The 72,089-nt window shown below is 40.5% G+C and overlaps 2 protein-coding genes across 5 annotated transcripts; both read left to right on the plus strand.

Annotated features, from left to right (window-relative positions):
- The first annotated feature begins 4,632 nt into the window (after window positions 1-4,632).
- Window positions 4,633-36,426, plus strand: LOC142144306 (amine sulfotransferase-like). 4 transcript variants are annotated; one of them, XM_075202968.1, is made up of 7 exons: window positions 4,633-4,704; window positions 5,653-5,825; window positions 21,151-21,371; window positions 21,617-21,743; window positions 24,075-24,169; window positions 35,612-35,792; window positions 36,217-36,426. In XM_075202968.1, the coding sequence occupies exons 2-7, from the start codon at window positions 5,669-5,671 to the stop codon at window positions 36,336-36,338; spliced, it is 903 nt and encodes a 300-aa protein (XP_075059069.1). In that variant the 5' UTR covers window positions 4,633-4,704; window positions 5,653-5,668; the 3' UTR covers window positions 36,339-36,426. The 4 variants fall into 4 exon arrangements, with proteins under 4 accessions (XP_075059069.1, XP_075059070.1, XP_075059068.1 ...); XM_075202969.1 differs by lacking the exon at window positions 4,633-4,704 and adding an exon at window positions 5,060-5,118; XM_075202967.1 differs by lacking the exon at window positions 4,633-4,704 and adding an exon at window positions 5,366-5,542.
- A 23,136-nt stretch (window positions 36,427-59,562) lies between these two features.
- LOC142142845 (amine sulfotransferase-like) lies at window positions 59,563-66,877 on the plus strand. Its single transcript, XM_075200646.1, has 6 exons — window positions 59,563-59,731; window positions 63,483-63,703; window positions 63,940-64,066; window positions 64,864-64,958; window positions 66,066-66,246; window positions 66,693-66,877. The coding sequence occupies exons 1-6, from the start codon at window positions 59,575-59,577 to the stop codon at window positions 66,815-66,817; spliced, it is 906 nt and encodes a 301-aa protein (XP_075056747.1). The 5' UTR covers window positions 59,563-59,574; the 3' UTR covers window positions 66,818-66,877.
- The last annotated feature ends 5,212 nt before the right edge of the window (window positions 66,878-72,089 follow it).

Consider the following 72,089-nt stretch of genomic DNA (forward strand, 5'->3'; position numbering starts at 1 on the left):
AGTGGTCATTGCAGAACACAAGATTAGCCAGGATCCTTCCAATATCGTTGTCCGATCATACCCGGTGGTCTGGACAAAGCGGTTTTTCCAGCAGGTGATACTCCCATGTTCCTGGCATCTCTCCCCTGATTTATTGACCTTGTAAGAAGTAAAAGTGGCCCTCAAGGAGATGCTAGATATGTATATCGCTACCAACTCCCCAAAGGAACCTCCATTTTTAATTACTGCTGTACATTAAAGGCCGTAATGCAGGGTTCAGTCACACAGACGGGTGTGAGAATTAAGTGTGCTGCTCTTCATCACCAAATGACTTGGAGGCACAACTGTCTTCCTTAGTGGTCCAGAATAAATCACAGCCTTCCGGAGGCCTTAAGACCCAAACTGCCATGTTGAAGAGCCAGTTACAGAAATTACTTCTGTCCCGTACCCAACAAGCGCTAAACACACTGCGTCAGAAGTTCTACATCGCAGGTAAAAGTGCTGGCAGAATGCTAGCTAGGAAGCTACGAGGACAATGGGCCCAAAACCGAATCAAGTATTAGGTTAACGACGCCGGTACCTGACTTTCTAACCCACGGGATATAGCTAATGCATTCACTGTCTACTAAGCCAAACTCTATAATGTCCACACATGCCAATCCACACCCCAACCAACGAATTCCTGCGGATCTTCGCCTCCTGACTCTGGATGCAGCCTCTAAACCAGACCTTAATGATCCATAGATGCAGACTGATATTCTGAGTGTGATTAAATTGCTACCTAAAGGCCCTGGGCCCTGACGGCTTTATTAACAACTTCAACTGCACATTTACAACAGAACTGTCCCCTATCCTAGAACAAATGTTTAATGCAGGTACGAGAAAGCGAAGCTTTCCATCAGAAATGTTCGAATCTCAAATTGTGACATTCCCCAAACCGGGTAAGGATCAGACACTGTGTCATAATTATAGACCTACTGCCCTGCTTAATTCGGATATCAAGAAATACGCCAAATTAATTAGAAACCGGCAAACCCCCTTATTCTGTTCCTTATCGACCCCAACCAGGTTGGCTGTATCTTGGGCAAGCAGCCATTAGATAACACCCATAGAGAGGTCACCATTATTGAGCAAGTAACAAAATAGCCCATCCCTTACTGCTTCTGTCACTGGAGCCTTTTGACATTGTATATGCAAGTGGTCCATACTCGTTTGGATTCAGCCATGAGATCTTAATTCTATTTTAACTTTCTATACTGATCCATTGGCCTGTATCTACCGTAATGGCTTTACCTCTGAGAGGTTTTAAATCACCAACTGTACAAGGTAGGGGTGACCTTTTCCCCCCCTTATATTCCTGCTGGCCACTGAATCCCTAGCTGAACGGATCCGACTTACCTCCCACATGTCGGGTATTTCTCTGGCCAACATCTCACATAAATTGTGTCTCTTTGTCGATGATATTTTGTTGTTCATCACCGGCCCAACATTACATACTTCAAAGCTATAGTAAGACCTCATGTTATAAATTAAACATCTCAAAAACGGAAACTCCCTTCTTTCCTTAGCGACACTCATCCCTGTCCTCAACAACTCCTTATGGGCCACCAAGGGAGTGAGCTCTGATAGAGCCTTCCATTCAACAATGCTAGTCTGGGGCCTAATATTTTTTATTTTAATATTTTTATGCTAATATTTTTTATTCATGTTAGTATTTCTGCCTCACAGCACTGGGGTAATGAGTTTGATCCCTGACCAAAGCCCTATCTGTGTGGAATTTGTATGTTCTCCCGTGTTTGCATGAGTTTCCTCCGAATGCTCTAGCTTCCTCCCACATACAAGTAGCTGGCAAAATTAACGTGTGTACATGTGTTAGTGGATTTAAACTGTAAGTTCCACTGGGGCAGGGACTGATTTGGATGACAAATAATCACTGTACAGCACTGCATAATTGGAGTCGCTATATAAATAAATATTCTTAACTATTTTATTTATTTAGCAACTGGACATGGTATACTTCTCAGCTTAGTAAGTGGCTCAGCTTTGCTAGGTTTCATAGCAACTGGAGATTACTAGCTGTTACTCCAACTTCTTGCTGAATGCTGCCTAGGTTAAACTCACAATCTGTTATTATCCTATACAGGTTATTACAGGGTTGTCTGTAGCTTAATAAAGTACCCTACAATAACCGTTGAAGAGGAGTGATATCTGATATCACTGAAAGATATTGTCATTAAGAGGATGCCTAAGTATTCAAACACTGCATTTGTAAGTGAAAACCTGCAATAATGTTAATATTTTTAGTGCCAACACTGTGGAATCTGTGTCAGTGTGTACCCCAAATGTAGGGATCGACCACCGTAGATTCTACGTCAGATGACACTCACTCCCACAACTTTTTTGAGCTTTAGTGCCTCATTTAGAGTTTGACACATAGTTCACCCGGAACGTATTATCAAAAATGATGCTGAGAGAAGTGGCTTGGCAGCCATTGTGTGTGTGTGGTGATCTCTGCTGCAACTTCACAAAATACCTTACCCTCAGGGACTCCTGATCCCACAAATTAATACCACAGGTGCAGTTCTGCACCCTATCATCTTCAAGTTTGTCAAAGCCATGGTATAAGGCCTTAAGAAACATGGTAAGCCCCACCACCTTTGGCCTAGGAGCTGATTGCTTAGCAACACATAAGTAATTACCCTACATCCAAAGTCCCTGCATAGGGCCTGATTAAGGGTTCAGGCCACCATAGGATAATACACTTGTTGCACACTCCACACCAGGCTGTGTATGTACCAATACATGGTAGGTACAAACAAACTCATACTTTATTAAAAATCCAGCTTACTTCTCATTCCCCCACCAGTGTTTTCTTTACAAGTTTTTGAAACTCAGATCTGCTTGACTTTTGAAAAAGGTCATGGCAATCTTTGGCACTCATTTAGTTTTAGAATTCTGGAAAGGATCAGAGCAAAAAGCATTAAACAATGGCTATCAATTCAAGATCAGTACCTCCAGTAGCTTCAGTTCTCTTCAGAGATAGTTACTTAGAGGTTAGCCTCAATAATCCAACAATAACTCCCACTAGCCTGATGAAAAAAATTGAGATTTCTAAATTATATATCCTCGCCAGCTAAAATCCTTTATAACCTCTCCAGCATTTCCCACTGGGAACAGTATATAAGGTTTCAATAACTGGACCTAAGGGCTTCCAGATGAGTCAACTAGTGAGTTTGTCAGGGTCTGTCCATTTTATGAAAATGCAAACAAATTGGAAACTTTTATCTTTCATACATGGAGTTCTGGAGATGCTTGCAAATTCGCTGTTTAGATGCCTAAAACCTCAAAAGAGAATTCACCCGCTTTGAAAGTCTGTGTGTGGCCTCCCAGAAGTCTTCTCACACCATTTACACATTGTATTAACTGATTGTTGAAAATCAGATTGATACCCTGCCCCACTTCACACAGGCATAGGAAAGGGATATGAATGGTGTGGTCAGAGAAAAAGCTTAGCATAAGATCTTTGAAACTACACATGCTAGATCAACAAGTGCATCTATTGTAGAGACCCAATATACCTTCACATTGAGATGGTACATACACCGGAGCCTCTTGCATAGAATGTTCCTTGACATCGATTGGCAACAGTGGCTCAAGTTCAAGTACAGGCTCTAGTTTTATTTTTGCAATGGGAATTTATATACCTTCATTTTTTTCTCTGAATACTCTTCCCATGTTTGTATATTTTCTTTGTTACAATTTTAAATAAAAATTGTTTAAATAAAAGATATTCTGTCACATAAAATGCTCATTTACATGTGTTGAGTCACACTTATCCCAAGATATGTCCAACTCAAACTAAATCAGTATTTCTGCATCAACCATACAAATACATACATATACTTCCGCCACAAATGGAAGTGACAAATATGTAATCTATATAAAGTTTAGAACTTCACATGCAGGGGTGACAATAATTAATGATGTACTATCAGTAGAATGAGTTTATATGCAAACAGCCAATCAGAAGAGAGTAGATAGTGCTGCTGGTGTAATCAACCTCTCTGCGTATCTTTACAAGTGGCCACAAAAGATACGGCCTCCTAAGAAGTGTAGTGATGCGCCCAAGTCTCATTAGCTCGCATCTCCAGGGGGCATGTTACACTTGTATAGACATGTGTACACAACCTTGCTGTACTTAATTTATGTTTGTTGGATTTTCCTAATTGCTTGCTGAAAAATAAAAAGCCTTTTTTCACTATGATATTCCTTTCAAATAATAAATATGCAAATATTTATAACAGTATAAAACAATACATTATATTACCTACCAGTGGTTGATTTGGATATATAGCAAAGGCAGTAGGGAAAATGTAAATGAATGGAATGTGTTAGTTTTACAATGAAAGCAGTAGGAAAAGAGACAGTATGACATACCACTGTAAACCAGACCACTTTGATCACTGATCCCTGCAAGCTACAATGTATTGTTTTCCCTTAATACATGCTGCCTTTTCAATTTCATGGAAACTCACTAGTTAATAATATAAGAAAAAAAAAAAGAGGCTATAGAAATGGTGGGAAAGGGGTTGTCCTTGGCAGTGTTGTAATAGGTTGGCAAAGTTCCCGATAATCTTCTGTTAGAAACGAATGGAATGTACTTCTGTGCAATAGTCTGTGGCCATATCAGACTGAAAACTAAGAGCAGAAAGGTAGCTGCAAAAGGTAAAAGATAACTCTTATAACCTAGTTTCAAACTAATTCAAAGTAATTTGAAAGCACTGCTTAATCATGCCTATATATATATATATATGTATTTCTTTTGTTTACTTGAATATGTTTGCCTAACAAAACAGACATTGAGCTCTTGGCAAAGTCTGTATTGGCACTATTCTACATAAATACATGTTTATTTGAGAAAGTAAACTTTACACTGCAGGTTCAATGTCCATGATGTAAAGCTAATAATTAAGCGAAAGGGCTTTAAAAAAAAACACGATTCTAGTATTGTGAGTCTTGTGACCTGTAATCAGACAATTGTTTAGAGTAGAAATGCTGAAACTCAAATATATACAGGAGGCGCGACTTCTAATGTACAGCCTCAGGACCCTCATTTAGGACAGGGCTGCAGACAAGAGGGTAGCAAGACATTTCCTTACTACCATGTGTAATAATAGTTAAATGTATTCCTTAACCTGTTTTATTACCCATCATTCGGGTTAATGTTTTTTAAACAGTACTAACAAACAAAAATGAAAATTAAATACACAGGAAAAATACTATCTCTATACCCAATCAAATGTGTTAAAGGACCACTAAACTTAAATGATACATTTGCTTTTATATGAAAGACCTACTGATAATATTTACAAATACTATTCAAAATATATATATTGACAGATCTTGATATTTGTGACATTGTGGGCCTCATGTAGAGTTGGACGCAATTTACTCCAAAAACATTGGCGGAAAATGCATCTGTGAAAATGATGCAATTTGCGGTGTATGATAATTTAGCTACTTGCCGGCTGCATAGTGCGCCAATTGTGTACATTGGAGTAAGGTATGCTTAAAGCGTATAAAATGCTAAAGTTATTTAGTTTTGTGGCATTTATTTATTCTTATATACACCAATCTCCCCCCTCACTATTTTACTTTTGCTTTTTTTTACAGGAAGCACTGCTTAAACATGGACACGGTTACTCCGGTGTTGCGTGATTCAAATCTTTATAGATATAAAGGATTTTGCTTTTTTAAGGAACTGATGGAAAAAGAGTTCGTAGACTCATTGCAGGATTTTAAAATAAGAGATGATGATGTGTTCATGATTACATTTCCAAAATCAGGTGAGTTTATTATTATTTACACAACTAACATTGTTTAAGAATAATAATGAGAAAACCATGCAACATATTTGGAAATATCCCCTATACTCTCTACAAACAACATATTTCTACCCCAAAAAAGTTTAATTGTGTGTTTAAATTGTTGGCAGTATTTCTAAGAAAATATACTAGCCTAACAATTTCTGTTATGTTTCTTCTCTATTGTTATCATTGGCAGTTTGTGTATTTTGTACAATGAAAAATAGTTGATGACTAGACAAAATAGATGTAACACTTGTATCACACATATATTTTTTATGTTATATATAAAATAGAAATGGATGTTACAGGAAAAATTGTATATGTCAATTTTACTTGGCTATCCAAAGTCTGACATGGCAGAAGAGTGATTTCCTATGATACCAATGTGTCTACAGTGGAGGTAATCGCTTAGCCGGTAATGATAGCACAGACACAGAGCACACCTACAAGAAAAAAACTATTAAATGAAAAAATGACAGGTATATTGACACTTACCTTAAAAACGAGGCAATGTCGTGACCCTGCAGGGACACTGTTTAAACAGGGTCCCAACATTGCTGCTTTAAAGGCATGAAGGGCGCACTGACATCACACAGTACTGCCGGAGAGCTGGACAGTCGGAAGGAGGTCCTGTCAGCCTTCTGCTGCCATCGGAGATGTGCACAGTCGTTTTTAAGGTAAGTCTGTCAATATACCGGTCATTTTTTCATTAAATCGTTTTTTTCTTGTAGGTGTGCTCTGTGTCGGTGTTAATGTCCTCGGCGACTCGTACCCCACCCGTCTACAGAGCATTACTAAGGTACTGCAGATACTCCTATTTAGAAAGTGTGAACAAAATACATCATATTTCTGTTATGGCTCGTGGCTATTGATATAAACGTGCAGAAAAGGAGACAGAGGTCTTTACCTATAACAGCAGCCCATAGAGCTTTATGTGCTCACAGGTACTTGGATGCCCCCAGGTCTTAAGCTTTTGTGTAGTGGAAGCTTATATGCAATACTGCAGCTGGTGAATAGGAGGCGGTAGCCAAGATAGGAGCAGATAGTCAAAGGTAGGCCGGGGTCAGGGGTCCGCAGCAGGCAGAGAAGTCAGAAACAGGTGGAAGGGTCGTTGCTGGCAGCGAGCAGGGAAGTCTGAGGTACAAGCCAGAGGTCACAGAAATCAGAAACACAAGCAAAGTCTGGAAACAGGCAGAGGGTCAAACAAAAGTTTAGTAGAGTATCCACAGGAATAGCAAGGATAGTCTCAGAGCAGGTCAGCAACACATGCAGGACACAGTGGTAATCGTTTTCACGTTTACCCCCATTCCGACACCGAGGACACGAGAACAAGAAGAATGTGTTAAAAAAACAATTTGAATTTAACAAGACTTACCTCCAAAACGACGCTCTACATCTACAATCGCAGCACCACGTTTTCCGCAAGTTATTCTGATACACACATGTCCGGCATGTAACATGTTGATTTTGAAGGTAAGTCTGGTTAAATTCAAATCTTTTTTTACACATTCGGATTTTTATTGTAGGTGTCCTCGGTGTCGGAATTTTCTGCACCGTTAAAACGTACCCCACCCGCAGGGCATAGGACACTATAACCGTCAGGGAGGCTAATCCCTCCCTGCTTTAAATACTTAAACTGGCCAATCATAAACCTGAGAGGGATTAACCACAGGAGGCTAATTATGAATAATCAATTGCTTAATTAACTTTCATGCACGCACACTGCTGTCCCCTGATGCCAGGATGCAGCAGTGTTACAGAGAGCATCCCGTTGTCATAGTGACGGCATGGACGAGGAAGGAGGAAGTGACATCCCGGCTGTTGCCATGAGCGAGATGCGGACTACCGCGCATCGTAACAATATCATAAGAAGTATAAAGGGCATTGCAGGTGCCCAGAATCTCCCCTCACACCAGATTTACTAATTTATGTGCATCATTGTGGAGACACAATGTGGTAGAGATGTTGTTCCTTTTGAGCCAGGCTCAAGTACCAATGTTTGAGACATGATGTGTTCAAGTGCAATTCTTCAAGACAGTACTTGTCTTGCAGGTAGCCAAGTGGGGACATCATTCTGTAGGGAAGTAAGCTGCATCCAAAAGACAATCTACTCTGAGATCTTAGAAGGTGACTGTTAGTGCTCACAGTTACCAGGATAAATGTTTAAAACTGATGGTCTTCACCTTTATCAGACGGCTTTACCATAGAGCTTTATGCGATCGCAGATCTTAGATGCCCTAGGTATTAAGTTCTAGCGTAGTAAAGGTTTATCCTTTGCGGCAGTAGTGCAGCTGGAAAAAGGAGGCAGGAAACAGGATGATAGCAGGTAGACCGGAGTAAGCCGAGTTCAGAGGTCCATAGCAGATAATGTGGTCAGAAACAGGCTTAAGGTCAGGGCTTGCAGCGAGCAAGAATATCCGAATAACAAGACAGAGGTGTCGTGAGTTTGCTTGAATTGAAGGTTTAATTGCTGTTATTGGTGCCGCTAAGCTAGGAGGTGCAGAGTCTAACACACCTCTGGTCTTCTCCAGGGGGCCCCCGCAAGGGAGTTTGGGGATTGCTGCAAGAGACGTGCAGATCGTGGACCTCCAAGTTAGTCACAAGCGAAGTAGGTGGTGAACAGATGTTGTCGTACAGGCCAAGGTCAAACCGTGCAGGCAAACTAAGTACCAGAGGTCCAGGCAGAAACAGTGTCAGGAAGCCGAGGGTCAAACCAGAAAAATATACAGGCCAAAGGGAATACCAGAAGCAGAGTTAGGTAAAGCCGGGTCAGAATCCAAGAGGTCAGTCAGAATGCTAGAACAGAAGCAGGAGAGCTGCAGCACAGGAAGACCTAGGTACTCTGGTGCCATAGTGGTGCCAGAGCCTGCATTAAATAATGTTATATGGCTCCTGATTAGGGCAGTGGAAACAGCTGACCGCCGGCAGAGAGGAAAGTCAAGTGTCCCATTGCAGAGCAATGGAGACGCGGAATTACTGCGCATGCACCCACAAGCCAGGCCCTGAAGACAGAAAGCATCCTGTTATGTAGCAATGGGATGCGCTAACACTGAGGGAAGGCAGCCGTGCCTGGCACCTACTGTGCATGCTGGGACTGTGCCTGACAAGAAGATAAGGGCAGTCAGGGCAGTCAGCATACAATCGGAGTCCAAAACAGGTCAAGGGTCATACACAGAATTCAATCAGAAGTTAGAGGACTAAACAAAGCAGGTCATCAATCCACAGCATGGACCTTTATAACTGGCAGGGAGGTTAAGGCCTCCCTGCCTTAAATACTTAAACTGGCCAATCACAGTGTGGCAGAGAGATTAGCCCCAGGATGCTAATAACGAAAAATAATTAGTTAAATTACTTTTATGCGTGCACCTGGCTCTCCCCTAATGCTGGGGCGCGGCGTTGTGCAGAGAGAGTCCGAGCCAGGATGAGGTAGGAGGATGAGACGTCCCTGGTGTTGCCGTGACAGCCTGTACACCAGCAGAGGAAGCGAACTGATAGTGGCTCGTGATAGTGGTTCTAGGGTTCAGTGAGTGCTGCGCAGAGCTGGGTAGACATATACATGTGTCAGGATTGATTAAATAGTAAAAATGTGCAATAAATTACTATTAAAGTGAGATTAAACATATATTTGCAACACATTAGTAATATGGCATACGGCCGGCAGTTGGAGTAAGCTGTACACTGGCTCAGCTCTTAGTCCAAGCTCCTACTTATCCTTATTCTCACAAATATAACTCTTTGGATATTTCTAAATACTGTTGGAAACGTCACAACAGCACTGAGGATCGGCTTCATACTGACAAACAAGGCTGTTTTAGGATCTCCAGAACTACCATCTCTGTTCAGCTGTGGGACCCACAGAGCTCAACTGTCATTGCTGTTTCAACATCTGTTCAGCTGCTCACTGAACTCAGTTGTGTTTGCTGTTACCATCTCTGTTTGACTGCTGGACCCTCTGCACCCAACTGTCAGCATCCTCCTGGATCTCGTCGTGTCAGAGCGGAAAAATCTGCCTACTCTATTAACACCAGCCAGGGGGTGGTAAAGTATGCTTCACCTCTTCCATTACCCCACACAATTTGGATTAATTGTTACTTTCTACTCTCTCATTACCTACCCTAACTAATACACATTCATTCACATCTCTCCATCATGCACCTACTCAAATTATAGTCTCTTCCATTTACTGTCACCATACTTCTCTCCAAACTCCTTTTCTTACTCCATCATCCTATTCCTCCCTCCCTGATTATGATTTCCCCTTCACAACTTCCTCCTTGCTAGTCTGTACACATGAACTGTTTTGTCTCCTGCACACCACACTCACCAGCCTACATTAACAGAAATAAACCTCACACCTACAAATCCTCCTCGCATGTCCTCTTTCTTACCCTGCTCCTTCTCATGGCTGCTGGTGATATCTCGCCTAACCCTGGGCCCCGTACAATCCCCATTATCTGCTCACGCTCCTCGCTCCACCCCAAACCTTTCCATTAATCCAGTGCTTCCAATCCCACCAAACTTATCCACATATCTCCACTACCCTCTCTTCTCTTCTCCTGTGCTCTATGGAATGCCAGATCTGTTTGCAACAAACTTATAGCCATCCATGATCTATTAATTTCTAAATCCTGAACCTCCTTGTCATTACAGAAACTTGGCTCACCTCCTTTGATACTACATCCCCTGTAGCTCTCTCCTACGGGGGACTCTCCCTCAGCCACACTCCCAGATCCAGAAACAGTCAAGGTGGTGGAGTAGGTATTCTGCTCTCTCCAAGCTGCACCTTCCAAGTCATACCCTCTGAACCCTCCCTCTCACTGTCTTCCTTTGAAGTCCACACTATCCGTCTATTTTATCCACTCCACCTTTGTGTTTCTGTCATTTATCGCCCCCTAGGTCCAGTTTTCCAACTCCTTGACAACTTTGTTTCCTGGCTCACTTATTTCCTATCCTTTGAACTGCCTACAGTCATACTAGGTGATTTCAACATTCCCATTGATAATCCCAATGTCTCTTCTGCCACTAAACTTCTTTCACTTACTTTCTCCTTTGGTCTCTCCCAATGGACCTCATCTCCCACCCACTGTGATGGGCACTCCCTTGACCTTGTCTTCTCCCGCTACTGCTCCATCTCTAATTTCTCCAATTTAGCCTTCCCACTCTCCGACCACAGCCTCCTTTCCTTCAGCCTCACCTTACCTCATGCCCTTCCCCCTGCACCCAAATACACACATATACAAAGTAACCTAAGTACTCTTAACCCAATCCAATTCTCATTTTCACTAAAATGACAATTTTCTTCAATAACTGCATTGACCTGTCCTTATAAGGCTACCTTTTTCTATAACAAAACACTCACTTCAGCCCTAGAAAATGCAGCTCCAGCTACTACACATATGTCAGGACTCTTTGACAATTCAAACCCCAGCCATGGCCCAACAAACAGACCGGCTACCTCCAAAAGTGTTCCCGCACTGCAAAGCGCCACTGGAGGAAATCTCATTCCTATCCTGATTTCCTCCATTATAAATTCATCCTTTCATCTTACGGCACTATCCTTTCAATTGCCAAACAAACATTCTTCAAATCTCTAATATCCACCCAGTCTTCTAACCCACATTGCCTCTTTGCAATTTTCAACTCACTTCTCTGCCCACCTGCAACTCCTCCTCCTTCCTCTCTCAATGCCCATGATTTTGCCACCTATTTCAAAGACAAAATTGTCACCATTCGACAAGATATTTCTTCATGACAAATTACACTCACTCCACCCACCTTTACCTACATTCCCCAATCCATCCTTAATTCATTCTCTCCAGTAACTGAAGACAAAGTCTCTGCACTAATTTTATCATCTCACACTATAACGTGTCCACTCGACCCTATTCCCTCCCAACTTCTCGCTCCCTATCCTCCACTGCATGCCCACCTCTAACTCACCTCTTCAACCTGTCTCTCTCCACTGGCACATTTCCATCCTCCTTAAACATGTGCTCATCTCACCTATTCTAAAGAAACCATCTCTTGATCCAACCTCTCTCTCTAACTACCGCCCTCCACTCCCATTATCTGTTGGGGTCCCACAAGGCTCTGTTCCTGGCCCTTTACTTTTTTCAATGTACACCTCTTCTCTTGGGGCAATAATTCACTCATTCAGCCTTCAATACCACCTCTACGCTGATGACACCCAAATCTTTATCTCTTCCCCCGACCTCTTGCCTTCTGTAGTATCTTGTGTAACCAACTGTCTTTCTGCTATCTCCACATGGATGTCCCAATGCTACCTAAACCTCAACATGTCCATTCTTGCCTAATCAATGCTTGGAGTTTGTCAGAATTTGTGGGTTTTTGTTTGTCCATCTGCCTCTTGAGGATTGGCCACAAGTTCTCAATGCGATTAAGCTCTGTGGAATTTCATGGCCATGGGCACAAAATTTCGATGTTTTGATCCCCGAACCACTTAGTTATTATTTTTGTCTTATGGCAAGGTGCTCCGTCATGCTGGAAAAGTCATTGTTCATCACCAAACTGTTCTTGGATAGTTGGGAGAAGTTGCTCTTGGAGGATGTTTTGGTACCATTCTTAACTCATGGCTGTGTTCTTAGGCAAAATTGTGAGTGAGCCCACTCCCTTGGCTGAGAAGCAACCCCACACATGAATGGTCTCCTCAGATGCTTTATTGTTGACTTTACTCCAGTCCTCAGCAGTCCAATCCCTTTACCTTTTGCAGAATATCAGTCTGTCCCTGATGCTTTTCCTGGAGAGAAGTGACTTCTTTGCTGGCCTTCTTGACACCAGGCCATCCTCCAAAACTCTTCACCTCACTGTGCGTGCAGATGCACTCATACCTGCCTGCTGCCATTACTGAGCAAGTTCTGCACTGGTGGTGCCCCGATCCTCCAGCTGAATCAACTTTAGGAGATGGTTCTGGCGCTTGCTGGACGTTCTTGGGCACCCTGACGCCTACTATTGAACCTCTCTCCTTGAAGTTCTTGATGATAAGATAAATGGTTGATTTAGGTGCAATCTTACCAGTAGCAATATCCTTGCCTGTGAAGCCTTTTTTGTGCAAAGCAATGATGACTGCACATGTTTCCTTGCAGGTAACCATGGTTAACAGAGGAAGAACAATGATTTCAAGCACCACCCACCTTTTAAAGCTTCCAGTCTGTTATTCTAACTCAATCAGCATGACAGAGTGATCTCCAGTCTTGTCCTCGTCAACACTCTCACCTGTGTTAACGTGAGAATCACTGACCTGATGTCAACTGGTCCTTTTGTGACAGGGCTGAAATGCAGTGGAAATGTTGTTTTTTGGATAAAGTTCATTGTCATGGGAAATAGGGAATTTTTGATTTTAATTGCAATTCATCTGATCACTGTTCATGGCATTCTGGAGTATATACAAATTGCCATCATAAAAACTGAGGCAGCAGACTTTGAGAAAAATATTATTTGTGTCATTCTCAAAACTTTTGCCCATGACTGTAGTCTTAAAGGCAGATGCAGTTCACTTTTTACCCTTAGAAAATTGTTGCCATCTACTGTTTAAAGTTAGTATTATATCTAAATAATTCCTGAGATTTGAGTAAGTATATAAAGATGACAAAGTGTAGAGTTCATTGGAATCTCTCTAGAGGACAATGAGATATAGCTAGAATTTTACAAAATTGTGGACATTAGATGTATGGAACATTAATTCTAATCTATAGAAGGTGTTATACAAAATAAATGTCTATATCATAAGGAATTATTATTAGGTGTAAATTGTTATATTGAACAACTATCCTTATTATTTTGGAACAATTATATAATATAGAAATATCCTATTGAGAGCGCCCTCTACACTACCTAAGATGGATAGTTATAGAAGTTACCATGGCAACCGATGTGTTCCCTAATGAAAGCCAATAAATATGTAAGGCAATGATTGTGTGCAGAATAGGAACATTTGAATATATGTACTTTCAGTTCCCGATATATTCAAGTGGGTTTACAATGAGATTCATACTATATAATGTGATCTCAGGTAGATCAAAACGCATTGTGATTGAGTGGATTAAACAAGTTTCATATCCAACTGGGGACTTGGTGAATCAGCCTAAACCCGGGTTTTTTTCAACAACTGAATAACGCTGAATACTCCATATTTTTTCCGGTAGAAGTAAACTTGCTACCTTCTTTGAAGGATATTTTATATTTTACTAAAGTCTTCGCTGCTTTACTTGGATGTTTTTATGGATGTATATCAAACCAGTGTTTTTTGTGGTAATGCACAAGATCTCGTTATGCTTTTTGTTTTAATACATATATATGGACACTGAGCAAGGGATCTTGAACACCTGGAGGAAGTTATATCCAAACAGCGGAAAATCAACGTAGATTACTACACAAACGTTTTATTGCACAGTGTAAGCGCATGAGAAGGGGCAGGCTGCCCTGATATTATTTTCTATACAAACTAGCATGAAGTGCTGTTCACATGGTGATATTGTGGGAATTTTTAGAGACTGTATATTATAAGAACTCTATCATAGTCTGCAAGCATTTTGGATTATTCATCTTCTCATTACTCGTCTGATATATATAATTTTTTGTTTCTCTCTCTCTTTTTTTCATATTATCACTGAGAGTCAACGCAATGGGACCAGCTTAGATTCTCTTTGGAGCTGAATTTTCTGAGATTTATTTGGGACTAAAGAACTTTTTTCTGCCTCAACACATATGTTTGACTTTACATTTGGATATGTAATTGTCACGGATCAGAGTAGAAATACAGCTGAGGAGTCATGGATAGGTGAAAAACAAACAATGTTTATTGCTGGGGAACAGTTGATGACATAATATCTTGCAGAGTTTACCAGATATACAGCTGATGCAGGTAAATAGGAGGTGAGGAAATATTCCAGGCAGCATGCACAGGGAAATGCACGGATAAGTCCCAGGTACAAATAAGGAACAGGTCAGCAGATAGTATGCTGAGATAGATCCCAATGCAGCATACAATCACAGGAGCAAGGCAGGAGAAAGAATCACAAGGTGAAACCACAGGATATGACATCAGGATGACAACAATAACCAGCCATGTGTGCTGGGAGTGACAGGTATATAAAGGGAAAACCACACCCAGGTGCATGGGATAATTGGTGAACATGAAGGTTAACCCCTAATGAACACAATAAGGCACAATAGCAGCACCTCTGGTGAATGGAGGTACTGCCAATACAAATATAATAATAATAATAAGGACAAAAAGGCAGGAGCTGCCATGCAAAGCAGCATGTAATGCATAAGCTGTAGGCAGATCGTGACAGTACCCCCTCCCTTAAGTGCGGATTCCAGACGCCCGATTACCAAAAATGTCTAAATTCGTCGGAGTCATAGTCCACAATAGGGGGCCTGACAGAAAAGTCCTCATCCATGGGCGGAAAGGCAAAGGAGACCATGCCAGATGGAAGCTGAAGCACTGCAGAACCTCCTTTCTTTTTACGCCCTCCCCTTTTACGAGACTTCCTCGGGATTGAGACCTGAGCCAACTGGGAGGAGCACAATGGTATCTCTTGGCCAGGAGAGATAGGTGGTATTGCTGACAATGCAGAGGCCCAGCAAGATGGCATAGCGGGAGAAGTTACAAACTTGCTGATTACTGCCTCAGAAAAGGATTGTAAGTCCGATAAGATGGGATGATCGGTCTCAATAAATGGGTTTGCCCATTCCAAAGCCTCTCCCCTAAAATGGGATATTAGGAATAGTACCTGTCTCTTAGGGCTACTAACAAGGTTTGGTACAGAGGGGATCTGTGAGGCAAAAAATCTCAGAGGGGCATTAAATTGGGAAGGATGCCCCTCAAAGAAAGGTGATGGTTCAGAGTTGGCACACTCGGTAGCATTCACTCTCTCGCCAAATCCTGCCGTTTCCAGCTTCGCAACATTGCCCGCATTCGGCCCTTCCTCTCCCAGGATGCCACCAAATCTCTCGTCCACTCTCTGATTATCTCCCGCTTGGACTACTGCAACCTTCTCCTTATCGGCCTCCCCCTCTCTCATCTCGCTCCCCTTAGATCTGTACTTAACGCTGCTGCTAGGCTTATTTTCCTCTCTCGCCGTTCCACCTCTGTATCCCCACTCTACCAAGCCCTTCACTGGCTCCCCTTCCCCTACAGAATCCTTTTCAAGCTCCTTACTCTGACTTACAAGGCCCTCACCAACTCCACTGCTCCCTACATCTCTAACCTTATCTCTATTCACACTCCCTCCCGCTCACTGCGATAGTCCAGCGATCGTCGCCTCTCTTCCCCTCTGATTACCTCCTCTCACGCACGTATCCAAGACTTCTCCCGCGCCGCTCCCCTCCATTGGAACAAGCTCCCCCGCTCCATCAGAACTTCCCCTAATCTGTCCTCTTTCAAACGAACATTAAAAACCTACCTTTTCCTTAAAGCCTTCCAGTCTCATGCCTAAACTCCCACCGGTCGGCTACCTCTCTTTCTCATCCCTTCTTCCCTTCTCCCCCTTCCTCGACTCCGTCTCTGTTTCTCCCGTCTCTCCGTCTCATCCATGTGTCTGTCTGTCTTCCCCTCCCTTTAGATTGTTCGCTCCTTTGAGCAGGGCTCTCCTACCTTCTGTTTCCATCACTTTTAACTGCGCTATCCAGCTACTCAGCTCACCTCCTCTCAGTCCCTCTGCCCTCTGTCTCCTCTCGCTTCTCTCCGCTCCCCTTAGTGACTCTCAACCTGTCATCCGTGCCCACCCTCTTGGGCCATAGTTACCTGCCTATACTCACTTTTCCACTACCTCCCTCTCTTTCATGCTGTGCCTGAGCCCCCAGAGTTATAGTGCTTACCGTTACTTGTACTGTGCTGTTTCACCTTGTACTGTGCCTTTGGTTGTCCTTGTACGGCGCTACGGATACTTTGTGGCGCCCTATAAATAAAAATTAATAATAATAATAATAATAGCAGATGGTTCAGACTTGGCAGCAGGCCCGGACTGGGCGGCAGGCTTGGCAGCAGGCCCGGACTGGGCGGCAGACTTGGCAGCAGGCCCGGACTGGGCAGGAGGCTGGGCAGCGGGCCCGGACTGGGCAGAAGGCTTGCCAGCGGGCCCGGACTGGGCGGCAGGCTTGGCAGGGACAGCACTTTGAGAAGCCTGAGGGCAGACAGCACTTTGAGAAGCCTGAGGGCAGACAGCACTTTGAGAAGCCTGAGGGCAGACAGCACTTTGAGAAGCCTGAGGGCAGACAGCACTTTGAGAAGCCTGAGGGCAGACAGCACTTTGAGAAGCCTGAGGGCAGATAGCACTTTGAGAAGCCTGAGAGCAGACAGCACCAAGTGGTAACTCGGGCTGAACCGCATGGACTGGCAACTCGGGCTGGACCGCATGGACTGGCAACTCGGACTGGACCGCATGGACTGACAACTCGGGCTGGACCGCATGGACTGGCAACTCGGGCTGGACCGCATGGACTGGCAACTCTTCTGGAGCAGACTGTAAGGGCAGCGCCCCCTCTGGAGAAGACTGTAAGGGAAGCGCCCCCTCTGGAGAAGACTGTAAGGGCAGTGCCCCTCTGGAAGAGTCTTTAAGGGCAGCGCCCCCTCTGAAGCAGACTTTAAGGGCAGCGCCCCCTCTGGAGCAGGCTGAAGCTCAGGAACAGAGACAGCGGCTGAAGACTCGGAACTGGAGACAGCGGCTGAAGACTCGGAACTGGAGACAGCGGCTGAAGACTCAGAACTGGAGACAGCGGCTGAAGACTCGGAACTGGAGACAGCGGCTGAAGACTCGGAACTGGAGACAGCGGCTGAAGACTCGGAACTGGAGACAGCGGCTGAAGACTCGGAACTGGAGACAGCGGCTGAAGACTCGGAAACCGGAGACAGCGGCTGAAGACTCGGAAACCGGAGATAGCGGCTGAAGACTCGGAACCGGAGACAGCGGCTGAAGACTCGGAACCGGAGACAGCGGCTGAAGTCTCGGGACCGGACACAGCGGCAGGAGACTCGAGACCGGACACAGTGGCAGGAGGCTCGGGACCGGACACAGTGGCAGCAGGCTCCAAGCTGGAGGCAGATGATGTGACCTCAGAGCTGGAGGCAGATGATGTGACCTCAGAGCTGGAGGCAGATGATGTGACCTCAGAGCTGGAGGCAGATGATGTGACCTCAGAGCTGGAGGCAGATGATGTGACCTCGACACAGGAGACAGAAGCTGGCACCTCGGCACAGGAGACAGAGGCTGGCACCTCGGCACAGGAGACAGAGGCTGGCACCTCGGCACAGGAGACAGAGGCTGGCACCTCGGCACAGGAGACAAAGGCTGGCACCTCGGCACAGGAGACAGAGGCTGGCACCTCGGCACAGGCGGCTGGTGCTGGCGCCTCAGGACAGGCGGCTGAAGCTGGCGCCTCAGGACAGGCGGCTGGAGCTGGCAGATTGGGTCTCTTCCCAGAGAATAGAAATGGTGGAGCATAACCAATTTTGGAATACAGAGGGAAAGCAACAGGGGATGGATCAGTAGGCCGACGTGGTCTACGGATAGGACAGTCCTGCAAGAAATGTGCATTGCTGGCACAGTAGAGACACAACTTGTATGTTATCCTGCGCCGCCGTTCCTCTTCGGTCAGATGGGGGCGTGGACCACCTGTGTACTGGGAATTTGTTACCCCATAGTTCATAGAAAACAGCAACTTTGTAGAAGCACTTTTAAGAGGTGCTGTTTGCACAGGTTCTTAAGCAGAGAAGGTGGATTGAGACAGCTCAGCAGCTTCTGAATTAGGAGAGACAGAATCTGACAGTCTCCTGAGTGGGTCCAAAAGTAAGGTAGAAAATTTAGCCAGCTGGGAACGTAGCAACATAATGTCCATCTGTAAAGTTTGTAGCAGTGGCAATTCCATGATTGGTGAAACAGACATGTTGCAAAAAACAAATGAAAACTTGATTGCAGAAAAAGGTCCCAGAATAAAACAAAACTTTCACCTGACTCCAAAGCTGTTTTGTAGGCTGGTTATACTGTCACGGATCAGAGTAGAAATACAGCTGAGGAGTCATGGATAGGTGAAAAACAAACAATGTTTATTGCTGGGGAACAGTTGATGACATAATATCTTGCAGAGTTTACCAGATATACAGCTGATGCAGGTAAATAGGAGGTGAGGAAATATTCCAGGCAGCATGCACAGGGAAATGCACGGATAAGTCCCAGGTACAAATAAGGAACAGGTCAGCAGATAGTATGCTGAGATAGATCCCAATGCAGCATACAATCACAGGAGCAAGGCAGGAGAAAGAATCACAAGGTGAAACCACAGGATATGACATCAGGATGACAACAATAACCAGCCATGTGTGCTGGGAGTGACAGGTATATAAAGGGAAAACCACACCCAGGTGCATGGGATAATTGGTGAACATGAAGGTTAACCCCTAATGCACACAATAAGGCACAATAGCAACACCTCTGGTGAATGGAGGTACTGCCAATACAAATATAATAATAATAAGGACAAAAGGGCAGGAGCTGCCATGCAAAGCAGCATGTAATGCATAAGCTGTAGGCAGATCGTGACAGTAATATTATCTATAATATAAATGTCTAGTGGCGTGTGTTAGTCTGTCTGTCTGTCTGTGTGTGTGTGTGTGTGTGTGGGAAAAATAAAACCAAGCTGCAGCGCCACCTGCTGCGCGGAGGTATACACTGACCTACTAAATTCTTAGTGTGTGTGGAAAAAAAAATTCAGAAAGGGCTGAAATTTGATATACTAAGATGTTTTTAATTTGTTAATTTAATTTGTTAATTGTTCAAAAGTTTTTATAAAGATTTTAAAAAAAAATTATATATATTTCTTGAAGGAGAAGGGACAGTTGGGAGTGGTTGGTGGTTGCCAGGGGTGACAGTGGGGAGTGGTTGGTGGTTGAGGCCTGGGCTATGGCCCAAATGCATGACAAGAACCTTTTTAACACCTTAAGTAGCTTGATTTGACTAGAATGCATGAGTATCATGCACGGGTTAACTTGTAGAGAATATATACCTAGTCATATATGTTGTTCAGTTTGCGCCTGAAATGTGCACATTGTTGATTGGACAGTTTAAAATAATTAATGGATCCTGTTCTAATTTTTGATATAGAAAAGTACATCAAGTTGTCATTTGCGTACAAATAATTGTCAAACCCAAATTATCATCCAGTGAGAGAGAGTTTACAATATACAATGATAATAGTAAAGTATCAAAGCCAGATTAAGATACCATGGTCCCGTAGGCAAGACATAGATTCTGGGCCTTAACCCCCTCTGATCTTGTCTTTTCTAGATAGCTGACGCCAAGGTATAAAAGCGCCCCTAACTTACACATGAAAAAAAGTTATATACAGTATATAAATAATATAATAATTCTCAGTAAATAAACTACCAGTAACTTTTCTTTGCTATTTACAAATGTTGAGATAGTTATCTAGAAGGCAAAGATTTCTCTCAGAAAAAATTAAGAAAAACAACATAGGTGCATTCCGAAAACTTGGAAGTTACTAAGAACAGTCAAGACTTTTCTGTGGCTGCTTCTCCCACTTAATGTGCCACAATTACATGAACATACTCTTACTATACTTGCCCTACAATTCCCCTCCCTTCCCTTCCCAGTTCTGCCTCTCGAAGCGTAAAAAGTAGTATGTGTAATATGCGGTCATGTCATGTGATACGCATTTTATGTGCGCATACGCGTTATGGAAATGTTGTTTTCTGCAAAAAGTAATGCGCGTCTAACTCTATATGAGCTTCAGTGTGCTCAATAATCTCATTTATCTAATTTATATGAGATGTACATTTTTATATTTTATATGGTATATTAAATTTTAAGTTTGATGATTCGTGACTGCTTATTGGTGCACATTATTTAATTTTCAAGGCCAGCTTGATTTTTAGCGCTGCAATTCCCTTTCCTTTAAATTGCTTAATAATCTCACTTTAGAATAAATTAGATTGGCACAGGACCTTCTACATGATATCGCATACACATGTAGCAAAATTTAAATTGACGTTTAACACATCGTCATCATCATCTATTTTTATAGCGCCACTAATTCCGTAGCGCTGTACAGAGAACTTGTTTAAACCAATGGCTTGTGATGTGTTGTAACACCTGTATTTTATAACTGAGCAGTATATAGTGATACAAAATCCAGACAACCAGTCACAGACAAGTCATCTGAGTAAATGATTTCATTTGTAAAAAATGGACAGTATAATAGTACATGTATTGTTATTAAATTAAAAAGTACTGCATAACATTTTACTTTATTTTCAAATTATATTAAGGAACCATTTGGATGCAACAAATTTTAAGCTTAATCTACAGTGAAGGGCACCGAAACGGCACAGAACAAATTGAGACATCTGAAAGAGTGCCATGGATTGATTTCTCATCGTTGAAAAAGGATGTAAATTATGATCATGACAGTCGGCCCTCACCTCGTCTATTTGCATCCCATTTACCAAATTTGTTTGTTCCAGAAGGTCTAACAAAAAAAAAAGCAAAGGTAACAACAATAAAATTGACAAAAGTACATTTGTATCTAGAATTGGAGTGCTAGTGCAATGAAGTCAGTAGTTGCTCAAGCAGCAGGATAATTAAATTTTATGTTTCCTTCAAGATGCAAGAGTGAGAAACCACAAAGAATTGCTCTTACTCTGATTTGCTAAGCTCATTTTTTTTAACAAATAATCAAATCAGCCATTAAGCATGAAACGTCATGATCATGAACCAAGTTTTTTTCTTATTAAGGTCATTTATGTGATGAGAAATCCAAAGGATGTTATGAAATCCCTATACCATTTTGAAGCTATTGCAGTTTATGCTCAGAAGTCACCAGATTTTGACCACTTCTTTGAGAAGTTTTTAGCTGGAGATGGTAAATACTGCATGTTCTCTATATTTACACTTAGTACATGGGTAGTACTAAACAAATTGTTCCCCTGTCCACAGCATAATGGAAACTTTGATTTCTACAGCTGTTATCTACTACTGTAAGACAAATATCAATGTTACTTTTTTTTATCTTATAACATAAACAAAGCTGTTTGGCCCAACCATAGAGCTAATCAGAAGAGGAATAGATACTTTGTATCGCTGTTGCAGAAGTAGCTATATGGTATGTGAGTGAGTAGCATAGCAAAAGATGAACTTAAGTTATAGCTGTCTGACAGTGGAAAAACTCCACCAGGTAAGACTCCTCAACACCCATTAAATGTCCATATGTAAACCTTACACTAATATCACCTACCTTTAAAAATCATTTCAATGCAGGTTGCCTATCTTGCACAGCAAAGATAGGCAACTTGTGTATTTGGGGGTATAGGTTATCCAACCTTGAATCCCCATTCAAACAAGAAACAATAATTCTAACAGAATTAATTGATTCATTAACAATCTTCTAATTCAATGGCATTGCTTAATTATAATCATTCAGTCTGTCCACGCACACAGAGATACAATTGTTTTTAAATTCTTACTGTTTAAAACTAGAGATGCTCAGGCTTGGTTTTCTGAAAACTGAGCCCACCCGAACTTAGGGGATCCGAGTAGGCTCGCGGGCCAGCTCGTTATTTTCACGCGTCCTCGGATCTGAATTAAGACAAAACATCTTTGTTGCATTGTCGGATCTCGTGGGTTTTGAATTCCATAAGTACCTCCCTCCCCTGAAGTTACAGCGCCATTGCTCACACAGAAACAGGGGTAGCATTGTTCTTGTCACTCTCCAGTCTCCAGTGAGATTGCTTAGTGCCATTGCACACACAGAAACAGGGGTAGCAGTGTTCTTGTCACTCTCCAGTCTCCAGTGAGATTGCTTAGTGCCATTGCACACACAGAAACAGGGGTACCAGTGTTCTTGTCACTCTCCAGTCTCCAGTGCCATTGCTCATATAGAAACAGGAGGGGTAGCGGTCAGGGCCAGACTGGCCATCTGGCACTTCTGGCAGAGGTTGGAGTTTTCTAAATTACATGTACCCATTTTTTTTCCAAATAGTGTCTCCAACATTCCAGGATCCAGACAAGCAGCAACTGATGTAAAGACACCAGCAGCCACAGGTGGTGAAAGTGACAAGAACAGGTAGGAGAGAGCAGGACAGTCTGCCAACTGTCCTGAATCTGGTGGGGAAGTCCCAAATTTTGGTGACTGTCTCGTTTAGTGAGATTTGGTCCGACTACAAGGACAATTGGGAGGTATGTCCCGCTTCACACTGTACTATATATGAAGGCAGAGCTGCGTGCAACTAACAGTAGTACACACAGTATTGCCTGTGTATTTGTCTAACATTTGTCTAAAATGATAACCATGTTACATAATAGGGTCTTAAATACCCCGGGCTGCCGAGCATTAATCCAGCTCTGGTTTGAAGGAGGGAGTGGATAGCTGCTCCCAGTCCCTGGATAAAACACAGCCTACAGAGCAAGCCGAGGAGCTCAAAGTCTTACAAGATTTGGCAATCTCGTGAGACTTAGAGCGTCCCTGCTCACTCTAAAGGAAGTTCCCACCCTGATGGATGTCAGCAACACCAGAAGCATAGATAAGTACAGTGGGCTGGGGGTGTCATAATGTGCCTCAGGGGGGTGGTGTGATGTGGCTGGGAGGGCGTGATAAATGTAATGTTTTATGTTAATGTATGTATCAATGTACTATGTTGGCCACACCCACAACACAATGTGGTCACACCCCTTTTGGTGCCTCCACTGTTCTTTCCTGCTGGAACTGAGGTGAGCCTGTGTACTTTAAAAGCCAGGGCAGATTGTTAGTTCCAGTCCAGCCCTGGTAGCAGTGTTCTTGTCACTTGGCAAAAACTGACTGGAAATTATTGGAAATTAATGTTATTGAGGTTAATAATAATGTAGGGCTAAAAAGAGCTAAATTATGTGATTTTAGCAAAAAAATAAAAAAAAAAAGGGATTTTAGCGAAAACTCGGGATCCAAAACCAAAACACACAAGGGCATTTTTACCAAAACCAAAACACGAAGTTAATCCAAAACCAAAACCAAAACATTGGGGTCAGTGAACATCTCTATTTAAAACTAACTTGGATTTAAACTCATTGTTTTATGTGCAATCATGTGACACAACTGTAATGATCATTGTATGGGGTTGTGTTAGTGTGGTTATCTTATTGCAGTCCTGAATAATATCACGCCATATAGTCCAGTAACAAGTGGAGAATCAAACTCTTATTTGTAATTTACATTCCACAGTTTTTGCTGGCAGTTGGTTTGATCATGTTCGAGGATGGTACACTCATAAGAATGATTTCAATATCCTTTTTGTAAAGTATGAAGACATGATCAAGGTAAAGTTTATTTTTCTATTTGTTAGGATTTTCATATGTTTTAATTGTGGTAAGATCAGTGCTATATAGGAATATGGCCACATATATGCTATAATAGGCTGAATTATTTTAAAAATTATGTAATGCAGTATTATTTGTGGAGGCTATCAGGGATAATTAGGCTCCCGAAAAAGTCCTGTTGATCATATTCATCCTGAAAGCCACTGTTGTCCTGTTTTAAATATAAAGACACAGATGTTACTTGCGCAATTGAATTTGGAGCATATGTTGGTTGTCAGTAGAGACGGGCAGGCTGGGTTCCCCGAGATCCGAATTCATTCGAATTTAGCCTATCCGAGTACCGAGCCGAGCACGCTCAGTACTCTCCCGCCCATTCCGATTCGAAATCGAGGCAAAACGTCACCGTGACGTATTCGTACTTCTGAGCTCAGTTCACGCAAGATTTGAAAAGCATAAATACCAGCCTCCACAGCAATCCATCGCCATTTGACAGAGGGAGAGAGCAGGGTTAGGTCACACTGGCTAGATCAGCGCAGGGACATATCAGTGTTTGGACACATTATTGTTTGTATGCAATACCATTGTAATCTTAATACCAGTTGTTACAGCAGTAAGAGGAGGATAGAGGAGGGTTTTTTTGTGCAGTTTCTGGCACTCCAAGTGCTTTTGGGGTCCCCCATTCTTTTGCATTAATTTTTCTGGCTGTCAAAAGTCCTGTTTGTCAGCAGTCTAAAAAAATAATATTTAGCACTCCCAAGTGCTTTTGGAGTGTCCCCATTCTTTTGCATTACTATTTCTGGCTGTCAAAAGTCCTATTTGTCAGCAGTCTCAAAAAATAATTTTTAGCACTCCCAAGTGCTTTTGGGGTGTCCCCCATTCTTTTGCATTAATATTTCTGGCTGTCAAAGTCCTATTTGTCAGCAGTCTCAAAAAATAATATTTAGCATTCCAAGTGCTTTTGGGGTCCCCCCCATTCTTTTGCATTAATATTTCTGGCTGTCAAAAGTCATATTTGTCAACAGTATCTAAAACAATTTGTAGCACTACAAGTGCTTTGGGCTCATAATGGATTCAAAGCAGTCCACATATGAGCAGAATCAGCAACCAGGTTCTGTCACCAGTCCTGATGGTAGTGTTCCCAGTACGTCATCTGGGAAAGGCGATGTCAAACTACACAGTCTTTTGAAATTGATAAAAAAAACACACACCCAAAAATTTTTTACTGTGTTGAAGCGAAAAAGAAGTGTAACTGAGGAAAAGTTAAGTGCCGATAAAAAAAAAATTGCCAACATGCCATTCTACACACGCAGTGGCAAAGAGAGAATGAGGCCTTCACCTTTGTCTATTAGTGGCAGATCAAAAAATGTTACCGAGCCTACAAGTGGTGCACAACTACTGTTACGCGTCAAAGCCGAGCTGCAAGATAACAGTAACGCATTAGAGGATAATGTTTGCTCTGAATCACAAATGATACCAATCCCTGAGGAGAGTCCATCCAACAGTGGGATGTCTAATCGTAAGCATTCTGTTAGTGTACCCATAAAGAGGGACCCTTTCAGCAGTTCTGCTGATGTGTGCCTTAACAGCTCGAGTGTAGCCGGTGATACACCAATTGAGGATGCCACTTTTGAATTAGAAGAGTATGAGGGGGAGATCTGTGTAGACGACGAGGGCACTAATAATGATGTTGATGATTATGATGCAGACAGATACCAAATTGCCTTTCTCAATTTCTATTTATATTCTAGACTCTAGACTGAATAGTTTTCTATTTTACTCCCAGTGGAGAGGGGGTCTGATGCAGACAGATACCAAACTACCTTGGTCCATTTATTTTTACTTTCTAATTCTACAGTCTATGCAGGCTGCTTTTTTTCTATTCAACTACAAGTGTGGAGGGCGGGGGGACATAGATAGCCACCAAACTACCTTGGTTCATTTATTTTTACTTTCTAATTCTACAGTCTATGCAGGCTGCTTTTTTTCTATTCAACTACAAGTGTGGAGGGCAGGGGGGCATAGATAGCCACCAAACTACCTTGGTCCATTTATTTTTACTTTCTAATTCTACAGTCTATGCAGGATGCTTTTTTTCTATTCAACTACAAGTGAAGGGTGTAATATACTCCCAAAGACGATGGCTACATTGCCAATAATCAAAGATGGAGGGGGAAGACAACCAGGTTTGTCTGTATAATTTGCAGGCAAGTGTTAGAATTAAGGACGGCCTACCAGGGATTAAACTGTTGTTTCATAATTTATTAGCTTTAGAATTACCTCACTTATCAAAGAAACTGGTGGAGCACTTAATTAGGTTATTTTAGGCCCAAAAAATGTTTGTTTTTTTCAAAAATAGCAAAACAAAACCAAAATCAAAATGAAAACACGCAAGGGCGGTTTGGCAAAACCAAAACCAAAACACGACGGTAATCCAGATCCAAAACCAAAACCAAAACACGGGGGTCAGTGACCATCACTAATTGTCACAGAAAAGCACTGCACTGTAGATAATGATAATATTATGCAAAAATGCTCATGCTAGCTCATTAAAAGTTCTAATAGCAAGAGTAGCTAGAACCACAGAAGTTTCTCAGTCAATAGTTGAATCGTGGAAATCATCTGCACTGGCTGGGTATTATAATGAGACCCGCCGGCAGCTCTCACCTATCTGGATGCTTCTCCCGTTAACTCCGAAATCCAATGGCTAAGAGTATAAGAATATCTGTATCATCCGCCTTCAGTGGAGATCACACAACCATGAGTAGCCGGCAACTGTAGTTTCACGCCTCCTCGGTCAAACCGGAAATTCAATGGAATCAGGTGGAGTGATGCATGCATGCACCAGCATTAGTCAGGGGCGGATCTAGAGAATACTGCTACCAGGGGCGATGTAGTGGGGGGGGGGATTTAGGTTCCGCCCCCTTTTTGACATCTGAGGCTGCCGGCGACTGCACACTATGTGCAGGTCCGTTCAGCAGTGACAGTCAGGGACAGTGTGCTGCCTGGATGCTCTGATTGTGTTTAAAACACCGGCAGCAAGCCCCTGCTAGGGGGGCGATCGCCCCGATCGCCCCCCCCCTGGATCCGCCACTGGCATTAGTTAAGTCTGCACTCTTCTAGATAGTCAGCAGCTGTATTCACACACTGGTGTCTGGAGCAGTTCCGTATTGTAAAATAATAAGGCTTGTGAAATAAAAGTTCTCTTATCCTTCACACAAACAATCCGCCGCAATGCAAAACTAGAGATGAACCAGAATAACTTTAACAGGTTCAAATCTTATCAGCTATATAGCATTCTGATGCGTTTCATTACTGAGTGTAACTTCTTCAGAGGGAACAATGAAAGTAGCTCAATGCTAATTTAAGCTTCATTTATACAGGTTTGTTAATCAACTAATTAATTCAATTAAACCTATCTGCTGATGACCCATGAGTAAGGCTAGGTGCACAATGAAGAATTTTCCGACCAACCTGTTATCTCAAACGATTGTACCTACACTGAAGGTCCGATCAGTCTGGTGATTCATGCATACATACTGACATGATTTACCTTCAGATCTGTGCTCTTCATCTGGTCCTTTATCTGGTCCTCTAGTCCGGAGAATGACAGCACAATATTCATTCATTCATTCACTCATTCTTGTCACAGTGTCACACTGATTAAAACCACCTTGCTATAGCTATCCACATGTCCTAATGAATTTTGTTAGCTTCTGTGACTCTGAAACGAAACATTCTGTCTGAGAACGAACAAATAAATTATTTCTTCTATAGCACTCTCTACATATATTCACCGAAACATTCATTGCTAACTTAGGCTGAAAAGAACATGACTCTAAAGTCTATGGAGATCGTGAGCATAAATGTATACACACTACATGATCGGTCGGTGATTGGTCAGAAAATATTAAACAGTACGATCAGCCAAATGAGCTGACAATCGACACTTTGGAATGCCTTTCGACCAAGGTGTCACTATACACACTTTCCCGACTTCCGACAGAATGGTCATATGTCGGCTGATTTGCCCGATTGTTGGACGAAAACGCTCCAGTGTGTACCTAGGCTAAGTAACAAGTAAGAAACTAGAGATATAATCCCTGTTGTGGAAGGAGACTTGTAAACATCAAATGCAAATATACATATGATGAATAAATTGTAAATAAAAATAAATAACCTAAACATAAAACAAAAAAAATATAAATGAAAAAAAAATAGTACGAGGAATAATGAGAAAAATAATAAACAGAAAATTATATATGATGGTAAACTTTTGAAAGTTTGGACCTATATACACATAATAATCACAAATAACCAACTCCACATACATATTTAGTATTGTAAAATACACCAATGAGAAGTACATATCATCAGCTCGTATCCATACTGAATAGTGTGGTGAGTAAATATAAATAGAAAATGCAATGAACTCTAACTCAACACACATTCCCATGATTTTGGGACTACTATCTAAGCAAAAAAAGACATAGAAAGAGAAAAAAGGGGAAGGCGACTACACCAAATGGTGAGATACAGCTTTTTGAGATTTCAAATTTTACTTCTCCATTTGTATATACTTACAAATAGGTAAACTTTTTCTAATTTCTGAATGTATTTATTCTGAGAATCAAACACGACTAATAAATTGCTAATTTGTCATGGGGGATGAGAGATTGTTTCTTCATAATGTAGTAGATTGAATTAATTCCACATACTAATCACACTAGTTATATAATTTACAAATTATAATATATAGCTCACACATGACATCTTTGATAGATAGTTTAATAACCTGACTATACTATTTTGATGGCGGAACAGCAGAAGGCCTCTTGTACAGTAACTTGCATAGTCCTTGTTTTGAGACCTTCATTAATAACCTCTTGATTTTTATGTTATTACATAGGTTTCTGCACTTTGGGGGGCAATACCATCAGTTGTATATTGAAATTAAATAATCACTAAACAATGCATATGACCATTAAATACAGACTTAGTAAAATCTACCTGCATTTAAAACAAAAAGAATAAATATAAATTGAAATATAACCGGTTATGTAAGCACAGGCCTAATGGATGGAACCCACCTTACTCTTTCATCCATAAACCCCAGGACCCTTTCTGGCCTTTCCACAAACCTTTAGTCTTGCAGCAGCTCACAGCTACTACAAACACATATTCTCCTGGGGTTTTAAAAGCAGTATGTTAGAAATCTAGGCGAAACATCCAATGGCTAAGAGTATAAGAAAATCTGTATAATCCACGGTCAGTGAAGATCACACAACCATGAGTAGCCGGCAACTATAGTTTCACGCCTCCTCGGTCAAACCAGAAATTCAGTGGAATTCGGTGGAGCGATGCATGCATGCACCAGCATTAGTGAAGTCTGCACTCTTCTAGATAGTCAGCAGCTGTATTCCCACACTGGTGTCTGGAGCAGTTCCGTATTGTAAAATAATAAGACTTGTGAAATAAAAGTTCTCTTATCCCTCACACAAATAATCCGCCGCAATGCAAAACTAGAGATGAACCAGAATAACTTTAACAGGTTCAGATCTTATCAGCCATATAGCATTCTGATGCGTTTCATTACTGAGTGTAACTTCTTTAGAGGGAACAATGAAAGTAGCTCAATGCTAATTTAAGCTTCACTTATACAGGTTTGTTAATCAACTAATTAATTCAATTAAACCTATCTGCTGGTGACCCATGAGTAAGGCTAGGTGCACAATGAAGAATTTTCCGACCAACCTGTTATCTCAAACGATTGTACCTACACTGAAGGTCCGATCAGTCTGGTGATTCATGCATACATACTGAAATGATTTACCTTCAGATCTGTGCTCTTCATCTGGTCCTTTATCTGGTCCTCTAGTCCAGAGAATGACAGTACAATATTCATTCATTCATTCACTCATTCTTGTCACAGTGTCACACTGATTAAAACCACCTTGCTATAGCTATCCACATGTCCTAACGAATGTTACAATACACTTCACCCTTGATTCTGTCACACATCCTCCTCCCCTGTTTTGACCTAGGGGCCGGAACACTTATTATCCCTAAGCAGGAGACCAGTGATAACGCATCAGCGTTGGCTATCTGTGCACCAGGTCTATGTTATACTGTAGACCTAAACTCCTGTAGGGCAAGAAACCTTCTGGTAACCCAGGCATGTTGGCTTTTATTTGTAGACATCCACTTTAACGGGGCATGATCTGTCACAAGTTTAAATTGTCTACTTAATAGGTAATACCTCAGAGTGTCCAACACCCATTTGACAGCCAGCGCTTCCTTTTCTACAATGGCTTACCACCTTTCATGCATATTGAGCTTTCTACTCAGGTATAATTTTGTGTGCTCTTCCTCATCTCTGGTTTGGGACAACACGGCAGCTACCCCTACGTCTGAGGCATTTGTCTGTACCATGAACTCTTTTGAGAAATCTGGGGTTATTAACACAGGCTGCGTAGATAATGCTGCTTTTAACGCCAGAAACGCTACCTTTGTCTCAGGGCTCCACTTCACCATAGTAGATTGCTTTCCCTTTGTAAGGTCTGATAATGGGACTGCTGTAGTGGAAATATTAGGGATGAACCGTCGGTAATACCCCGTGATCCCAAGAAATGCTCTCATTTGCTATTTATTCAGAGGACAGGGCCAGTTTTGGATAGCTTCAATTTTATTTAACTGGGCTTAATCTGACCTATTCCTATAGTAAAGCCTAAGTACATGACTTCATTCATCGCCAGACAACACCTCTTTGGGTTGGCAGTAAGCCCTGCATTTTTAAGTGAGTCTAGCACTGGTTGTACTCTATCTAAATGAGTGTCCCAATCTGGACTGTGGATCACAAAATCATCTAGATAGGCTGCTGCATATTGTCTATGGGGTCTTAACAACTTATCCATTGCTCGCTGAAAGGTTGTTGGGGCACCATGTAATTCAAATGGCAGTATTTTATATTGAAAGAGCCCTTCTGGAACAGAGAAGGCAGTTTTCTCTTTTGCGCTGTTGGTCAACGGTACATGCCAATAGCCTTTGGTCAAATCAAGTATGGTGAGGTATCTGGCTTTTCCTAGCCTCTCAATCATCTAATTCACATGGGGCATGGGGTAAGCACACTGCATTCAGCTTGCAGAAGTCGTTGCAAAACCGTAGGCTGCCATTTGGTTTTGGGATTAGCACTATGGGGCTGGACCACTCACTGTTAGCCTCTTCTATAACATCTAGCGCTAACATTTTTTCACCTCCTTGGAAATAGCATTTCGCTGGGCTTTGGGTATCCGATATGGTTTTAAGTTGACCTTGACCCTTGGTTCTGTAACTATGTCATGTCTTATTATGGTGGTTCGGCCGGGTAGCTCAGAAAATACATCCTTGTTTTTTACAACAAACTCCTTAGCCTCGCTATTTTTGGCAGCCAGTATCTCTGATACTATTACTTCAGGAACGTTGAGTTATGGGTGGGCCCGGTTCAGCGGCCATGGCTAACCTATCCTTCCTTTATTATGTTTACATGGTAAATTTGCTCTGGCTTTCTTTTTCCCAGCTTATACACTTTATAGTTAACCTCATTCACTTTTTCCCTGATCCCAAATGGGCCTTGCCACTTGGCCAATAATTTGCTATCTACTGTGGGCACCAGAATCAGAACTCTGTCCCCCGAAGTAAATGTACGAAAACGTGCGTTCCTATTATACACCCTCTGCTAAGCATTTTGGGTCTGTTCCATATGTTTCCTGACAATTGTTATTACTGCAGCAATCCAGTCCTACATTTGAGAAACATATTCGATAACACTTTTATATGGAGTGGGTTGCCCTTCCCGTATTTCTTTTGCCACATCCAGCAAGCCTCTAGGGTGTCTTCCATATAATAGGTCAAACGGGGAGAACCCTGTAGAAGACTGAGGAACTTCTCTGATGGGCAGTAACAAATGTGACAACAAACAGTCCCAGTTTTTCCCATCTCTGTCTACAACTTTTTTTAGCATATTTTTTAAGGTTTTGTTAAACCTTTCCACCAAACCTTCAGTCTGGAGATGATAAACTGAGGTCATGAGATGTGCGACTTTAAACAATTTACACATTTCTTTCATTATTCTAGACATAAAGGTGGTGCCCTAGTCAGTCAAAATTTATTTAGGTATTACTACCTGGCTGAAAACATGCACCAGTTTTCTTGCTATCGTTTTGGTTGAATTATTATGCAAGGGGATAGCTTCAGAATAGCGGGTAGCATAGCCCATGACTACTAGAATGTACTGATGCCCGCAAGCAGACTTTAACAAGGGCCCAACAATAACCATGGCTATCCTGTCAAACTGGACTTCTATAATAGCCATGGGCACTAGTGGACTCCTGAAATGAGGTCTGGGAGCATGATACTGGCACTTGGGACAGGAGGAACAATAATCGGATACCTCTTTACATACTTCTGGCCAAAAGAATCGCTGTAAGATTCTTACAGTGTTTTTTTCTGCCTCCAAGTATCCAGCTGTGATGTGACCATGGGCTAGGTCTAACACGGTTCTCCTATATGAACGGGGAACTACCAGTTGTTCTACTAAACCCTCACCCCTTTTTTTCAATCGGTACAGAAGTTCATTGCAGATGGCCATGTGCGGGTACCCAAGCCTATCATCAGGTTCTACAGGCTTCCCATCAATGACTTTCACATTTTCTCTTGCTTTCATTAAAGTGAGGTCCCTTAACTGCTCTGTTGCAAACAGTTCCTTCCTTATTTTAAGGTCAGGCATACTTTCAGCTCTGTCTAAAGCTCTACTTGTCCCTGTGGGAGGTTTCTTAGTTACTCATTATTTTCCCAGCCATATTAACAAATGAAAACGGCTTTGTTGGCTCACAGGACACACCCACACACTGCCATCAGTGCAGTTAAATGGCTCGTTACACTTCATATCTGAGACCATACGGGACTCCCACAACTTACAAAACTGGTGAAAATCTCTCCCTATTATGGCATCATGCATAATGGGACTAACCAGACTTTACACTAGATAAACCACAAGAAGTCTCAAAATTCACCTCGGCAGTGACATAACGCCAGGTGTCACCATGTATACAAGTTTCCCCTACAGTTGTTTATTGTCGTTTTGAGGAGTTTACCAGCTCTGCTTTTACCATAGTAATTACACTTCCTGATTCTAACAATGTCTCTATCTGGTTGCCCTCCATTTGAATTACACACATTTGTTCTTCTGGCTTAGCAGAGGTAAAACAGTACATGCTAACCTGGCAAAGTAAGACATTCCGTGACAATCAAAAGTAGCATCACGTTGCATCGGTTCTTACATATCTGGACAATTAGCTACAACATGTCCTGGCATACCACATTCAACACATTTAAGCACATGTTTGTCAAGTCTTTTATGTGGCGGGGACTTCCTGGCCTCACTGACCAGTCTCCAGGCCCAGCACCAACAGTCTCTTCACTTTTGAGGTCTCTTAACTGCCCACCACCCTGTTCCACCAGAACAGTCTTCCCAGGTAATGCTGAAGTGCGCTGTGGCAGGTCTAGGGGGTGCTGCGGTGCAACCACCAGTTCCTCTGCTGTTAGATACCTCTCCACCATTTCAACCAACTTGTCTGCAGCCTGTGGGTCTCCATAGCTCACCCATTTGCGCAAAGCTACGGGCGGAGACCGTAGATACCTTTCCATGACGATTCGTTCCACCATCTGTGGGTCGGTTAAAGTCTCGGACTGACACCACTTCATGGTCAGGTGGATGAGGTCATGTATTCTGTGAAAAAAGCAGCTTGTCCAGGGAGTAAAGCCAGCAGTGCACTTGTTGCGCTCCAACTCGTGTGACTCCCAAGCAAGTAAATATTTCAGTTTTTAATTTTTTAAAGTCCTTAGCATCCTCAGGTTGAAATAAGCTTTTTGAGCTCTCCGGACAGAAAAGGTGCCAACAGCCCAGCCCACTGGTTTTGGGCCACTCCTCACGCTCAGTGGTTCTTTCAAAAGTAGTTAAATATACTTCCACATCATCTCCCTCAGTCATCTATTGAAGGAAATGACTAGCCTGTATAGAGCTGGTGCTAATCGTGTCCTCTGTGGAAGCCTTTCTAGGTAAGGCTGCAAAAGATTGTACCACCCCCTTTAGAACTTGGCGGTCTTGGTGCTGTTGCCTCCGAGACTCCTCAATAGCTACCTGCTAAGCTGCAATAGCCTCCAGCTGTTGCCTCCGACACTCCTCAATGTCTAGCTGTTGTTGTCTCCAGGACTCCTCAAGGGCTAGCTGTTGTTGTCTCCAGGACTTCTCAAGGGCTAGCTGTTGTTGTCTCCAGGACTCCTCAAGGGCTAGCTGTTGTTGCCTGGAAGTTTCTAACAGCACTATAATTGCATCCTTCTTGTTACCTTTTGTGTCCCGGGAAAGGGCAGAATTTAGCTTCTTTTATCAGCTGATGATGACCTGTATTAGGGTTCATAAGACTTTTGCCATTTAACAGATCAAATGCAAGTCCTTTTTCCACTGTGTCTGTCCCTTTAAATTTCCAAGCACACAAAAAACTGTGTCCAGCAGGTTTCTTAAAGCGACTGTTCTTAATGTGTGCAGATCTTGCTTGCATTCTCCACCAAGTTGTAACCGTGTGAGGGGATCAGATACCATCTCCTGGGGAAGATGGAGGTAAACAGCAGCAATGATGTCACACAAGTCCAGGGATTTTAGTGCAACTAGCCTTAGCCAGTTTTATTAAGCAACAAAAATAAAATATAACTTCAAAATCAAGACTTTGCTGTCCGGTTCTAACTAAACATATGTCAAGTTTGACTACTAAACTAATGCAAAACATAAACAGTGCAGTATGGTTCAGTCACAGGCAAAGAAGCAAGGTTTCCTCTCACTGAGACTCGCCAGCCTCAGTCCCTAGGCAGAGAGAGAGACTGTGCTAAGAAGCAGCTTTTTACCTGCACTGCTCATGTGCACATCCTAATTAGCAGCAGGTTAGCAGGTCACCTGAAAGACCAGGTTACAGGCCTAATGGATGGAACCCACCCTACTCTTTTCATCCATAAACCCAAGGATCCTTTCTGACTTTTCCACAGGCCTTTAGTCTTGCAGTTTCTCACAGCTACTACTAACACACATTCTCCTGGGGTTTGAAAAGCAGTAAGTTAAGCGAAATATACCTGTTACATTACACTTCACCCTTGATTTTGTCAAAGAACATATGTCCAAATATAGTGAGTGGCATAGCATGGCACCACCATAAAACCCTATATAGGCTCCAAATTATAATGCCAATAGCAGTTGTTACAGAACATGTATTTTTAAGTTCACAAAGGTAAAGATGCATGCAAAATGTACTTGTAAATTTCCATCTACATCTGTCATAACTGTATAATATTAAATATTGTAATAAAAACTAATATCTAATTTATTTTGTAAAATATATATATTTTTAAAATATGTTTCAGGATCTACATTCTGTTGTCAAACGAATCTGTACATTTTTAGGGAAAGTGTTAGATGATGAGTCTTTGGATATCGTGGTAAATCGAGCGACTTTCAACAAAATGCAAAAGGATCCTCTTGCAAATAAAGAAAATGAATCAGAAGACTTTTTTAACCTGCACATTGGGAAATTTATGCGTAAAGGTATAACATTCAGATATATACAAATGCATAATGCAGCTCTCTTATATTGTTTTAGTAATGGATGACAGCAAAACTTACAGATAATTACATAAGAAATATGGCTTAAGTATAAATGTATTGAACTTATTTTCTCTTGGGGGTGAAGTTCCATCAGTTATACATTATCATATAATACTATTTACCTGGATCTAGAATTTCACCAGATCTGACAGGTCCGATAAGATCTGCCATAGTCATCTGATACTTCCCTCATTTCTGCCATGATCGGCTTTATTCATTTGAGTGTGTAGCCTGATTTATCCTATACTTCGGTTTGTGAATATTGTGAGATATGATATTGAATTAGAGCTCAGTACTTACAGGAAGGCTGTTTAATAACGCATAGTTATTTTCCATTTTTTTAAGTATATAAATGTATTTGCAGGTACAGTTGGAGACTGGAAAAATATATTTACTGTGGCACAGAGTGAAGCATTTGACAAAATATTTCTGGAGAAGATGGGAGATTTACCAGTAAACTTCACCTGGGACATTACTGAAGAATAATGAAATGACAATTACAATATTTGAAGTACAAAGTCATTTATTCTTGCATATTATTAGCAAAATAATATTTTTCTAGATTTAGAGACAATTGAAGGTTTTTGGCTTGTCTATCAATAAACCTTATTTCAAAAAAAAAAAAAAAAAAGCAATTACCAAGTGTTTTACTTCACATATGACAAATAACAACATATTTTCCCAAGATGTTAAAAGCAATTTAATCTATAAATATTGCAATAGTTCTCTATATTTAACATAAGAAACAGAAATAAGTGTGTCACATGTGATCAGACTGTAGGATACAGTCATAAGACCCCCAATTAGCCTTTTAGACTCAGGGGCTTCACCTTCAGTCCAGCAACACCTACTAATGTGGCAGGAGAAGATGGTTGTTTGTAGAAATCACTGTATAATACCTGGCATGATTTTAGGAAGTTTTAATGGTAGAGTTGTGTGTTGTTAGATGTACAGTGCATTTAATAATAGCAACAGCAGAAAGTACTGTTAATGCATCTAGAAGTTTTCCAACATAAGGGATATTTTTGAAGCCAAACTGAAGTGAGGAACTGACGTTAATTCCTTAGTTCCCCTTAATCATGTACTACACCAAATGCATACCGAGAAAAAGTATAAATGCTTACAGATTTTTCCTAGCTGGTGGGCATATGCTTGTGAGGGCCACTATCTCAGCAGTTTGAGTTAAGTAGACAGAGGGTAAAGGTCCATTTCTATTACTTTATACTGTGAACAGACAGCATATACTGGAACTAGTGTTCATTTGACATTACTAAGACCATGTACATAGATTATAAGATCAGGGATATGTAAAGGCACCTGGCATAGAAACTTTTGCTGTTATTTGCAAGCACTTATAATCTATCTCTTAGAAGGTAAAGGTAAGAGGGAAGCAGGGTTTAGCAGTGGAACCTAGTGACAGTCATATTTTAAGTGGAATCTAAAGAATTTCATATTTGGTCAGTTTGACCTGGGACCTGTACTGTGTATTTATTTGTAACATAAATGTAGCTTCCGTGAGTAGGGAATGCTCAGAACCACGGTTAATCTTTGCTAAGCAATGCAGGAAGCCGGACATGACTTCTGAAGGAGCACAGCCAGGCAAGACAGGCGAAGGCTGAAGATTTGTAGTGGGGGGCAAGCCTTAGGAAGAGGCTTGCCTTAATAGGTAAGGAGCAGCATATCCAGACCGGGGATGAACATGATAAAAGAAGGGGCAGGGTGAAGTTTGTGGGTCATAAAACAGAGAATAAGACTGAACGTGATCTTATTCTTTGCACAGAAAAGCCAACTTCCACATTACATAACTTCCTCCACACGATGCAGGAAGCTCATGCAACTCCAGCAGCATACCTGAGACCAGAGAAAGCGGGTCATCCGGTCTGCATCACAAGGTCTCCCTCCATTCTTCACGGAAATGTTCTGTGTTCTACCTGCTTCCTTCAAGCAAGGTAAAGGTCCTGTTATGCATCAATGTGTTGGAACCTTATCTATTTTATGTTCTATAGATAACCAAGGGGCACATTCTAAACAAAAACATTTGCAATAGGTTGATGGATGGAAACCTCCTTGCAGAAAGTTATTTGAAAATTATTCAGGGAGTATACCTGAGTCATTTATCATACTCCATCACTATTCTGGTACAGTTTGAAACAATAATTGTGATTCCAAAAATATATTAATAAACAATTGGCCTCACCTAAAATATACAAGAATATTTTTGCTTGGGAGTACCTCAGGAGAGCAGGGGACGCACTAGGCAGTTAAGGGTGAGGCTCATGTAATGTTAGTAAAGCACACACAATGGTAAAGTCAGAAAAAATGTGTATATCTCTGGGGTGGTACCACAACATGGAAGCTGAATTTTTAATCAGAAAAGGGAATGCTTCCTCGTAATTTAAAATCCACTGTGGAGCTTGGTCACATAGTAAAAGAAAAGTAGATAAAATAAAGTAATGTTGGGCTTCATGGCAGGCCCCTTCTCTAAATTTCCCATTCATGGATAATTTCTATCTCTCCTTGGAATAGTATAAAAAAACTATCAAACTCCACTCACTTACATTCCCATTCTCTTTTTCATACCGCCACTTCTATATTTCAACTTTGACCACTGGGTAAGGGGCTTTGGGTTGGGTACGAACGGTAGAAATATAGATGGAAATATGACTGATACGAAAATACCGACGGTCAAAATCCTAGCTTGTAAATGTCACGGGCACTAGGAGTTTTACCCAGAATTCACCAGGTGTAGCTACACTTACCAGAGGTGCGGACCTCTGGATAGTGTGGTGAATCAGTGGAACCATACAATAGAATAGAGGAAAGGAATGTCAATAGTATAAATGCTGAGTCTTGGCACCGTGGAACTGTGATGGTACAGCAGTTTATTAAACAGGATAAAATAAGTAAAGAGTCCAAGTGCCTTAGCACACAGGTAGCATATAGCAGGCCAGTACTTGATAACTGGATAACGTTAGGCAAAGACCAATCAACAATATAGTAGAAGAGTCAGCGACTTGCAGCTACAATACAGAGGCACTTGTAAACTTTAGTCCAGCTAATAGGTACCATACAGAGTAGTAGCTATATCACAAGGAAACATGAATGGTCTGCAATTGGCAAGTTGTACCACTGATGTGACGGGAAGACTTGTCCAGGTGCAGGCGTGGAACGGAGTAATGTGGGTGATCTGCAATAGGCAAGTTGTACCACTGATGTGAAGGGAAGACTTGTCCAGGTACAGGCGTAGAACGGAGTAACGTGGAGAGGAGACTTGTCCAGAGGCAGGCAGGTAATGGAGGTAGTGAGAGTAGTCTGCAGCGGGTAAGTTCTACTACCGATGTGGAGAGGAGACTTGTCCAGAGCAAACGGATAACACGAGCAGAAACAGGAAACACCTCAGAGTCTCAAGGGAATGAGAACCAAGAACAGGCAAAGGTAATAGGGCAACAGGTGCCTTAAATACTGAGAGGTGATTAATTAACCAATGAGACTAGAGGCGAGGTATTAACAGTTCAGGGTTTCTGCACATGCGCAATCTTAGTCAAGATGGCGGTCCAGGAGAGGCGCCGGCAGGAGCGAGAGAGACCCACGTCCCAAACCAGAGGCACCAACAGTCCGGTGAGTGACAGTAAATTTCACAAACACAACTAAAATACTGACATTGTGATTGCCGACAGTGAAAATGCCAACAATCACAATGCCTCCATTAAAACACCAATGCGAGCGGGTGTGGCGGCTGCTATTTTAAGTTAATTATGGACTCCCTGAAGCTGAACTCTTTCCTTGCTCTGGATTTTCTTCTCTGTGGCTCTTCCAACCTGGGTTTTTTCAAGCTTTGCAGACATATATCTATTTACTGTGTTTTACCATCTGTCTGGTAGGAGGCCAAACATAAAGTTGCTTGAAGGAGTCTATTGTCCATATTTTATAACTTTTGAGTGTTTTGATGTAATAAATTTTTTTTATGGTTTAAACAAATTGTAAAATAAGATTTTTTTCATATTATGCGGGGTGTACTATGCTGAAGATTATAAACCTGGTTAAAAGGGTTGATTGTTTGATAAGCAGTTTTATTTTTGTTCAAATGTGAGTGCATGCTCTGTAACCTATATATGAATTTCAAATGAAACAATATTATACTATTGCAAAAACAATATTATACTATTCAAATTTTCACTCTTACTTTGAGGATCTATCAGAGTTCTACTCAAAAAAATAAAACAAAGTTATACTGTTGATAAAGGATGAGCGGACTCGGATTCCTGGAATCCGAGCCCCCCCGAACAGTGCGGATCCGAGTCAGATCCGAGCACTGTCCGGGTATTCCCGCCGATTCCGAAACTTAAAACGAGGCTCTGAGTCATAATCCCGCTGTCGGATCTCGCGATACTCGGAACCTTTAAATTCCTCGCTTGCCGCCGCCATCTTCACTCGGGCATTGATCAGGGAAAAGGGAGGGTGTGTTAGGTGGTCCTCTGTCCTGCTATTTCTCGTGCTGTGCTGTGCTCTGTCCTGCTGAGTCCAGTGGTGCTTTTGCCAGTGCTCTGTCCTGCTGAGTCTAGTGGTGCATCAGTCCAGTGCTCTGTCCTTGCTGAGTCCAGTGGTGCATCAGTCCAGTGCTCTGTCCTTGCTGAGTCCAGCGGTGCGTTTTGTCCTGTGCTTTGTTCTGCTAAGTGCATATTTATTTCAAAAGTATTAAAAATTCTTCCATAAAAAGAAAAAAAAAAAAAATTCTACAAAAATCCTTTTAAAATAATATAAAAAAAAAAATCAAAAAAGTCCTTGCTGAGTCCAGTGGTGCATCAGTCCAGTGCTCTGTCCTTGCTGAGTCCAGCGGTGCTTTTGTCCTGTGCTTTGTTTTGCTAAGTGCATATTTATTTCAAAAGTATTAAAAATTCTTCCATAAAAAGAAAAAAAACAGAAAAATTCTACAAAAATCCTTTTAAAAAAATATAAAAAAAAAAATCAAATAAGTCCTTGCTGAGTCCAGTGGTGCATCAGTCCAGTGCTTTGTCCTTGCTGAGTCTAGTGGTGCATCAGTCCAGTGCTCTGTCCTTGCTGAGTCCAGTGGTGCATCAGTTCAGTGCTCTGAACTTGCTGAGTCCAGTGGTGCATCAGTCCAGTGCTCTGTCCTTGCTGAGTCCAGCGGTGCTTTTGTCCTGTGCTTTGTTTTGCTAAGTGTCAGGAGCCGCGGCGGCCTCGGGCACCGCCGCGACTCACTTCCGGTGTCAGTGAACGTCCCGGCCGACTCCATGACGACCGGGGCGTCACTTCCGGTTTCTCGGGCCCGACCGTTGCCAAGGCAACTGCCGAACGCCGTGTATAACAAGCGATGCGCCCCGGCAAGTGAGGCAGCCGGGCGCATGCGCTAGTGTAGCCTGCGGGCAAATTTAGCTGGGTAGCGCACCTGGGATGTATTTCAGGGCTAAACCCTCCTGTTCCTGCTTCTGCCTGAAATTGGTGAAAACTGTTGGACTGTTACCCGTGTATGACCCTTGGCTTGGATTTGAACTTTGCTTGTGAATCTCGTGACCCTGACCTCTGGCTTGAATACCAACCTCCTTGTCTGCTCGTGACCCCTGACCTCAGCTTGTTTATTCATACTGTTGTCTGCTGCCGGCCCCTGACCTCTGCTTGGATTCCACTCCGCTTGCCTGGGTTCTCCCCAGCCGGTGCACACTTCACGACCCTCTGTCAGTCTGCAGCCCAGTCTGTCCCCACCATCAGGGGCTCCAGTGAACACCTGACTGGCAGAGTAGACTCCGGGCTGTGTTGTGCCGGCTAGAGGGGTTCCTAACACTAAGTGCATCTTTATTTTAAAATTATTAAAAAATCTTCCAAAAAAAATATAATTCGACAAAAATCCTTTTAAAAAAATATAAAAAAATATTCTAAAAAGTCTAAAAAAAATTATTGCAGTCCATAAACATTAATACTGCAATCTATTAAAAATTGTTCACTGTTCTTGCAGCATTTAAAAAATAGTACTGTAATACAACGTGTGCTGCATATAATGGAGTACCAAAATTTGGGGAATAAAGTAGGGAAAGACCAAGACCCACTTCCTCCTAATGCTGAAGCTGCTGCCACTAGTCATGACATAGACGATGAAATGCCATCAACGTCGTCTGCCAAGGCCGATGCCTAATCTCCTAGTAGAGGGCATGTAAAATCCAAAAAGCAAAAGTTCAATACAATTAGTAAAAAAAGAAAATTGAAAACATCTGAGGAGAAACTTAAACTTGCCAATATGCCCTTTACGACACGGAGTGGCAAGGAACGGCTTAGGCCCTGGCCCGTGTTCAGGACTAGTGGTTCAGCTTCACCCAAGGATCTAAGCCCTCCTCCTCCCCCCCTCCAAAAAATTTAAAAGAGTTATGCTGTCAGCAACAACACAGCAAACAACTCTGCCTTCTAAACAGATGACATCACAAATCCCCAAGGCGAGTCCAAGGGTGTTGGTGGTTGCGAAGCTTGACCTTCCCATCACTGTACGGGAAGAGGTGACTCCATCCACCATTTACAGCACACCCTCTGCATATGCTGGAAGGATGACCCACAGTGTAGATCCAGATTTGGATAATCAAGGTGTCAAGGAGGCTATTGATGTAGCTGGCGTTGTGGAGGAATTTGATGAGGAGGATGCTGATGTGGTTATTTTAAATGAGGCACCAGGGGGGAAAAAAGTGGATGTCCATGGGATGAAAAAGCCCATCGTCATGCCTGGTCAGAAGACCAAGAAATGCACCTCTTCTGTCTGGAGTTATTTTTACCCCAATCCGGATAACAAATGTATTGCCATATGAAGCTTATGTAAAGCTCAAATAAACAGGGGTAAGGATCTTGGCCACCTAGGGACATCCTCCCTTATACGTCACCTGAATAACCTTCATTAGTTCAGGAACTGAGGCTAGGACCATCAGCAGTCCAAGGACACCTAAATCCCTTGGTCCTGTTGAATACACACCACCAACACCCTCCTCGTCAACTTCCTCCACGATCTCCATCAGATTTAGTCCTGCAGGCCATGTCAACAGCCAGACTGAGTCCTCTTCAATACGGGATTCATCTGAGGAATCCTGCAGCGGTACGCCTATTACTGACGCTGCTGCTGTTGCTGCTGGTAGTCGGTCATCTTCTCAGAGGGGAAGTCGCAAGAACGCTACATCTTTCACCAAACAGTTGACCGTCCAACAATCGTTTGCCATGAGCACCAAGTACAACACTAGTCATCATATGGCTGCGTCAATAACAGCAATGTTGGTGTTAGACGTGCATCCAGTGTCCACCATCAGTGGAGTGGGATTAAGACGGTTGATGGAGGTATTGTGTCCCCGGTACCAAATCCCGTTGAGATTCCACTTCACTACGCAGGCGATACCAAAGATGTACAGAGAAGTACGAACAAGTGTCCTCAGTGCTCTTAAAAATGCGGTTGTACCCACTGTCCACTTAACCACGGACATGTGGACAAGTGGTTCAGGGCAAACGAAGGACTATATGACTGTGACAGCCCACTGGGTAGATGCATCGCCTTCCGCAGCAACAGCAGCAGCTGCATCAGTAGCAGCATCTCCACAACAGCTGCTCGTGCCAAGGCAGGCAACATTGTGTATCACAGGTTTTAATAAGAGGCACAACGCTGACAACCTCTTAGAGAAACTGAGGGAAATCATCTCACAGTGGCTTACCCCACTTAGACTCTCCTGGGGATTTGTGGTGTCTGACAACGCCAGTAACATTGTGCGGGCATTACATATGGGCAATTTCCAGCACGTCCCATGTTTTGGCCACACGTCCTCATTAATTTGGTGGTGCAGCATTACCTGAAGAGTGACAGGGGTGTGCAGGAGATGCTTTGCGGTGGCCGCAAAATTGCTTGACACTTTAGGCATTCTGCCAGTGCCTACCGCAGACTCGAGCTACATCAAAAAAGTCTGAACCTGCCCTGCCATCACCTCAAACAAGAGGTTGTGACATGCTGGAACTCCACCCTCTATATGCTGCAGAGGATGGAGGAGCAGCAAAAGGCCATTCAAGCCTACACAGCCACCTACGACATAGGAAAAGGAGTGGGGATGCGCCTGAGTCAAGCGCACTGAAGACTGATTTCCGTGTTGTGCAAGGTTCTGCAGCCGTTTGAACTTGCCACACGAGAAGTCAGTTCCGACACTGCCAACTTGAGTCAGGTCATTCCACTGATCAGGCTGTTGCAGAAGCAGCTGGAGAAAGTGAGGGAGGAGCTGGTAAACCATTGCAATTCAACAAAGCATGTAGCTCTTGTTGATGAAGTCCTTCGTACGCTTTGCCAGGATCTGAGGGTGGTCACTCTTTTAAAGTCAGAGGAAAACATTCAGGCCACCGTGCTGGATCCTCGTTTTAAAGCGTATGTTGTGTCTCTGTTTCCAGCGGACACAAGTCTACAGCGGTGCAAAGACCTGCTGGTCAGGAAATTGTCCTCTGAAGAGGACCGTGACATGTCACCAGCTCCTCCATCATTTTCTTCCACACCTGTGGCTGCGAGGAAAAAGCTCAGTTTTCCTAAAAGACCCGCTGGCGGGGATGCTGAGAACATCTGGTCCGGATTGAAGGACCTGCCAACCATTGCAGACATGTCTACTCTCGCTGCATTTGATGCTGTCACAATTGAAAAAATGGTGGAGGATTACTTTGCTGACACCATCCAAATAGACATGTCAGACAGTCCATATTGTTACTGGCAGGAAAAAAAGGCAGTTTGGAAGCTCCTGTACAAACTGGCTCTATTTTACCTGAGTTGTCCACCCTCCAGTGTTTACTCCGAAAGAGTTTTTAGTGCAGCGGGGAACCTGGTCAGTAAGCGGCGAAGGAGGTTGCTTCCTCAGAACGTTGAAAAAATGATGTTCATAAAAATCAATTATCAAGTCCTCAATCAAGCACAGCAGTGCCCTCCAGATAATACAGAGGGACCTGTGGTTGTGGAGTCCAGCGGGGACGAATTGATAATGTGTGAGGATGAGGAAGTACACACTGAAGGGGGCCAGGAATCAGAGGATGAGGATGAGGACGACATCTTGCCTCAGTAGAGCCAGTTTAGTTTCTACAGGGAGAGATGAATAGCTTCTTTGTGTGGGGGCCCAAACAAACCAATCATTTCAGCCACAGTTTTTAATACTTTAATTGTATATGTAGTTCCCAAAAAGAGGAACTGCCACTTCTATTTAATACTTTAATTGTATATGTAGTTCCTAAAAAGAGGAAATGCCACTTCTATTTAGTACTTTAATTGTATATGTAGTTCCCAAAAAGAGGAACTGCCACTTCTATTTAATACTTTAATTGTATATGTAGTTCCCAAAAAGAGGAACTGCCCCTTCTATTTAATACTTTAATTGTATATGTAGTTCCCAAAAAGAGGAACTGCCACTTCTATTTAATACTTTAATTGTATATGTAGTTCCCAAAAAGAGGAACTGCCACTTCTATTTAATACTTTAATTCTTTATGTAGTTCCCAAAAAGAGGAACTGCCATTTCTATTACTACTTTCTTTCTTTCTTTCTGTATTTCCAAAAAAAGAGGAACTGCCATTTCTATTACTACTTTATTTCTTTCTTTCTGTATTTCCAAAAAAGAGGAACTGCCATTTCTATTGCAAGGTTTTTTTTTTTGTAGCTACAAAAAAATAAAAATACGGCCTTAACAGCTATGTTGGTGTTAGACGTGCATCCGGTGTCTGCCATCTGTGCAGTGGAATTCTGACCCGTTGAGGGTGATATATTGTGGCCCCGGTACCAAATTGGGTACCGGGGCCACTCCACTACGCAGTCCACATACATGCGTATCAGATATTAAAATACATTAAGTGTTATGGGCAAATCCAAATTTAATTAAAATGACCTGTCATCGTCAAAAACAAGAGGTAATGACACGCTGGAACTACACCCTGTATATGCTGCAGAGGATGTAGGAGCAGCCAGTTGTCAAGTGGAATTTAGACCAGTTGGAGGAGGTAGAAGACATCTGTGCAGTGGTATTCAGACCAGTTGGAGGAGGTATTGTGGCCCTGGTACCAAATTGGGTACCGGGGCCACTCCACTACGCAGTCCAGATAGATGCGTATCAGATATTAAACTACATTCAGTGTTGGGGCCAAATCCAAAATTAATGAAAATGACCTGTCATCGTCGAAAACAACAGGTAGTGACGCGCTCGAACTACACCCTCTATATGCTGCAGAGGATGTAGGAGCAGCCATATGTGCAGTGGAATTGAGACCAGTTGAGGGTGATATATTGTGGCCCCAGTACCAAATTGGGTACTGGGCCCACTCCACTACGCAGTCCAGAAAGCTACCTCGGTGCAACGTTTTGGACTAAAAAGAATATTGTGAGGTGTGAGGTGTTCAGAATAGACTGGAAATTAGTGGAAATGATTGTTATTGAATGTTATTGAGGTTAATAATAGCGTAGGAGTGTAAAAAAAACCAAACAACTGTATTTTAGAGCTTTTTATGCTTTTTTAAAAATAAATCTGAACCCAAAACCCTAAATCAGAATTAAAACCTTTCGTCAGGTGTTTTGGCAAAACAAATCAGAACCCAAAACCTCAAGCTAATCAGAACCTAAAACCCAAAACACTAAAAGTGCCCGGTGCACACCCCTACTGTTGATAATAATAACCTGCTTGGCATGCTTAATACTTCATTGCATGATCTTTTGACACGTTGGTGTATCATGGATTACTCACCTGTCACACAATACACTGGTTGTGTTCATTTTGAACCTCGAATCTTGGTATCATTTAAAAACAATTTTCTTTGTTTTTTAACACATTATTTCTTATTGATTTGAGATACATTTTCTTCTAAAACTGCAAAATCTGAAGGTAATTCATTGAAAGAAGTTTCACCATCTACAATAAATTATTCACACATGAAAAAGACTTTGAGACTGTTTTTAGGTTTATACTGTTATTTATTTATTTTTGTCAAAGAACACCAGCACCATCACTTTCTTTATTATATGTTTTGTATAGATAGATATAGAATGGAGGTGAAGGGGAGATATTAGTCATTAACAAGATCATTAGGTTGAATCCTTGCCTTTCTACGGGATTACCATGCTATAAGCCAGAAATGTTTGTCCTAGTAAAAAAGAGGCTTCTGGTAAAAAAGTAAATGTTTTGAGGAACCCCTAGGTCAACTGAATTTGAAATTGTTTTTGGTATTGTGGAGCAAGGGCATGCCATCTCCACAATACCATTCATTCCATTCATAAAAGTATAGAAAGTTGTCTTCTTTCGGCATGCTGCACTTCTGAACCACTGATGTTTGAATTAAAAGAACAAGTAATAGGTCAGGAAACTTAGCCATTGGACAGACATAACAAGTATAGGTTTGGGCTTGTTTTCACCTCAAGGCAAGAGCTAACATTTATCACCATGTTCATAATTCATAATACAGTGCCTGCAATCACCAGCTGCCTTAAACGAGAGTTGTACCTATAATTATCAACTGTACAAAGTCAGGAACTAGCACAGTGCCTGTAATCACAAACTCCATGCAGTCAGGAACTGTACATATAATCAGCAACTGACTGGAGCGAGGAATGAGTGCTGTACCTGGGCAGTTGGTAATTATACCAACTGCCCAGAGCCAGAAATAAGTGCTGTACCTGTTAATACTAACAACATGAAGCTATGAACTAGCAGTATGCCTGTGATGGTTAACTGTAAATATCCCTACCTAATAGTAAGCTGGGGAGCAATCCAGGGAGAAGGCAGTTGATAGCAAAAAATATGTAGTGCAGCGAGGCAAAACACCAACGCGCGTTTCGCTCTATGGCTTTTTCAAGACAGATATATATATACATATATATATATATATATATATATATATATATATATATATATATAAATATATATATATATATACTATTTATATTTTTTGCTACCAACTGTCCTCTCCCTGGATCACTCCCCAGCTTACTACAAGGTAGGGATACTCCATAATTCCAGCGATCACAGAGGGTAGAACTTTTTTGGGTTCTCCACCTTTTCGGGGCAGTATTATTTGCCCAGCATGAGATTTACTCTTCTTAGGGGTTCCTCTCATTCTGTCTCTATAACTATTATGTAGGTAGTGCTTGTTTATATAAGTTCATAAGCACAGAGACTGAGAGAGGAAGCAGAAAATACATTTTGTAAGGGTTTATATTTGTTTCCCCTCACTGATACAATATATAACTCTTAGGACATAAGTATAACTGGGAAATCAGCTGGAGCCTTTGACTCTTTTGAGAATCAATTTGAATGAACTATTGGATGACATGTCCGCTATATGATTCCTGGTTACATTTGTAGACCACCATTGCAAGCGAATCATATTTATATTTGTAAACGTTATTATCTTGTGGTAGCAGTGAGGTTATGCAATTTATTTTGAATTTTTCATTTCACAATACACATTTTATTTTTGATCTTAGTTATTTCACTCTCTATCCAGCCAATGAATAGTTTTAATGCATACCTAATAAAATTAATATTTTAAGTTTTCTGGCCACCTCTGAGTGCCCCTGGAATACACATCTTTTTTCCTCTTTCTCTTTGATGCTCTAATGTCATGTGTTGGGTGCACCCTTTAGGGCTACTTTTTCCTAAGTAATTTAAATTTAAGATATATTAAGGGGATAGGTCTAGAAATTTATACTTGGTGCGGTGATTCCTTTCTTTGCTCAGTTCTTAAGTTTTACAGCAAGGGGACAATTCTTGAAACACTGAGGACCCCATAAAGTAACCTGTGCAGAACTCTAATCAAACTGAGGTGCATGAAATTTGAGCCATTGGAAGCCCAGGATGACTGAATTGATGGACTGGGGTAATACCAGAAATTCAATCCATTCCGAATGCAAGACTCCTACCGTCAACCTGAACATGGAAGTGACCCTGGAGATGGAACCGTTGAAGATACGATTTCCGTCCACAGTGGTGAGAAACAAAGGCTGAGGCAAATTTCAGATAGGTATTTGGAGTTGCGATGACAGAGTGGCAGAAATGAAATTTACGGTGGCGCCTGAGTCCACAAAGGCAGAGGTCACATAGGGGCCACAAGGAGTGTCCAAAGAAATCAACATCAAGTAATCTAGTTTTGAGGTGGAATAGGCAGTGGAAAGTCTCCTAGAATGGCCTCCCTGTCACCGACTAGGAGGAGGTGTTTCCTGGCCTCTTAGAACAGGTGGACAAAAGATGGCCTGCCTCCCCACAGTATAAACAGAGCTTTTGCTTGAAACATCTCTCTGTTTCTTCTGGGGACAGCCTGGATCATCCTATTTGCATGGGTTCCACCGGATGAACGAGGAGCAAGACAAGGAACAAAACGCCTGAAAGAAGACTTTTCATGACTTTGTTACTGGAAATGGAGATCAATTCTGTTGCATAGGAAAATGAGCATGTTCACAAGACACAAATTTGTCCTTAATATGGTCTGCCAGACTTTGCTAGAAGATTGGTACAAGTGCCTCATTGTTCCATTTAAGCTTGGATACCAAGGTGCGGAACTGAATAACGTATTGTTCAACAGTTTGGTTAACTTGATGAAGAGACAGAAGGATGGAGGCTGCAGATGAAACCCGGCCAGGTTCATTAAATATCTTACCAAAGACTTCAATGAAGGATGAGGCATTCTGTAGTAGAGGATGCCGAGGCTGCTGCAGGAGCCAGAGCGGATGGACTAGCTCCAAAGGTGGTAACAGCCACAGGCTGGGTGGCAGATAAAGAGGCCTGAAGTGAATCCAGACGGGAATCTACTATCTGAATACACTGGAGTAGTCAAGCCTGCTCAAAATCATGTTGTTCGACCTTGTGGGCCAGATGGAGCAACAAGTCATGGGCCGACAGTTCAACAGGACCTTCAGAGTACATGGCCAGAGTATACAGTCATGGAGTATATAAACTCTGAAGGTCTTACCTGCTGGAATTGTTGCTAACCTGGGAGGCACGCAGTCTAACACGCCGCCGGTCTTCACCAGGGACACCCGCAAAGGAGTTTGGGGTTCACTGCAAAAGACATGCATTAGGTGAGTAAACGTAGTTGTGCGGTCTGAGGTCAATCTGTGCGGGCAATACAGGTACAGAAGTAACAGACAGAAGCAGAGTCAGGAAGCCAGGGGTCAGTACCATAAGATCAGTATAACCAAAGGGAGATCCAAAATGAGAGTCAGGCAGAACCGGATTGGAATCCAAGGAGACAGGTAGAAGGCTTGTAAGCTGAAATGAATGCTGGAGCATAGCGGTGACCTAGGTACTCTTGCACCCTAATGGCACCAGAGCCAACTATAAATAGAAGGAGTATCAGTGGCAGTGGAATTGGTGATCAGAACAGCTGACCGCCGACAGGAAGAGGCTACTGGCGTCTGCGTTTCCAGGCAACGGAGATGCGGTTATTTGCACAATTGTCCACATTGCCAGGCTGAAAACCGGAAGTAGGAGCGCAAGAGGGGACAAAGAAGGCAGCCATCTCTGATACCTAGTGTGTGTGTGGGAACGGCGCCTGACAATGCAATATTAACCATAAACAGTCAATATTGTGTCAATCAGGTTGGCTTCCACAACACCTGTAACCCCACCAACAACTCCAATTGTTAGTCCACTACATTATACAATAGGTTTAACCCACACCTCATAGATTGTAAGTTTATTTGAGGCCATTTTTTTTTCCTTCTGTCCCATGTTACTGTATGTCATTTTTTGTATCATGATCCCCTCACTGTGTAATTTATTTGCAAAAATAATAATTAGAATATGAACAGTAAGTATGTTCTTATTCTCACCCAGCAGGGTGTCGAAGTCGTATAATTGGATGAACGAAAGTATATTGGTTTAATATTGGTTTGCCGTGCTTTTGCGAAGCGTACGCCACGTAACACGTGGCGTGATGCAATCGCAACGGTAAAATACGCACGCACACACTCGCATTACAACATTTAGTTATTTATATAATTTCATATTCATATTGGTTTCGTTACACTGTAATTTATGAGCAGATAATATTTGGTTTATTATTAGTCTATATATATATATAGTATGATTATATGTACATTTTAGTGTTATTAAAGGTTTAGGTTATAGGAAAGGTGTCATGCCTGATATCATATTGATCCCCTAATCATCAGCAGCTGTCCGGTGCAGTCGGCGAAGAGATCGCACATTGCATACTTTAGTTATTGTAATTAGGGAATAATCCTTTGTATGATGCTGGCTATGAAAGGAGCAGACCCCCTGGAGAGACGACCCCCACCTTTTGATTCCTTAGATTGAATCAACCTATGATCTGTTTACCCTGGACCCACCCAACGTCTGGACCTATAGAAACAATCTACGTCATCTCTATTGTTCAAATGTAACACTGTACTGTATATAATCATCGCTGCCCACCCCCTAGCTCTCAGTCAACTCTGACACAGTATTCTAACAGATATACTGTCCACCGGGTCCCGTGGGTGCGCAGCGTGCGCATGCGATAGCATTGGTATGTACTTATCTTTTGGTATTGGCTGTACTGTACTTTATCCTAATATAATAATGTATTGAATTGTTGACTATTTACACTTGCTAAAATAAATCACTTTGTGCTTTGGAAACACATACAATTGATTGGGCAATGCTTATTTTAAAACTATAAAATTACTTTAATAAGGGGTCCTAGAATTTTAAGTAAACAACACTAGTTTGGGGCCTAATATATATATATATATATATATATATATATAAAAGGATTTTATTTTTGCAAGGGTCAATAGTACGTATCAATCAATGACGTAAAGTATTACAAACAGCATATGAATATACAGGTAATAAAACAAACAGCGTCCATTATAAGAAATAAAAGGTACAGATATTGACCCAATTTTACAATACGGAGAGAAAGGAGAGACTACAAAGAAAGAAGTTCCTAAATATTAAGTGGTGAGCGCTCTTTATAATTTTTGTGTGCTGCTCATTATTTTGTATAATATTCCAATATTTGATTAGGAGCGCAAAACATGGGTTAAAAAGTTTTAAACTATATAAAACTCTATAAAAATTAGATTACCATTAATGTCACGGTGACAGCCAGGCTGAATACATCAGCACAGAGTAGCGGAGACCAGCGGGCCCCCAGGTAAGTTTGTGTTGCGCTGTTGCTCATAAGGGGGGGGGGGGGGGGCGCTCACCGGGGGAGGGGGCCCGTACTGGGCACCATGATTTCTGATGGCGACCCTGGGTATATCACTGTATTGCAAGGAGGATTATCTTCCGCACCAAAGTCCTTTAATTCATTTTATATAATGTATAATAGACACAGGAGGGCCTAAATAAGATAGTGGTGTCAAACTTGTAGTAGAATAATATTCTTACAAAACTGCTATTGAGGGTGCTGCTTCCTGTAGTATAGATTCATAGTTTACTGGGAAAAAAGGGAGAAAGAAAGAAATACTAACTAGGGAAGGCACATCTCATATGTGTAGTCAGCAGTAATTGTAATGAGGATTATATAATTTATTATTTCTTAATGGTTTATAATGCTTATAGACAGGAGATGAATGAAAAAACACACATTAAAACAACATTTTATTCATATGAATTAAAATTAAAAATATTAAAAGCGAAATATTAAAACTTAGTGGTGCAAATGAGTAGCTACAGATAGATATATATATATATATATATATATATATATATATATATATATATATATATATTAGGGATGAGCGGGCTCGGATTTTAGTAATCAGAACACCCCCCGAACAGTGCCGATCCGAGCCTAATCCGAGCACTGTTCGGGTATTCCCACCGATCGCAAAACTCAAAACGAGGCAAAACGTCATAATCCCGCCATCGGATCTCGCGAGATCCGGATTCATATTAGTCCCCGCTTGCCGCCCCCATCTTCACTCGGGCATTGATCAGGGAAGAGGGAGGGTTTGTTAGTGGTGTCCTCTGTCCTGCTCATTCCAGTGGTGGTGTCCTGTGCTCTGTCCTGCTCAGTCCAGTGGTGGTGTCCTGTGCTCTGTCCTGCTCAGTCCAGTGGTGTTGCTGCCATAATTCCAGTGGTGCTGTCCTGTGTCCAGTCCAGTGGTACTGCTATATAAGTTCACTGATCCTGCAGTATAAGTCCATTGGTACTGTTATATAACAAAGTTCACTGATCCTGCAGTATAAGTCCATTGGTACTGTTATATAACAAAGTTCACTGATCCTGCAGTATAAGTCCATTGGTACTGCTATATAACAAAGTTCACTGATCCTGCAGTATAAGTCCAGTGGTACTGCTATATAACAAAGTTCACTGATCCTGCAGTATAAGTCCATTGGTACTGCTATATAACAAAGTTCACTGATCCTGCAGTATAAGTCCATTGGTACTGCTATATAACACAGTTCACTGATCCTGCAGTATAAGTCTATTGGTACTGCTATATAACAAAGTTCACTGATCCTGCAGTATAAGTCCAGTGGTACTGCTATATAACAAAGTTCACTGATCCTGCAGTATAAGTCCATTGGTACTGCTATATAACAAAGTTCACTGATCCTGTAGTATAAGTCCATTGGTACTGCTATATAACAAAGTTCACTGATCCTGCCGAATAAGTCCAGTGGTACTGCTGTTTAAGTCTAAAAACAATATTGTGAGGTGTGAGGTGTTCAGAATAGACTGGAAATGAGTGGAAATGAATGTTATTGAGGTAAATAATAGCGTAGGAGTGAAAAAAAAAAATAAATCTGAATTTTAGCAGTTTTTATGCTTTTTAAAAAAAAAATCAAAACCCAAAACCCAAAACCTTGAGGGGGGTGTTTTGGCAAAACCCATTAGAACCCAAAACCTGAAGGTAATCAGAACCCAAAACCCAAGACCCAAAACACGAAAAGTGTCTGGCGCACATCCCTAATAAATATATATATATATATATATATATATATATATCTGTAATATATGTATATCTCAGGTAATCCTCTTTATAAGGTTCTTATTAGGAGTAATATAAATAGTATGATGCAAAATTTATATCATATTCGATCAATACAGTTTTCTAATGCAAGGCACTTTTTTTTTTTTTTTTCATACTTACCATTGATAGGAAGACTTACAGCTCCTGTCGAATTCTAATGTAATGTAGAATGTTTGAAATTATAATATCACCAATCTCAGATTAATTTATTTATATAACAAGTCATACCAATTTTATGACAGCTTCTCAGGTATTTATATAAAATATTATATATAGTAAGTTACGTCATTATTCTTGTTATTATTTATTTTCACTTCTAATTTTTATAACCCTTATCTTTAAAATATGTTTGTACTCACCACTCCTCATCTTATTTTCACTACTCACTTTAATTTTAATTATGGTTTTTATAGAACACTATCTATGGGACTATGACCTATTATATACAGTCAAGTCCATAAATATTGGGACATCGACACAATTTTCATATTTTGGGCTCTATGCACCACCACAATGGATTTGAAATGAAACAAACAAGATGTGCTTTAACTGCAAACTTTCAGATTTAATTTGAGGGAATTTACATCCAAATCAGGTGAACAGTGTAGAAATTACAACAGTTTCTATATGTGCCTCCAACTTTTTAAGGGACCAAAAGTAATGGAACAAACTAAACAATCCTATATGAAACTTGCACTTTTTAATACTTTGTTGCAAATCCTTTGCAGGCAATTACAGCCTGAAGTCTGGAACACATAGACATCACCAGACACTGGGTTTCATCCCTGGTGATGCTCTGCCAGGCCTCTACTGCAAATGTCTTCAGTTCCTGTTTGTTCTTGGGGCATTTTCCCTTCAGTTTTGTCTTCATCAAGTGAAATGCACGCTCAATCTGATTCAGGTCAGGTGATTGACTTGGCCATTGCATAACATTCCACTTATTAGCCTTAAAAAACTCTTTGGTTGCTTTTGCAGTATGCTTCGGGTCATTGTCCATCTGTACTGTGAAGTGCCGTCCAATGAGTTCTGAAACATTTGACTGAATATGAGCAGATAATATTGCCCAAAACACTTCAGAATTCATCCTGCTGCTTTTGTCAGCAGTCACATCATCAATAAATACAAGGGAACCAGTTCCATTGGCAGCCATAAATGCCCACGCCATGACACTACCACCACCATGCTTCACTGATGAGGTGGTATGTTTTGGATCATGAGCAGTTCCTTTCCTTCTCCATACTCTTCTCTTCCCATCACTCTGGTACAAGTTGATCTTTGTCTCATCTGTTCATAGGATGATGTTCCAGAACTGTAATGGCTTTTTTAGATGTTGTTTGCCAAACTCTAATCTGGTCTTCCTGTTTTTGTGGCTCATAAATGGTTTACATCTTATAGTGAACCCTCTATATTAACTCTTGTGAAGTCTTCTCTTGATTGTTGACTTTGACACATATACACCTACCTCCTGGAGAGTGTTCTTGATTTAGCCAACTGTTGTGAAGGGGTTTTTCTTCACCAGGGAAAGCCTTCTTCTGTCATCCACCACAGTTGTTATCCGTGGTCTTCCCGGTCTTTTGGTGTTGCTGAGCTCTCCGGTGCGTTCTTTCTTTTTAAGAATGTTTCAAACAGTTGATTTGGCCACACCTAATGTTTTTGCTATCTCCTGATGGGTTTGTTTTGGTTTTCAGCCTAATGATGGCTTGCTTCACTGATAGTGACAGCTCTTTGGATCTCATATTGAGAGTCGACAGCAACAGATTCCAAATGCAAATGTCACACCTAGAATCAACTCCAGACCTTTTATCTGCTTAATTGATGATGAAATAACGAGGGAATAGCCCACACATGTCCATGAAATAGCTTTTGAGTCAACTGTCCCATTACTTTTGGTCCCGTAAAAATTGGGAGGCACATATAGAAACCGTTGTAATTCCTACACCGTTCACCTGATTTGGATGTATATACCCTCAAATTAAAGCTGAAAGTCTGCAGTTAAAGCACATCTTGTTAGTTTCATTTCAAATCCATTGTGGTGGTGTATAGAGCCCAAAATATGAGAATTGTGTCAATGTCCCAATATTTATGGACTTGACTGTAACTCAGTACATAGACTTTTTATTTATTGTCCACAATATACACATAAGTCACAATTTTCCACTAAGTTTTTATTTATTTTTTAATTTTTATTTTTATTTATGTGTTTTTATTATATTTTCATTTCATTTTTTATTTTTTTAGGAAATTTTTACCATCACTTATTTAATCACTTCACTTACCTATTCAGTTATCACATTATATACACAATATATATTTCTTTATTGTTTTTATTAAATTTTCTCTGCATATTTAATAATACCATTGCATAAAAATAACGATACAATCTATATATAATACATCACTTTTTTCATAAATAAATAACCTTTTCTCTATTTTCTTAAATATCAGATTAAATTACTATTATACAAAGATTATCCAGAATAATCATGATTCTTCTTTTTGCAGACTGTCTTATATATAGTTGAGATCTCATTTATGAAGTTTCCTGTATGATCAATACACCATAATTATCATTGGCACATATGAGTGCCAATCTTCACAATCTAATGCTCATTTGCTGGGACTTGTTAAATATTCAGCCCAGATTAGGAACGGGAAGCCTTAGCTTAGCGAAATGTATATCAGGTTTTTAGCGAGTAATTATTTAATGATTTAGCTCAGATAAGTAGGCTCTATTAAAGGAGTGTTTAGCATTTTTACCTCCAGCTAAAATGCAGCTCATAATAACAGATCTTTGCCTTCTCAGGCATGTATACAATTCATTCAGCTCTTAACTCTGTAATAGTATTCAGGGCCACCTTAACTACTTTATGGGCCCCTGGACAATGCAGTGTACCAGGCCCCTAAAAAAAAAATAATAAAAAAAATATATATATATATTTATATATATATATATATATATATATATATATATATATATACATATATATATATATATATATATATATATATATATATATATATATATAAATATATATAGTGTGTGTGTGTGTGTGTGTGTAAAAAAAAAATATATGTATGTAAAAAAAAACGTGATTATATATATATATATATATATATATATAGGGGCCCCCTTAACTTACCTTAAGTCTGATCCTCTTCTTTTTTCCGCGCCGCTGAGTCTCTTCTGCCCTCTTCCGTGCTGTGGTTGCAGTGAATGCTGGGCGTGACATCACGCCCAGCATTCACTGCGAGCACAGCACGGAAGAGGGGACCAGGGAGGGAGCCGGATCACCGCTGATGTGACCGCAAGGTAAGTAATCGGACGGGCCCCCCTTGCCTGCAGGGCCCCCGGGCACCTGCCCATCGTGCCCAATGGAAGAGACGGCCCTGATAGTATTAATATTACAGATCTATTCCGTAACAGGATTAACAACATAAATCTATTCTATTTAGAAACAACAGTGAGCATTTGTTTGATGCAAGTAACCTGATCCAGACAAACAGCTATAGCTGTACTGAACAGCACAAATGATTTGTCCATGCATATTCTTTTAATAAGTCACACTTATCAATGTGCTTTGCATTAGAAAAGCTGTATTGATCAAATACAGTGTATATTATGTATGATAATATTATTCATTGTTATATTTGGCTATGCAAATTTTGCATTATACCATTTATATTACTGCTAATAAGACCCTTATAAAGAGGATTACCTGAGATATATATATATATAAATATATATATATATATATATATATATATATATATATATATATATCTGTAGCTACTCATTTACACCACTAAGTTTTAATATTTCGCTTTTAATATATACAATTTTAATTCATGCAAATAAAATGTTGTTTTAATTTATGTTTTTTGAATTTATCTCACGTCAATGAGCATTATAAACCATTAAGAAAGAATTTTAGAATATACTAATCCTCATTACAATGACTACTGACTACACATATGAGGTGTGCCTTTCTTAGTTAGTATTTCTTTCTCTCTCTCTTTTTCCCCAGTATATCACTATAAACCAGCCCACTTCAATCACTGATCCCTGCAAGCTACAATGTATAGTTTTCCCTTAATGCACGGTGCCTTTTCAATGACATGGAAGCTCACTAGTTAAGCATATAAGAAAGTAGAAATCAGACAAGGTATTGAAATGGTGGGAAAGGGGTTGTCTGTGAGAGTGTTGTAATAGATGGCAAAGTTAATGAAAAGTCACTGTTAGAAATTAATGGAATAAACCTCTGTGCAATAGTCTGTGGCCAAACCAGTCAGGCAACTTAAAAGCAAAGAAGACAGCTGCAAAAGGAAAAGGTAAGTCTTATAACTATTTTCAAAGTCATTCACAGTAATATAAGCATAATATATATATATATATATATATATATATATATATATATATTACATATATTACAGTATATGTATATATATATTTGTGTGTGTGTTTTACAATTTTTTCCTAACATAACAGGCCTTGAGCTCTTGGTAAACAAATGTGTGTTGCAATTGTCCTTTTCGTTGCTAATATCAGCCTACATAATCCATTTGTCGGGGTACCAAGGCATGGTGCCCTCATTATCGATTTCTGATAACCTGATTTCCTATTTGGTATGATGCTGTTAACAGGAGAGTGAAGAAATGAAACACAAACATGGTGTTGCAGTTTCAAAATCAGCTCTGAGGGTCCTTGCAGGCTGACCCTTTATTTATACCTAAGGTCCAGCATTAACTGGTTAACAACAAGGACATATAAGGAAATCTCTTTAGCGCAGCAAATATTTCTTTGCAACAATAACACATATAGGCAACATCCTCTGTTCAGCAGTACGTGCTTTTCCTGCCGGCCGTTTCCTTCAGTCTGGCATCCTGCTTTTGTCTGTTCCATAGGAAACACTTGTTCTTCTTCAAGGCGCTGTCTTGCATCTGTAGTATACTTTTTTTAAGGCATTTCACACATATATTTGTACATCTTAATAACTATCAATTATTTTATACCCTCACACATTGTTTACTAGTTATTCAAATCACATATACTAGAAAAAAAAAATGTGCTACATCTGTTACAGAAGCAAACAAAAAGGAAAAATGTACATAATTAAACTTGAAACTTGAATATGTACAAAGGGCAAGAACTGATGTACAGCCTCAGAACCCTCATTTAGGAAGGGGCTGCAGACAAGACCTTTCCTTATAACCCTTACAACCATGTGTAATAAATGCAGTTAAAAGCATTCCTTAATCTGTTCTATTACTCATCATCCGGGTCCATTTTCTCTAATCAGTCCTAATAAAAAAATAAAAAAATCAAATTCACATAATATTATCTCTATACCCAATCAAATGTGTTAAAGGACCACTAAACTTAAATTGACATAGTTGCTTATGTATAAAAGACCTACTGGTGATATCTGCAAATACTATGCAAAAACTATATGTTGACAGATCTTGACTTTTTGACATTGTGGGTCTCATGTAGAGTTGAACACAATTTACAACAAAAACATAGGCGGAAACTGTACCCGTGAAAATTATGCAATTTGCGGTGTATGATACTTAAGATACCTGCCAGCTGCATAGAACGCCAATTGTGTACATTGGAGTAAAATATGCTTAAAGAATATCATATGCTAAAGTTATTTAGTTTTGTGGCATTTGTTTATTCTTGTATACACTAAACCCCAACCCCTCCCCCTCATTTTTTTACTTTTGCTTTTTTATTACAGGTAGCACTGTTTAAACATGGACACAGTTACTCCAGTGTTGTGTGATTCAAATCTTTATAGATATAAAGGATTTTGCTTTTTTAAGGAACTGAATGAAAAAGAGTTCATAGACTCATTGCAGGGTTTTAAAATAAGAGATGATGATGTGTTCATGATTACATTTCCAAAATCAGGTGAGTGTAATATTGCTTACACAGCAACCATTGTTTAAGGCTAATAATGAGAAAACCATGCAACATATTTGGAAATATCCCCTATACTCTCTACAAACAACATGTTTCTACCCAAAAAAGTATAATTTTGTGTTTAAATTGTTGCCAAAATTTCTAAGAAAATATACTAGCCTTTCAAATTTTGTTATGTTTCTGTCCTATTGTTAACTTTGGCAGTTTGTTTATTGTGTACAATGAAAAATATGCTGATCATTAGTAGAGATGCTCAGGCTTGGTTCCTTGGGAACCAAACACACCAGAACTTAGGGGATCCGAGTACTTTTTTGGAATCGAAAACAAAGCAAAATGTCATTGTGACGCTGTCGGATCTCGGATCTCGCGAGTTTTGTAATCTATAAATACCGCCCTTTGCGGTGATCTAGCGCCATTTCAAAGAGAGATACAGAAGGGGTAGCACACTGTGTAGAGCAGTTGGTCAGCCAAGTAGATAGAATTGAAAGAGGAGGGGGTAGCAATGTTCAAGAAAGTTTACAGTGACATTCAGGAGAGCTCCATTGGTAATTCTCATTGCAGAAAAATATAAATACTAGTGCTGTTAGGGTTGATGTAATTCTGCAGTCAAATTTTACTGTGTTATATAGGTAACACACAAAAAGGAGAGCTCCATTGGAAATTCTCATTGCAGAAAAATACAAATACTAGTGCTGTCAGGGTTGGTGTAATTCTGCAGTCAATTTCTACTGTGTTATATAGATAACACACAAAAAGGAGAGCTGCGTTGGTAAGTCGCATTGCAAAAAATACAAATACTAGTGCTGGCACGCTTTTCTTCTGACTTTGCAGTCAAATTGCATGATGTTATATAGGTTACACACAAAGAGAAGAGCTCCATTGCTCCATTGCTAATTGTCATTGCTGAAACACAAATATTAGGCCTTGCATGCTTTTCTTCTGACTTTTCTTTTCTGCCACTGCTGTGTGCCAATGTGTCCTAGATGTGCTAGGAACTGCCGTGTGTTTGAGTCATTGCTCTGTCGCTTAGCATCCAGCCAGGTCACTGCAGTAATTATCCGAAAGTGTGTGAAAATAATAATGTGACCTGTGAGGTAGTCAAAATTGACTGCAAATGACTTGAAATTAGTATTATTGAGGTTAATAATAATGTAGGTTCAAAAAAAGAGCAAAATTTTGTGATTTTAGCATATTTTAGCAATTTGTCTAAAAAATACAAAACCAAAACCAAAACAAACGAGGGCGGTTTTACCAAAACCAAAACACAAAGCTAATCCAGATCCAAAACCAAAACCACTTCACGGGGGTCAGTGAGCATCGCTAATCATTACACCCTCTAGTTGATGACTAGGCCAAATAGATGCAACACTTGAATCACACATATATTTTTATCCTATAAATAATAGAAATGGAGGTTACAGGAAAAATGATATGTCATTTTTACTTGCATGTCCAAGGTCTCTAAGGGCAGAAGAGTATGTTCCTATAAATACAGATGCACCCAATGTGCCTACAGAGTATTGCTACAGTACTCCAGATACCCCTATTTGCTAAGTGTGAACAAAATGCATCACATTTCTGTTATGGCTCGTGGCTATTGATATAAGCTTGCAGAAAAGGAGACGGAGGTCTTCACCTATAGCTGCAGCCCATAAAGCTTTATGCTCACAGGGACTTGCATGACCCAGGTCTTAAGTGCTTGCACAGTGGAAGCTTATTTGCAATACTGCAGCTAGTCAGAGGCATACCGGGTATTTCAGGTGCCCAGAGTCTCCCCTCTACACCAGATTTACTAATTTATTTGCTTCATTGTAGAGACACAATGTGGTAGAGATTGTGTTCCTTTAGAGCCAAGCTCAAGTACTGTATGACTTAGATGTAGTATTAATGGCACATGCAGTTCACTTTTTACACTTAGAACACTGTTTAAAGTTAGTATTGCATTTGACTCATTTCTGAGATTTAAGAAAGTATATAAAGACAACAAAGTGGGGAGTTCATTAAAATCTCTAGAGGACAATGAGATATATTGTTAGTCTTCTCTATGTGAAAATTATATTGAAAATTGAGCAAATTCCAATCTTAGCTAGAATTGTAATTGAAATTTTTATACGGATTCATTTCTGTTGGTATGCTAACCTTAATTACCAAAGTTACGTAAACATACTTTTCTATTGTATATTTTGTGTTAGTTGTTATTTTTTCTTGGAGCTAGTATTTCATAATTGTACTATTGATAACCTCATATGAGATTGAGAGCAACTAGTGAACATACTGGGATGGACACTCTGCCAAGTTTAACAGTATTAATTTCAAATGCCCAGAGAGTGCAGAGAAAGGCTACTGAAGCAAAATGATCAGTCAGTGTATGTGTGTACTCAGTTGCCTGACTGTATGGAGACAAACAAGGTGATAAAGAGAGAGACGAGACAGTGTAGAGGTCAAGAGGCAGATGGACAATTCATAAGGTAAACGAGTGTCAGCTTTGATTATACACCTGGTACCAGTGTCTAATTTATGTATTATCTGAAACTAATGTAAAGTGATGGAGGAGTAAATAAATGAGTGTTTACTCAAGAAATGGTCTGGTGCCAATTCTTCTAACTTACGTGATTGTACTGCACCACCACATTTGGAGTTACCCTCCAATACTTTGTTAGAGGAATGACACTTTTCTACATTCACAAGAGGAGAGAGAGCAGATCATTGCATAAATATGGTGAAATGATAGTCATTATGGACCACACCACTGATTGCATGCTTCCTAGGCTGATGGAGGTTTGGAACCAGGGACATTAGACTATGCAAGTCCTGTCATGGGACAGATGGATGCCTAGTTGCCAACACACAAAGTGCCAGGACTGTGAGATGAACTTACTTATCTCAAAATGATGGGAGTAGGGTCCACCTATAGTGCACAGCCAACTTACAGCTACCAGCATGAGAGAGAATAGACAGACTGTGTGAGCTGTTAAAAACAGATAATAAGTCTACATATTCATCAGAAAGTAGCAGGAAGCCCAAACAAGTAATGGAAAAGTCGCCAGAAATGTTGATGGAGGAGGACGTTTTTTATTGATGATGCTTTATCTGTCACCATAGAGAAGCATGAGAGAGTGTTTCTGAGTGAGCACAACCAATCACCTACTGAAAGAGCACAGCATCTGAGGTGGTGAGGGTGCGCACTCTCTGGACTCAAACTTGCAACCTATTTAGCAGGTTATTAAAGAGCTGTAGGAGTCTTAAAATGAAGAACTGAATGATGCTATGCCACTTTGCAGTGATGTCCTTACATTAAGCAGACCAGAGCTGGTAATGAGAGAGGCAGTCAGCTTTTGCTTTGCTTTAGAGTACCCCGTGGTACTAGAGTCGGTGTTTCATGCAGTGGATAAAGATCATCATCATCATCTATTTATTTATGTAGTGCACCCAAAGATGAGGCCATGGTCGGGAATCAAACTCATGACCATAGTGCTGTGAGGCAGAAGTGCTAACCACTAAGCAACCGAGCTGCCCACATCACATTACTTCATTTCAATGGCATGTGATATGTTGTAACACCTCTATGTTAAAGCTGAGCAGTATATAGTGATAAAAAATCGAGACAACCAGTCACAGACAAGTCATCTGAGTAAATGATTTAATTTATAAAAAAATGGACAGTATAATAGTACATGTATTGTTATTAAATTAAAAAGTACTGCATAACATTTTACTTTATTTTCCAATTATATTAAAGGAACCATTTGGATGCAACAAATTTTAAGCTTAATCTACAGTGAAGGGCACCGAAATGGCACAGAACAAATTGAGACTTCAAAAAGAGTGCCATGGATTGATTTCTCATCGTTAAATAATGATGTAAAATATGATCATGACAGTCGGCCCTCACCTCGTCTATTTACATCCCATTTATCATATTTATTTGTTCCACAAGGACTAAGAAATAAAAAAGCAAAGGTAACAACAATAAAATTGACAAAAGTAGATTTGTTTCTAGAATTGGAGTGCCAGTGCAATGAAGTCAGTAGTTGCTCAAGCAGCAGGATAGTGAGATTTTATGTTTCCATCAAAATACAAGAGGGAGAAAACACAAAGAATTACTCTGATTTGCTAACCTCATTTTTTAACAAATAATCAAATCAGCCATTAAGCGTGAAAGGTCATGATCATGAACCAAGTTTTTTTTTATTAAGGTTATCTATGTGATGAGAAATCCAAAGGATGTTATGAAATCCCTATACCATTTTGAAGCTATTGCAGTCCATACTCAGAAGTCACCAGATTTTGACCACTTCTTTAAGAAGTTTTTAGCTGGAGATGGTAAATACTAAATGTTCTCTATATTTACACTTAGTACATGGGTAGTACTAAACAAATTATTCCCCTGTCCACAGCATCATGGAAACTTTAACTACTACAACTGTTATCTATTTACTGTAAGACAAATATCAATGTTACTTTTTCTTCTTATAACATAAACAAAGCTGTTTGGCCCAATCATGGAACTAATCAGAAGAGGAATAGAAACATTGTATCACTGTTGTAGAGGTAGCTATATGGTATGGGAGTGAGATCTATGCTGAACATAGTGATAACTGTCTATCAGTTTAAGAACTCTACCAGGTAAGACTTCTCAACAACCATTAAACTCCCATATGTAAACACTAACACCACCTACCTTTAAAACACATTTCAATGAAAGTGGTCTCACTTAGGCAACCTACACAGTAAGGATAGGCAACGTGTGTATTTGGGGCTATAGGTTGTCCACCCTTGAATCCCGATAAAAACACAAACAATAATTCTAACAGAATTAGCTGATTCATAACCAATCTTCTAATTCATTGATTTGGACAATCTAAATATGATATCCATGGCATTACTTAATTATAATCATTCAGTCAGTCCACGCACACAGGTGCAATTGTTTTCAAATTCTGAAACTAACTTGGATTCAAACTCATTGTTTTTTGTTCCATCATATGACACAACTGTAATGATCATTGTATGGGGTTGTGTTTGTGTGGTTACCTTACTGCAGTCCTGAATAATATCACACCATATAGTCCAGTAACAAGTGGAGAATCAAACTGTTCTTTGTAATTTGAATTCCACAGTTCTTGCTGGCAGTTGGTTTGATCATGTTCGAGGATGGTACACTCATAAGGATGATTTCAATATCCTTTTTGTAAAGTATGAAGACATGATCAAGGTAAAGTTAATTTTTCTATTTATTAGGAATTTTGGTTTTTATATTTTAATTGTGGTAAGATCAGTGCTATATAAGAATACGGCCACATATATGATATAATAGACTGAATTATTCTTAAAAATATGTAATGCAGTATTGTCTATGGAGGCTGTCAGGGATCATTAGGCTCCCAAAAAATTCCTGTTGGTCATATTCAACCTGAAAGCCACTATTGAAAGAATCTTGGTTTAGATATACAGAAGACTACCATGGCAGTAAAGGTAAAATAACTCCTATAATAAACTTAAAGTAAGCAATAATATAAGAAATATGCTTTTTCATGCTGACAAACCAGGTAGAGATATCAAATGTTACCTCTCCATTTCTATATGCAATGGGTTTACAACAAGGGAAATCCTTATTTAAGTAAACCTTTTCTAATTTATGAATATATCTATTCTGAGAATCAAACAAACTGTGAAGAAATTGACTATTTACCATGGGGAATGAGAGAATATTTCTTCATAATGTAGTAGATTGAATTAATTCCACATACTAATCCCACTAGTTATATCATTTGCAAATTATAATATATAACTCACACATGACATCTTTGATAGATAGTTTGATAGCCTGACTTTACTATTTTGATGGTGGAACAGCAAAAGGCCTCTTGTACAGTAACTTGCACACTCCATGTTTTGAAACCTTGATTTTTATGTTATTACATAGGTTTGTGCACTTTGGGGGGCAATACCAGCAGTTGTATATTTAAATTCAATAATCACTAAACAATGCATATGACCATTAAATACAGTCTTGATAAAATCTACTTGCATTTAAACTAAAAATGGTAAAGGTAAATTAAAATATAACCGATTATGTAAGCACATAGGTCCATATCCAGATTAACTGTTGCATGGTACCCCATAAAACCCTTCATATTCTCCAAATTATAAAGCCATTATAAGTTGTTCCAGAAAACATATTTTTAAGTTCAAAAAGGTTAAGATGCATGTAAAATGTATTTGTACATTTCCATCTACACCTGTCATAACTTTATAATATTAAATATTTTAGTAAAAACTAATAACTTATTTATTTTCTATTTTTTTTTTAATGTTTCAGGATCTACATTCTGTGGTCAAACAAATCTGTACATTTTTAGGGAAAGAGTTAGATGACGAGTCTCTGGATATTGTGGTAAATCGAGCGACATTCAAGAAAATGCAAAAGGATCCTCTTGCAAATAAAGAAAATGTACCAGAAGAATATTTAAATCTACAAAATGGGAACTTTATGCGCAAAGGTATAACTTTTATACATAATGCAGCTTCTTTGCGGTGTTTCAGTACTGAATGACAGTGAAACTTACAGATAATTACATAAGAAATATGGCTTAAAGCTTAAATGTATTGAACTGATTTTCACTTGTGGGTGGAGTTCCATCAGTTATACATTATCATATAATGCTATTTACTTAGTATCTAGAATTTCACCGGATTTGACAGGTCCGATAAGATCTGCCATAGTCATCTGAGACTTCCCTCTTCTATCAAGGTCGGCTTTTTCATTTGGCTAATTTCATTTGGAAGTTTGGGAATATAGTGAAATATGCTATTGCATTAGAGCTCAGCACTTAGAGGAAGGTGCATATCAGTGAACAAATGGGTATATCACATCTTTAGTTGGTAATGGCTGTTTATTAAAGCATGGCTATTTTCCATTTATTTAAGTATATGCATATCTTTGCAGGTACAATTGGAGACTGGAAAAATATATTTACTGTGGCACAGAGTGAAGCATTTGACAAAATATTTCTGGAGAAGTTCGGAGATTTACCAATAAACTTTACCTGGGATATTACTGAAGAAAAATGAATAGACAATTGAAAAATTTAAATGAACAATGAATTTATTGTTGAATATTATGATAACAAAAGAAGTTAGACTCTACCTGCTGAAGAAAAATTAAATGACAATTACAATATTTGAAGGGAAAAATCATTTATTTTTGCATATTATTAGCGAAACAATTTTTTTCTAGATTTAGAGACGATTGAAGGCTTATGACTTGTCTAGCAATAAACCTTATTTAAAAATGTAAAAAAACGCAATAATCAAGAGTTTTATTTTACATATGACAAATAGCGAAATATTTTGCCAAGATGTTAACAGCAATTTAATCTATAAATATTGCAATAGTTTCCAATATTTAGCATAAGAAACAGAAAGAAGTGTGTCACATGTGATCAGACTGTAGGATACATCCATAAGACCCCCATTTAGTCTTTTAGACTCAGGGGTTTCATCTTGAGTCCAGGAAGACCCGTTAATATGGCAAGAGAAGAGAATGGTTGTTTGTAAATACCTGGCATGATTTTAGGACTTTTATAGTGGTAGAGTTGTGTATTGTTAGATGTACAGTGCATTTACTAATAACAACAGCAGAAAGTACAGGTAATGCATCTAGAAGTTTACCAACATAAGGGACATTTTTGAAGCCAAACTGAAGTGAGGAACTAACATTGTTTCCATAGTTGTCTGCAATCATGTATTACACCAAAAGCATACCGAGAATAAGTGTAAATGCTTACAGAATGTTCATAGCTGAGGGTGTATTCTGTTAGAGCCACTATCTCAGCGGGTGGAGTTAAGTAGATAGAGGGTAAGGGGTCTATTATTTATTACTACATATTGTGACCAGACAGCATATCCTGTAACCAATTTGTCACGGACAGCACTCATATGAGTCTGCGTGATGCGTGTGTGACACAGGGTTAACCAAAACACAACCACCTGGTCTGTCTAAAATTATTAAATCCTTCCCTATCTATGCCACACACTAGCTTTGCGATACTAATTACCACCACCAAGGTTTTTTCTAACAAGAGCTGATACTCATATTTAGGAAGCCTTCGGTTCTCCCTAGCATTAATCTAACACAATTTACTTTAATCAGAGTTCACATAAACCACAATGTTCGCCCCATTTCAATTATGTAGCGTCTGGACCAAACTGTAGAGTGAATTCGTGAGAACACAGAGACTTGAACTTATTACGTTTAATTTAATATGGAAAATACATCCACAATTCTTAAGATAAAACAGATAATAAAAGGCATACAAATATAATGCAATTGCTTCTTATAAAATAAAAACGATAAAACACAGAATTGATACCTCACTTATAATCAAGGTTCTGTTGCTGGGAGAAGCAGGAAAAATGGGACCTCTTCAATATTGAATTGACTCCCTCAGAGTGTCCATTTTAATTGTGGTAAGATCAGTGCTATATAAGAATAACATCCAGGGCCTGATCAACCACTAGGCTGACCAGGCTGCAGCCTGGGTTGCTGGGTCCCGGGGGGGGCACGGATTGGTGGCCAGTGGTTAGCAACAAACAGCCAATCGCCAGGCTGCCTGTTGCTGTGCAGCAGACAGGAAGCAGGACGTCTTCACTTCCTATCTGCTGATCTGAGGAGAGGAGCGACGCTGGCACAACTACAGGTAAGTGAAGGGGGGAACTGCCCTGCATATCTATAGGGAGGGGGGGAACTGCCCTGCATATCTATAGGGAGGGGGGGAACTGCCCTGCATATCTATAGGGAGGGGGGGAACTGCCCTGCATATCTATAGGGAGGGGGGGAACTGCCCTGCATATCTATAGGGAGGGGGGGGAACTGCCCTGCATATGTATAGGGAGGGGGAGGGGCTGCCCTGCATATCTATAGGGAGGGGGGGGAACTGCCCTGCATATCTATAGGGAGGGGGGGAACTGCCCTGCATATCTATAGGGAGGGGGGGGAACTGCCCTGCATATCTATAGGGAGGGGGGGGACTGCCCTGCATATCTATAGGGAGGGGGGGAACTGCCCTGCATATCTATAGGGAGGGGGAACTGCCCTGCATATCTATAGGAAGGGGGGTAACTACCCTGCATATCTATAGGGAGGACGGGAACTACCCTGCATATCTATAGGGAGGGGGGAACTACACTGCATATCTATAGGGAGGGGGGGAACTACCCTGCATATCTATAGGGAGGGGGGGGACTACCCTGCATATCTATAGGGAGGGAGAGGGGGGACTGTCATGCATATGTATAGGGAGGGAGAGGGGGACTGTCATACAAATCTATATGGTGGGAGGGGGGGCTGCCATGAAAATCTATAGGGAGGGAGAGAGGTTGATATGTATGAAGGAGGGCAGAGGAGGGGGGCTGATATATGTGACTGGGGGAGTTTTGATGTGACGGGGAAGGGAGGATAGCTACAGAGTGGAGGTAAGGAAAATAGCTGCAAGGGGGATGGATGCAGGGTGGGAGGTAAAGAAAATGGCTACAGCAGGGGTTAAGGAAAATGGCTGTGGGGGGTATTTAAAAATAGAGCAGCTTTGGGGGGCAGAATCTCATGATTGTGTGGTGGTCACATGGTTGGTCTCAGCAATCACTAGAATACTAAATATTAGTGAGATGGGGCTGGTAGAGGTTTGTATTTGATTGGCAACAAATATTCAGATATTGCTTATATATGCCTGTCCAATGGGGTACTTTTAGCTGGTCATAATGGAGTGTTTTGTTTTAACTAAAGGGCCTAATCATTCAAGGTTTGCATTATAATACATTTTTGCATTTTCAAAACAGGACGCCAACTTTCCAGAAGCCAGCGAGAGGATAACAAAGATGCAAGAGAGAAGAGCAAGAACAGGTAACAGACAATGGCACAATCTGTCTAAATTTGAATGCTGGAGAATACACCTGAACATTCATATTCAGGAGTGTTCCTATACACCTATATATTCAGAGGAGGGGGGGGGGGGGGGGCGCGCTGCGGCCATATTAGCCTAGGGCGGCCAGAACCCTTAATCAGGCCCTGATAACATCAATACTGATGTTATGGAAGACTAAAGAAATTTGGGACTTCTATAATAAAGGGTATATCATTTATATATTTTTCTATATCTTTCTATATATTTTTAATATATTTTTCTATATATTTTTGTATATTTTTTATAATCAGTTATTCTCACTTAAAGTAGATTCTATATATGAGAATTTTTTTATATATATTTTTATATATATTCTAAGGCCTTCCATCTTTCACTTTGTTATATTTAGTACTTTGTCATTTTTTTTATATAGAATAGATCATTTTTATAAGAATGCGTGTTTTGTAGTACATCTATAAAGTTATTTGCATGCCAGACCTCATTTTGGAGTTGGTCTGAGACACGCATCGCCGCATAGGTATTTCCGGAAGTAGATGAAGACAGTTACTTGCTGCAACTATAAAAAGACTATCACCTCAGCATATATGATAAGCCTTGATAAAAACCCAACAGGCATAGGGTCGAAACGCATTGGTGTTGTGGGAGCGGGACCACCGTTACAGAGTTGGTGACATCTTTACTGGAACCAGACAGACTATATTGACATACTACGCGCTGTTTGTTTTCCGGAGGTCTGGTAGGCGGCCTTGTCCCTATTTTATACGCTGTATATGTGGACGGAGATCTTAATTTTTTATGTTTTTTGTATGTACATTATTTGTGGCTTCATATCTGTAATAAAAGGTAAAGTACTATGTACTTTCTCATATCTCTCCTATACCTTGGATTTGAACAACATTGAGGGGATTTTGGATAGAGATTCATGTGAGGAGTATCGATAATATACGGAATCTGTGACATTCCATCATAATAGTGCTTTATTATCTACATCACCTGCACTGTGTAAGTGTTTTTGATGATATCTCACTTATACCACTTTCATACTGCCGCCCCGGCAATATCCCGGGTTGTTAACCCGGGATATTGCCGGGGCACAGGGCAGTATAGATAACAAGATTCCCGGGTCGGGTGGGTTCATACTGCACCTGCCCGACCCGGGTTTTAGAAAAAAAAAGTGTAAAAAAATGTTTTAATTAAAAAAAAATACATAACAAATGTTTACTTAACTTATTTTCAGCCAGCGGTGTCTCCGGTGCGTTGCCGGCTGTCAGGGGGACCTCTGGGTACTAAAATGACGTCATTTCTAGTCCATTAGAAATGACGTCATTTTAGTACCTAGAGGTCCCCCTGACAGCCGGCAACGCACCGGAGACACTGCTGGCTGAAAATAAGTTAAGTAAACAATTGTTATGTATTTTTTATTAATTAAAATCTTTTTTTTTTACTTCCCCATTTTTTTTTTACAGTATGAATGGTGAGACCCGGGAATTACACGGGTTGCACCATTCATACTGCAGACGAGCGGGGTCCAACCCGGGAATTACCCCTCGCAAAATCCCGGGTCTAAGTCCCGGGATTTTAGACCTGGGATTTTGTGGTTGGACTATTCATACTGCACCAAGACCCAGGTTTTTCAGCGTGCCTCTGCAAAAACCCGGGTTTTTGGTGCAGTATGAATGGGGTATTACCTATATATACCCCTTCCTTCCCCAGCATGAAAATATTACGCTAATGATGGAGTTTAATTTCACCTTCCCCTATAATTGAGGTGCGGTGTCTCTGATTCACACAGGGTGTGTTGTATACGTAATAAATTATTTATATATACATTCTAATATAGATTTCTCTTTATTTGAGGACAATTTTATAAGTGGATTCGACTTCTTGAAGATATTGTAATACAGCATCTGTATCAAGGAGGAATTAATGAAGAGACATATATATAAACTTTATACATGAACTAATGGACATTGGAAAAGCCTATCTTGGATGCTATATATAATTGTCTGTATATGTTATGAGCTGGAGATTAGCGCCGTTTGTTACATAATTTTATTGTTATATGTGGACCCTATGTGTATGTAAATAGCGGCAGCTGTTCCATCTTTGAGCGGATAGTTCTTTTCATTTTCTGCTTGCTTACAGTATTATTATCTATTTTATGTTTCCATAGATAATCAAGGGGCACATTTTAAACAAAACATTTGCAAAAGATTAATGGATTAAAACCTCCTTGCAGAATGTTATTTGAAAATTATTCAGGGAGTATTCCTGATTCATTTATCATAATCCATCATCATTCTGTTACAGTTTAAAACAATAGGGTGATTCCAGATATATGTAAATAAACAACTGGACTCACATAAAATTTAAGAGAACATTTTTGCAAGGGAGTTAGGGGATTCATTTACACTTCCATTCCA

The sequence above is a fragment of the Mixophyes fleayi genome, chromosome 3 (genome assembly GCF_038048845.1).
Source record: "Mixophyes fleayi isolate aMixFle1 chromosome 3, aMixFle1.hap1, whole genome shotgun sequence".
In the NCBI taxonomy this organism is placed as follows: Eukaryota; Metazoa; Chordata; class Amphibia; order Anura; family Limnodynastidae; genus Mixophyes; species Mixophyes fleayi.

Bases quoted from the DNA above. Each gene is read 5' to 3' on its own strand.
- LOC142144306 (XM_075202967.1), top strand. From the start codon at position 5,466: ATGATGCAATTTGCGGTGTATGATAATTTAGCTACTTGCCGGCTGCAT. The intron at 5,543-5,652 runs GTATGCTTAAAG...TTTTTTTTACAG, and splicing joins ATTGTGTACATTGGAGTAAG to GAAGCACTGCTTAAACATGG. The intron at 21,744-24,074 runs GTAAATACTGCA...TACATTCCACAG, and splicing joins GAAGTTTTTAGCTGGAGATG to TTTTTGCTGGCAGTTGGTTT.
- LOC142142845 (XM_075200646.1), top strand. From the start codon at position 59,575: ATGGACACAGTTACTCCAGTGTTGTGTGATTCAAATCTTTATAGATAT. The intron at 59,732-63,482 runs GTGAGTGTAATA...ATTATATTAAAG, and splicing joins GATTACATTTCCAAAATCAG to GAACCATTTGGATGCAACAA. The intron at 66,247-66,692 runs GTATAACTTTTA...ATATCTTTGCAG, and splicing joins TGGGAACTTTATGCGCAAAG to GTACAATTGGAGACTGGAAA.